General features: G+C 59.2%; 18 protein-coding genes across 18 annotated transcripts; 7 read left to right on the top strand and 11 right to left on the bottom strand.

Annotated features, from left to right (window-relative positions):
- Positions 1 to 6,030: 6,030 nt before the first annotated feature.
- On the bottom strand, positions 6,031 to 8,728 carry BXZ73DRAFT_83044 (uncharacterized protein; the record flags this gene model as incomplete). The annotated part of the gene is made up of 12 exons (XM_048023848.1): positions 6,031 to 6,356; positions 6,403 to 6,576; positions 6,635 to 6,673; positions 6,727 to 6,807; positions 6,856 to 6,866; positions 7,204 to 7,271; positions 7,332 to 7,381; positions 7,769 to 7,804; positions 7,857 to 7,970; positions 8,023 to 8,175; positions 8,224 to 8,247; positions 8,299 to 8,728. The coding sequence occupies 12 exons, from the start codon at positions 8,726 to 8,728 to the stop codon at positions 6,031 to 6,033; spliced, it is 1,506 nt and encodes a 501-aa protein (XP_047871213.1).
- A 513-nt stretch (positions 8,729 to 9,241) lies between these two features.
- Positions 9,242 to 10,556, top strand: BXZ73DRAFT_83043 (uncharacterized protein; the record flags this gene model as incomplete). Its single annotated transcript, XM_048023847.1, has 3 exons — positions 9,242 to 10,174; positions 10,229 to 10,318; positions 10,374 to 10,556. The coding sequence occupies 3 exons, from the start codon at positions 9,242 to 9,244 to the stop codon at positions 10,554 to 10,556; spliced, it is 1,206 nt and encodes a 401-aa protein (XP_047871212.1).
- Positions 10,557 to 11,732: 1,176 nt separating this feature from the next.
- On the bottom strand, positions 11,733 to 14,901 carry BXZ73DRAFT_83042 (uncharacterized protein; the record flags this gene model as incomplete). Its single annotated transcript, XM_048023846.1, has 5 exons — positions 11,733 to 11,797; positions 11,999 to 13,153; positions 13,208 to 13,269; positions 13,668 to 13,725; positions 14,397 to 14,901. The coding sequence occupies 5 exons, from the start codon at positions 14,899 to 14,901 to the stop codon at positions 11,733 to 11,735; spliced, it is 1,845 nt and encodes a 614-aa protein (XP_047871211.1).
- A 913-nt stretch (positions 14,902 to 15,814) lies between these two features.
- Positions 15,815 to 16,642, top strand: BXZ73DRAFT_83041 (uncharacterized protein; the record flags this gene model as incomplete). The annotated part of the gene is made up of 4 exons (XM_048023845.1): positions 15,815 to 16,265; positions 16,308 to 16,373; positions 16,433 to 16,503; positions 16,553 to 16,642. 4 exons carry the CDS (start codon positions 15,815 to 15,817, stop codon positions 16,640 to 16,642), a joined length of 678 nt encoding a protein of 225 aa, XP_047871210.1.
- Positions 16,643 to 17,369: 727 nt separating this feature from the next.
- BXZ73DRAFT_21665 (uncharacterized protein) lies at positions 17,370 to 17,762 on the bottom strand (the record flags this gene model as incomplete). The annotated part of the gene is made up of 1 exon (XM_048017629.1): positions 17,370 to 17,762. A coding segment is annotated over one exon (393 nt), but the record flags the coding sequence as incomplete, so codon positions are not given.
- Positions 17,763 to 18,515: 753 nt separating this feature from the next.
- BXZ73DRAFT_108321 (uncharacterized protein) lies at positions 18,516 to 19,595 on the bottom strand (the record flags this gene model as incomplete). Its single annotated transcript, XM_048017133.1, has 1 exon — positions 18,516 to 19,595. The coding sequence occupies one exon, from the start codon at positions 19,593 to 19,595 to the stop codon at positions 18,516 to 18,518; it is 1,080 nt and encodes a 359-aa protein (XP_047871208.1).
- Positions 19,596 to 19,727: 132 nt separating this feature from the next.
- BXZ73DRAFT_108320 (uncharacterized protein) lies at positions 19,728 to 21,771 on the top strand (the record flags this gene model as incomplete). The annotated part of the gene is made up of 5 exons (XM_048017132.1): positions 19,728 to 19,839; positions 19,910 to 20,198; positions 20,252 to 20,309; positions 20,384 to 20,893; positions 20,917 to 21,771. The coding sequence occupies 5 exons, from the start codon at positions 19,728 to 19,730 to the stop codon at positions 21,769 to 21,771; spliced, it is 1,824 nt and encodes a 607-aa protein (XP_047871207.1).
- Positions 21,772 to 21,839: 68 nt separating this feature from the next.
- Positions 21,840 to 23,648, bottom strand: BXZ73DRAFT_108319 (uncharacterized protein; the record flags this gene model as incomplete). Its single annotated transcript, XM_048017131.1, has 7 exons — positions 21,840 to 21,848; positions 21,902 to 21,914; positions 22,387 to 22,849; positions 22,903 to 23,134; positions 23,200 to 23,271; positions 23,323 to 23,585; positions 23,642 to 23,648. 7 exons carry the CDS (start codon positions 23,646 to 23,648, stop codon positions 21,840 to 21,842), a joined length of 1,059 nt encoding a protein of 352 aa, XP_047871206.1.
- An 823-nt stretch (positions 23,649 to 24,471) lies between these two features.
- On the bottom strand, positions 24,472 to 26,362 carry BXZ73DRAFT_93503 (peptidase S8/S53 domain-containing protein; the record flags this gene model as incomplete). Its single annotated transcript, XM_048026676.1, has 3 exons — positions 24,472 to 24,625; positions 24,658 to 25,556; positions 25,916 to 26,362. 3 exons carry the CDS (start codon positions 26,360 to 26,362, stop codon positions 24,472 to 24,474), a joined length of 1,500 nt encoding a protein of 499 aa, XP_047871205.1.
- Positions 26,363 to 26,896: 534 nt separating this feature from the next.
- Positions 26,897 to 28,898, bottom strand: BXZ73DRAFT_108317 (uncharacterized protein; the record flags this gene model as incomplete). Its single annotated transcript, XM_048017130.1, has 4 exons — positions 26,897 to 27,988; positions 28,043 to 28,329; positions 28,378 to 28,399; positions 28,827 to 28,898. The coding sequence occupies 4 exons, from the start codon at positions 28,896 to 28,898 to the stop codon at positions 26,897 to 26,899; spliced, it is 1,473 nt and encodes a 490-aa protein (XP_047871204.1).
- Positions 28,899 to 29,806: 908 nt separating this feature from the next.
- BXZ73DRAFT_83035 (uncharacterized protein) lies at positions 29,807 to 30,964 on the top strand (the record flags this gene model as incomplete). The annotated part of the gene is made up of 1 exon (XM_048023844.1): positions 29,807 to 30,964. The coding sequence occupies one exon, from the start codon at positions 29,807 to 29,809 to the stop codon at positions 30,962 to 30,964; it is 1,158 nt and encodes a 385-aa protein (XP_047871203.1).
- Positions 30,965 to 31,933: 969 nt separating this feature from the next.
- On the bottom strand, positions 31,934 to 33,975 carry BXZ73DRAFT_83034 (uncharacterized protein; the record flags this gene model as incomplete). Its single annotated transcript, XM_048023843.1, has 4 exons — positions 31,934 to 32,035; positions 32,216 to 33,049; positions 33,103 to 33,325; positions 33,371 to 33,975. 4 exons carry the CDS (start codon positions 33,973 to 33,975, stop codon positions 31,934 to 31,936), a joined length of 1,764 nt encoding a protein of 587 aa, XP_047871202.1.
- A 1,646-nt stretch (positions 33,976 to 35,621) lies between these two features.
- BXZ73DRAFT_108314 (cytochrome P450) lies at positions 35,622 to 40,842 on the top strand (the record flags this gene model as incomplete). Its single annotated transcript, XM_048017129.1, has 13 exons — positions 35,622 to 36,416; positions 36,476 to 36,977; positions 38,302 to 38,399; positions 38,452 to 38,543; positions 38,599 to 38,743; positions 38,808 to 38,986; positions 39,043 to 39,268; positions 39,386 to 39,648; positions 39,709 to 39,975; positions 40,038 to 40,066; positions 40,127 to 40,254; positions 40,621 to 40,630; positions 40,691 to 40,842. The coding sequence occupies 13 exons, from the start codon at positions 35,622 to 35,624 to the stop codon at positions 40,840 to 40,842; spliced, it is 2,886 nt and encodes a 961-aa protein (XP_047871201.1).
- A 493-nt stretch (positions 40,843 to 41,335) lies between these two features.
- BXZ73DRAFT_57410 (sulfate anion transporter) lies at positions 41,336 to 45,039 on the top strand (the record flags this gene model as incomplete). Its single annotated transcript, XM_048021578.1, has 16 exons — positions 41,336 to 41,576; positions 42,009 to 42,111; positions 42,165 to 42,270; positions 42,320 to 42,511; positions 42,562 to 42,674; positions 42,728 to 42,972; positions 43,033 to 43,174; positions 43,230 to 43,397; positions 43,457 to 43,588; positions 43,648 to 43,710; positions 43,798 to 43,945; positions 44,018 to 44,126; positions 44,211 to 44,231; positions 44,290 to 44,410; positions 44,625 to 44,664; positions 44,884 to 45,039. The coding sequence occupies 16 exons, from the start codon at positions 41,336 to 41,338 to the stop codon at positions 45,037 to 45,039; spliced, it is 2,100 nt and encodes a 699-aa protein (XP_047871200.1).
- A 2,446-nt stretch (positions 45,040 to 47,485) lies between these two features.
- On the bottom strand, positions 47,486 to 49,073 carry BXZ73DRAFT_108312 (uncharacterized protein; the record flags this gene model as incomplete). Its single annotated transcript, XM_048017128.1, has 4 exons — positions 47,486 to 48,062; positions 48,118 to 48,276; positions 48,330 to 48,781; positions 48,912 to 49,073. 4 exons carry the CDS (start codon positions 49,071 to 49,073, stop codon positions 47,486 to 47,488), a joined length of 1,350 nt encoding a protein of 449 aa, XP_047871199.1.
- A 1,586-nt stretch (positions 49,074 to 50,659) lies between these two features.
- On the bottom strand, positions 50,660 to 52,208 carry BXZ73DRAFT_108311 (uncharacterized protein; the record flags this gene model as incomplete). Its single annotated transcript, XM_048017127.1, has 2 exons — positions 50,660 to 51,015; positions 51,824 to 52,208. 2 exons carry the CDS (start codon positions 52,206 to 52,208, stop codon positions 50,660 to 50,662), a joined length of 741 nt encoding a protein of 246 aa, XP_047871198.1.
- A 1,288-nt stretch (positions 52,209 to 53,496) lies between these two features.
- On the top strand, positions 53,497 to 54,691 carry BXZ73DRAFT_108310 (uncharacterized protein; the record flags this gene model as incomplete). The annotated part of the gene is made up of 3 exons (XM_048017126.1): positions 53,497 to 53,532; positions 53,593 to 53,751; positions 53,828 to 54,691. The coding sequence occupies 3 exons, from the start codon at positions 53,497 to 53,499 to the stop codon at positions 54,689 to 54,691; spliced, it is 1,059 nt and encodes a 352-aa protein (XP_047871197.1).
- A 3,149-nt stretch (positions 54,692 to 57,840) lies between these two features.
- On the bottom strand, positions 57,841 to 59,017 carry BXZ73DRAFT_108309 (uncharacterized protein; the record flags this gene model as incomplete). Its single annotated transcript, XM_048017125.1, has 4 exons — positions 57,841 to 57,915; positions 57,972 to 58,036; positions 58,099 to 58,336; positions 58,394 to 59,017. Coding segments are annotated over 4 exons (1,002 nt in total), but the record flags the coding sequence as incomplete, so codon positions are not given.
- Between the last annotated feature and the right edge of the window lie 32 nt (positions 59,018 to 59,049).

Raw genomic sequence — 59,049 nt, 5'->3', positions numbered from 1 at the left:
GGCAGGTCTGCCACAGGAACAGTTGCTGGTGGGTCCAGCATAGGCATTAAACAGAATACCCATGTATTTCGCTTTTCGAAGTTTGAAATCTTCATAGAATTCTCGTTGCGTCTGAGTGCATTGGTGAGCATTGATTGCCCTCCTCGATGAAATTGCCCACCTTGTACTTCTTCTTAGGCTTTGTGGGAATGTCCTGAACTGGCCCGAGAAAGAATTCCCCACCCAATCCATCTAGCTCGGAGGAAGTTCCTTCGTGCGCAATTTTTTGACGCTTTCCAACACTGGGTGCCAATCGGGTGAGTTCTGGCGGCGCTGGTTGAGGAAATCTCCCTGTCCGTTGGCGATGGCCACGACGCCCATTTGTGGTTGTTTCGAGTTTTGGGGCAGGACGGAACCGCCTGTTGTAATCTACTCGGTCGATGGTCATTGCTGTTGGTGTTGACTGAAAGAGGTGAGCACTATGAAGACGACGTAGTGTAGTTGGCAGAGAAAGGCCACGCCAAGAGCTCAAGCACATTCTTCTGCTAAGGCGCTATCTTGGTTGCCAGCCGCTGAAATGGGCGTCATTGAAGCAATTTTATGATGGCTGGGCACTGTGAGGATCCAGCACATCACACCTTTCAGAGACACCCTTGCTTACCTCAAACTTCACATCATCCTTCGAATCGTCTTCCATCATTCTGATGGCTCTTCCTGCGACTGAGGACAACTTCTGTCCATGGATATGGACTAAAAGCGAGAAAATTATCCTCACATCAAAATGTGCAGAATGGGTGGCAGGAAACGCAACCATTCGACGACACATCGAACAAGAAGTTGCAGCGGCGCTCATTGAGGGTCGTGGGCAAAGCTCTAACATTAAAGTTCTTGGAGCATTTGTTGTGCAGGTGGGATGAATTCCGAGGCTCGCATGTTTACATTCGCTCATGTGGTCTTGTCAGAGGGTACAGACTTGGTTCGGCAACAACAACACCATTCGCACTCAAACCCAAAACCCAAAGTTCACCAAAGGCCGGAAGAAGACTGCATACTGGCTGTGGAGGGAGGATCCAGATACCAAGGAGGCCATTGGGTCCATGGGAAGGGACCAGAACGACACCTCTGTTGGTGCCGCATCTGCTATAGCCAGCAGGATGTGGGAAGAGTTGTCTGAGGAAGAGAAGCAGCCTTGGAAGGAGCTTGAGCACAGGCTTAGGAATGATGGTGGGACTGATGAGGAGAAACGCCTGTGAGTAACGAAATCATATTTGAGAATTTGGGCCCACAATAGGCATTTTAGATGGGCAGAGAAGAATGCTGCTCGCACGATGGAGGACGTCGTTGAATACCTCATGGCAAATGGCAACATGCCTTGCTTTGTGTATGGCCTTAGACGGGACAGCAATGGACAGATCAGACATTTGGTGTATGTAGTCCGCCCCATTTAAGTTCCAACGATGGCAGTTGACATGCATACCAGGTCCTCTGTGACAACATACTTGAACAAAGCCTCTGTGAGAGGGGAGAATGGACCTCGTTGGCCAGAACCTGACAAACATCCCAAATGGGACGATGGACCTTTTGAGGTTCTCTCCTCTCTATTTCATACCATTCTGGAGGGAGGGACACCAGATTCATACAGAAAGACTTCTGGGGTGAGTGCAGCAGCATTCTGTAGGACACTTCAACTAATACTGTGTATGGGATCAGATCAAAGTGAAGGCGTCAAAGCCTTCTCAACCAAGAGATGTTCCGTTTGAGTGGCGTGACAATTTGCCGGTATTGTTCATGCCAACTGCTGAACAGTGGCGAGGGGGTCTGAACATCAAGACTGTTATGACAGCCTGGTTCAACATCCATATCGGTGAGCCACAACTTTGTCACAATAGGTCATATAGCCTGATTTAAAATAGACCTGGCCATGGGCCATGGGACACGGTCCGTCCACCACCCACCTTGGCGAATTCTCGCTGCGGAGTTGCAAAACGTCTTTGGCCTGGGCTGGTACACCCCAAAGCTCAGCCTTATCCTGAAAACGTTACAGCAAATCAGTGATGCAGACCTGATCGAGTGGGCGGAGCTCATCATTCAAAGAGAGAACATAGCTTTGGCATCTTTGAACTCCATTGATGAGGCTTCCACTGGTTTGGATCCAGGAAGCCGTTTCTTCCCACCAGAAGGCCGCTTTCACCTACGACTTGTGTGGGCTGGGTCACGGGGCTCAGAAACACTGAAGGAGTCTACATATAGAACATTGAAACAGCCAACACAGCCCGAGACCAACCTCCGACAAGTCACTGAGAATGCATCACTCAAAAGGGCCAAGGCAAAGGGGAAACGCCGGCAAAAACAGCAGACAAGACAGCAGGAACACTCGACCACGCTCCAAGATGGTCCGTCCGACGACGATGGAGAACATATTCACATTCCCCACATGTCTTCGAGCGATGAGGAAGTGGATCTCCCCGAAGGCTCCCAACTAGGAGGGGAACAGCAGCATCCACATCCCCACAGCGATGGTGTTGTTGACGACAACGACGACGACGACACAAATGCAGTGGAAGCTGCTGTGGCAAACATCAGCAATGTCTCTTTCAGTGATGCCCAACCCCATGACCTTCCAGCGTCCCCTTCAGCTCTCAGTGATGGCAACATTGACGAACGTCGACTGCCTCCATCTCACGCTCTGAAAATGGCCTTTCCAAATGCAAGGTCCAACTTCCTCAAGTCTTTACAGAGCGGGTATGCACAACCCTACCAAGACATGCTAACCAGGGTCCACAGTGGTGTAGGCCAATTATTGTAAATGATGGCTATAAACTGATAAAGACACCCACACAGCTGGATGTGCAGGTCGATGTGCCACCAAACGAGTCTGCACCTTGGGCGACATGGAACAACTCGAACGGATATGTTGGAGGGCTGCTATATCGCGACGAAAGTGCATATGGTCTTCTCTTGGACTGGCTTCGCAAGGAATCTGTGCAGACAACAAGAACACCTATACAGGTTCAGCAGTTCTGCCTCGCCATCGGACTGCTAATGCGGGACCTACAGTTTCTAAACGAATTCATCCCAGACGAAGAGGAAACCCTCATCCCCAGCTTCACGCTCGACCACTTCCAGTTTTGCACTCTGGGCCAGACCACTCTTCTGCCAGACGACAATTCCTTTGTTACAAGGATGTCTGCTCTGGAAACATTCGCAAATGCATACCACCCAGCTGTTACCAGTCACCCCCCAAAGCCTCGGCCTGTTCCTAGGAGGCGGGCTGAAGTGGAGAATAATGGGAACTCAGTTGCTTCTGGATCTGCACAACCTCCCCCCATACCATCGTCTGTGCAATCTATATTGCATGTGGCAGCCCCTACCCGACGAAGCAACAGGCTCCCAGTCCCTGCAGCAAAGATGAAGGCAGCTAGAGATGGTGGCGAGAATGGTTTTGATGAAGTCTCAACAACACCTATGTCAAAGCCAGTCAGTCATTCAAAGGTGCCACAACACAAGAAGAAACGACGTGCAAATATGGATGAAGATGCCGCATCAAAGAGGCCTCGTGGGGCGCCAACACTTAGTAGCAACAATTCATGGACAGCAAAAGTTTGTAGCTATTTCTCTACATCGCTAGAATATCCAACACATCATCTAACCTGGGTATCATAGTCACATCAAATGCTGGAAGTCCACCTTCTGACCAGACCTTTATCATCTCCCTCCTATTGTACCAGGACATAACTGTACGGCAACCATTCACCTGGGGAACTCCATGTTCTATGAGGTTCGCCAGTAATAGGACAACAGTACCAGGGGAATAGCAGAAGGAACAGCCCAGACCACGGAGGCCAAGGTATCCATCAGTTCCATATGTACCCAGAGTTACAAGTAGATCGAACATGGAGGTGAAGCTGTTGATATCAACATGGTATGGGGTTATACGGTCATGGATGATTTGCAGTGCGATCCCTGTGACTGGCCAGGAAGTTTGACATCCAAGGTGGGAATGGAAGTGAGCTTGTAGAACACTCCACTGTGCAGGATGGAGCAGTTTCAGAAGTGCGTCCAAAAGTGCCCCAGGCCGTTGAATATCTTGCACCCATTGAGTAATTTCTGGGCGTTTCCAGTTCGCACTAGCCTGGACATTTGAGATCTACAAGCACTGTTAAAATAATATGAAGGTTCCAAAAGCAATATTGCTTACATCGTGCTTGGTAAATGGTGATATCTTGAACGGTCCAATATCGCATATACCAGCCCCATTGTTCTTGCACTTCCGGAAATGGGTGGTGTGAAGACGCCAGTTCAACTTATCATCGCTGGGTGGTTGAAAGAGATGTCTTATCCTGTCGTTGGCCGCATTGAGCTCGTTCTGCACACAGTCAGATTGTGTTGTGGTCAATGTTGGAACGACGCACCTGCAGAGCTGTTGTGAGGATAGCTGGGAGTACCCAAGCTAGCACGCGTTCGTCTTCGTCTTCAACTACAGCTGCATTTCTTTGCGCCGCTGGAATTCCAGAGTCTGTTGGCAACGGCACAGGGAAAGCACGGTTCCGGGCTTCAATTTCTTCCCAGCTTGGGCAACCGTGCGCCCTAGGCACTGACTTTGCGAACGCCTCCAATTTGAAGGGCACCTTGACTACCGCAATATGAGGAGGTGACTAATTATATATGAAGTCGCACATACCAGTGTTGCGAATGGCAAGGGCACGACATCAGCAGCTCGAACACAACCTTCATGCAGCACTATATCGTCGCCTTCATGACATATCTCCGGTGGGTACGGTTGACTGGGGAACCGGCTGTGGTGATTCAGACGAGCGCGTACATAAGTTGGGAGGAGGCGGTGAGCTTGGTTAAGAACGCGTCCTCCATGGGTGGGGGGGGGGAGGGGGGGAATGGGAAGCACACGGAGAGGCAATGTGGACACGCCAACCTTTAGCTATGTGTGGGAGCACCGCGCCCCACGATGCGACCACGTTCCTTGAGGGGTCGTGGGTACACTGAGGCTGAGCGCCCGCGTCTGGATGGGCGATAGGGCACTCCGAGCGCCCGTGTTTGGGACGTGGGCACTCCGAGCGCCCATGTTTGATGGGCATGGGCACTCCGAGCGCCGGGTATGGCGGGCGTAGGCACTCGAGCGCCCGTGTCTGACGGGCGTAGGCACTCCGAGCGCCCGGGTATGGTGGACGTGGGCACTCCGAGCGCCGGGGGTATGCTGCGCATAGGCACTCCGAGCGCGCACGTCCAATCATTGTTTGGAGGCTGGGCCCACATATTTTGAACATAGCGCCTCCAACTTTCGATTGCGTGACACATTTCTGAATGCGCGAGTGTAGAATACGATATGCTAATTAAAGTTACGCCGACCTACGCCGTTGTCTCATGGGCATATGGCCTTCCATCGCAATGTCCTTGTCCCTACCGAGAGGCACCTCCGACGTTGCTCGAGTCGCCAATACCGCGGTACTGTCTTCAATTATACGCCATGGAGGGAGGCGTGGCCCGATGAGTCGATCGGAGGGTGATTCGTGCCGTTCGCGCTTTCCCGATGCAGCGCAGTGGATCCTGTAGGATCGGGTAAGTTGCAAACATTTTCAAAGCTCTCCGATGACGAACCTTCATGTGTAGGAACAGGCACCGCCCGCTCCCCAGATCCCGTCGGTGAAGGAGACCGCTGGCTAACTTCCATGGGCATATGCGACGCCCTGTCCGATGTTGCGCCGGCGCAGCTGGAGGCGTGTTCCTCCGCTTTCTCGTCCGACGAAGACGATGCGTATGATGGCAGTCGAGGAACCACCATCAACAACCTCGGAATCAGCGGCGATGGTGAGGGAGAAGTTGGTCGTGCCCGATCTTCGCTACCATGTGCGGGTATAATTGGGCCTGCCGATGCACTGGGCAGAGCGAAAAGAGGTGCGGGGATCGTAGTGTGAGGGGGCACGGGTGGCGAGGCGGCAGACAATGATACAGGAGGCGTCGTGGCCGCGGATTTCGGAGGTGGGGGCGGACTATGAAAAGACGGGGTGGGAGCGGGCAGAGTCGCGTCGAAATTTGTCATAAAATGGGGGTGGAGGGGGGCGGTTCGTTGAAGTCCGCCGTCGCATCGAACACGAAAGGCGAGAGAAGCGTCGGCGCCGTCATCAGTGTATGGTTGACTTGCTCTAGCTCTAGGACTCTGGCAGTCAACGCGGCAACGTCCTCTTGAAGCCCCTGGTTCTGTGCAAGTGTGCGTCGCACCAGCTCGCTGTTGTTGGCAATCTCAGTGCGAATCGCCTCCAAGTCGGCCATGGTCGCTGGCCGCGATGCTGCTCTGCCTTCCCAACGCTTGTGCCCGTCGACAGAGGGCAGGGTGGACTCTGGAATCGCGAAGAAATCGCGTCCTGCGTTTAGTTAACACACCTTCAATATCGAAACGTTGTCGCATACCTGGGACTCGAGATGGAATGTTGTACCTTGCTACGGAGGGTCCTGGCAGCGCGCTCTCCGCCTCCATATCTTCTTCGCTCTCCACATCCGGGCTGCGGATTCGCGCCCGTTTGCGAGGGCGCGGCGGCTGCGCAATGTCTTCCATACCAGCATTTTCGCCCTGCGGTTCGTTCGCTGTGAATGAATAACATCAGTCGCTCGTGGCCGTGTGTTCGGTGCGCCTGTGTCCCACCTTTACGCAGCTGCTCCAGCCATTCTTCTTCGGTTTCAACTAAAATACATAGCATGAGTTTGTTAACGACCGATTCGATTATCGTGACTTACAAAAGCCCTCCTCGTCATCGCTGTCGTTGTAGAGCCGCCCCTTCGGCTTGTTCCTGTCGTTGGGGTTCCATTCCGGATCCCCTGAGATATAATCAGCACCAACCGGGTATAGCATGATCCCATACTCACTGGCGCAACATCTGTGTCATCGAGCGTAACCGCGCCACAGGGTACGGAATGAAGCCGTTGTCCCGGAATTCCAATGTGTCGGGTCGAGTGCGATTCTGTGCCGCCTCGTGCTCTTCTTTGCCTGCAACCCTCCAAATCTCAGAGAGATATCTGATCCAGGTTGGGGTATCGTCTTTCCGTGCATTGCGCCACTTCCTCGAATACAACGTCACATCGCGGAAGACGTTCGGATTGGCCGTCATAATCCCACGCGAAGCATGCGGGTGCGGACGAGGACAGATGTTGGATACCCGCCTGCGATGGCCGGGACGACGTCACATGCAACGCGTCGGTCCCGGCAGCACACACATGCCGTGCCCCCAGAGGCCAAAACTGACATGTGTTCCATGCCGCTTGCAGGGGCCGCATTTCATATCCTGCAAGTTGCACGGGGATTAGGTGAATATAGGAAGGCATTTATCACAAAACCGACTTACCTGCGGCAGCGTCGCCAGCGGGTAGTATGTCTTGAATTGGCTGATAGGAACTGGCGGGGGAAAGTACCTCTCGTGATGCACAAAAGGACTTGCCTTCTGCTTTCTGGTACTGCGGCGTTTCTTTTGTCGAGCCTGACCCCAGACGTCCCACGCGATGCGGCACGAGACGTAGCACGAGACGTGCCGCGAGATGTCATCCGAGAGGATGCGCGAGAGGACGCGCGAGAGGACGCGCGAGAGGACGGCCGAGATGTCGCCGGAGATGTTGCACGAGATTTAGAATGGGATGTCGCTCGAGAGGCCATGCTCGGGTCCTCGACGGCTTCCGCACAAGCCGCTTGTTAGGCCCGCGAGGATTCACCGGTGGGCTGGGGGACACTGAACCATCTAAGAAACGAGCGTTAGTTGCAGCTCCGATCTGAACACTGCGTACGAACCGTCGCTCTCTGCACCACGCCGTTTGCGCTTCTTGTCTGTTGAGGACGAAGAGTCAGATGATATGGTGACGGTTCATGGAAGACTTACTGGTGTCGGGGGGAGACACGTAGTCCAACTGCTGGGCACGCGCAGGCCTTTTCGCCTGGCCATCACGCCCAGGGGTGCGTCCCCGCTTGACGACATCCTGGACGTGGCTACCGTCTGCAAAGGAGGTATAAGACAAGGCGGGAACGCGGGCCGTCTATGAACCCACCGTCTCCACCTGAGCCACTGGGTTGTGGGGACCGTGCCACGGATTTCCCCTTCGCCCGTCGACGCTTCTCCAGCTGCTCCGCAGCAGATGGCGGCGGCGCATCCTTGATATCGTCCCCACTGCAACCCAATTGTGAGTCGAGGACGGCAGCATCTGAACAAATACATTAAAAAACGGCATAACGATAGGTCTAGGACTTACCTCGCGTCTCCTTTCCGCTTTTCCCTAACATTACCGTTAGCTCAAAAGATTGCTGCAGGTTCGGAAGCGACTTACATTCGAAAACCCAACCATCTTGTAGGTCCTTCAGGGGCACGAAGCCGATCTTCCAGTCGTCATCGCCGGAAATGGGGTAGCTGAAGGGAAAGCCTTCCTCCCGGGGATCCTCCTTCCCGAACGCCCGGACGTTCCAAGGATTGGGAACGTATGGCACACCTTGTTCGGCCACGAAGCCGGCGTAGTCGTACTCGTATAGCGCGCCGAGTACAAGCTTCGGCAGAATGGTGATATTCGCGTGATGGTCGGGATATATCTCACTGATTGCCTGCACCGCACTCTTCAAGCCGTCTTCCCACCGCTGCAAAACATCCCGTGGAGTGGTGGCCTTCGGGGGGAGGTGGCGGAGGGCATAGTGGATTGCGCTCGCGTGGCGGCGAAGCGTCTGTTGTACCGGTTCAGGCAAGGATGTCGATGTGTCGCCAGACATATTCGTAGACAGACTGGATGTGGAAGCTAGTCGAAGTGTGGATGCAAGCAGCAGGGGATGGGCAAAGACTTGGCGGTTGGACAGAGTGCAGTTGAGCGGTTCAAGTTCGCCTACGCGTCTCGTCACATGCCCGCGTTTAGCGCCCAAACGACCGGCGCGACCATGTGACGCAAGTCTTTCTGCCACGCTTCCACAAGCCCCGGATTGCAACACTGCCAGCTCCCAACGTGTAGTTCATTGCTCCATAAACAAAATGTCACACGGTTTCACAGGTGTGTTGGTAATGTTGATGCGTTCTCACTCCACTGACACATCCATAGAACCTACGCCTTGTGTCCATCTGGAGCCGTTTCGTTGGGTTCCAGAAGACCTCCAAATAGCGACGTGGCCGACATTGAATACGGTCGACATACCATCCAACCTGAAGACACTCTTGTTTCCCCCCGAGGATATTCGGATCGCGGAGCTACTTGACTACGTTCCTACCCACCCCCTCCGCCTTCTCTTCGCGGCATGACCGGCTCCGTGCGAACCTCACATCTTCCCCCCACCGATCCGAGCACCTACCCGTCGTTCATATGGGAGCTCGACCATCGCAACTTCACCATACCTGCGGATTCCAAAATCGCGCTTCAGGACGGACGCCCCGCCTCGCTCATCCACCCTGCTGCCCCAGAAGTCCTTTTTCCCGCCTGGGCGGCCACCACTTGGCGGGCGATGTCTGAAATCTGGAATGCTCGTGATGTCTGGGTCAAAGGCTTCAACTATTGTCGGAAAAACTCGCCTTCGTCGTACCAACGCGATCTTCAGCACTTCGTCCGAGTGCACTGGTACGAGGCCGCCGCTCTGAATTCGGACCTGTTGGCACGGTGTCAACGAATACTCGGCGACAATATGGTCAACGACGAATCGTTGAATGACTGTGTCGACGTACTAAATGCCACTCTTGACCCGGAGAGCCGTCCAATAGTCGTAACCCAGACTGGCTTCTGTCCCTTTGTGCTCCAGGAGAAGACATCGGAACGCGTGCTGCGAAAAGCTTTGCGCAAGCTCGGTAACAAGGCGCATGGTCAAATAATCATCCCATGGCATCTTCCACAATCACGGCATTGGGTCACTGTCCGGCTCGACCTCGACACGCGCATGTTCGTGATCGTCGATTCCCTCCGCGGCGCCAAGTCCCCAGATAAGACCGTCTGGCAAGGTGTACAACTCCTTGGGACAGCAATTGACAAGTTTCTCGGCCTACCGGACGGCTCAGACCCCTGGATACACGACGCTACATCGATAGCTTCACCAAGGCAACGTGACGGTATTTCGTGCGGTCCGATCACCTTGAACACAATGCAACGAATGTTGTATGACGATCGGGATATTTGGACGCCGGAGCGGGCAGTAGCAAGTCGCATGGAGGTAATGGATGGCTGCGTGAAATGTTGGGAACTGGTGAGTCTTGTGCGCGATCCTCCTTCAGGTCTATTCACACATCTCCCTTCTCAGAGAGGCAGTCTGGCAAGGACAAAGACACAACATGTATTCGGCAAACTTGGTTTCTTTAACCCCGCCGGTGGCCCCGCCGTGTATGCACCTGTAAGTGTGGTTTTCACTGGTACCCAACACATCACATGAATCGTTCTTGATACAGGGTGATTCAAAGTCCACTGACGGGAATGGTGCAAAAACGCCGCTCCTGGACGCTGCGGGCACTCTTCCGAAGGCGCAAGCGAACCAGATTCGGAGAGCAGCGAGAGAAAAGCAGCACCAGGGGTGGTTCAAGACACGGTGGCGATGCGAAGGCTGCCCAACATTTCTTCCCCCATCACGATGACCACGCCTTCAGATTCATCTGTGGACGTCGGCAAGCCTCTGGGAGATGCTGCCACCAAAGAAACGTCTCTACACCCCGATGGAATGGCGGCGTTCCGGCAGATAGCCCCGTCTTCCGATGCCCCTCGCCCTGTGGCTCACGGGATGGCGGCATTCCGTCAGTTTGCCGGTCCCCCAATATTCCTGCCCGCACCAATCCTGACAGCGTAAATGCCCCTGCCGACATCCACAAGTCTCCGCCAGATGGCGCCATCGAAGCAACGCCTCTCCGAACTGATGGCATGGCGGCGTTCCAACCCATGGCACCATCTTCCAATCTACCTCGCCCTGTGGCTCACGGGATGGCGGCATTCCGTCAGTTTGCTAGTAATCCTTCTTCCTCAGGTGTTCCATTTGACCACACTGCAATAACCGCCATGCAACGTACCCCGCAGACTGCGCCCGGCTCCGGCGATGCTATACCTCTACAGGGTATGGCAGCATTTCGGCAGATGGGAGCGCCCCCAAACAAGCCATCCTCTATTGCAACAGGTATGGCCGCATTTCGCAGCTTTTCCAAACCAAACCGGGCGGAAAGCATCTTGCACAACGAAATCGAACATTCGACGGCGAAGAAGCGCAAGCTCTCTTAGCTACCGTACATATACACAAAGTATCTAGAATGCGATCTGGATTGTATGCTATACACACACCCTACATAAGCTTTTAATCCTTTATGCTTCATTCTTCATGATGACAACGCTCGGGACGCACGGGCGTGTGCAAAATGGCCATTTCATACTGGCCCTCGCATGGTATACAGACGTCAGAGATGTGCGCTCGGAGTGCCCACGCCCATCAGATGCGGGCGCTCGGAGTGCCTACGCCCACCATACCCCGCGCTCGGAGTGCCCACGCCCATCAAAGACGGGCGCTCGGAGTGCCAGCCATCAAACGGGCGCTCGGCTCGGAGTGCCCATGCCCATCAGACGGGCGCTCGGAGTGCCCACGCCCACCAAACACGGGCGCTCGGAGTGCCTACGCCCCTCATACCCCGGCACTCTCAGGGAGCACAGTCATCGGACACGCGCGTTCTGAGTCCTTGCCGCCTTCAAAACATTGGCCTCTGATATGTATTACACACAACGTTCTAGCCTCTGCCACCCCCCGTAGATCATGTGTGCTTTGTATACGAATATTACATTTCCGAGACAGCAACCCAGTCCGTCCATATATTGTATTGGGTCGCCGACATGTGCAATGCTTTGGAAATAAATGAAGCACGGAGGGTGATGATACAACATGAAGAGCATACCTCAGGAAGCCATAGTCCCATGCCATTCATGTCAGGCAGGACAGTCAAATGGGCAGCTTCACTTGAATCGTATCACGTTCCATCGTTGACATGCGTATAACAGTACTTTCCAACAAACTATATGTAATCATATTCAGATGCCAACTGACTTTCGCCTCCTCTCCGCGGTGTTTCTGCTCGCGCCGCAAGGTCCCAGCAATGCCAACCTGCAACCATCATGTCTGTAGCACCCATCCCGTCTCGGAGAAAGTCTACGTTTCGAATGTTCCAACCTGGTGCAGAGTCCGTCAGGTCCAGCAGTCCAAACGGCAGATTAGTGACCAATTCCTCATCCATCGCGGCACTGCCCATCTCGTAAAGCTGCCAACATGGGGTGGGAGATCCCGCCAGTAGTGCGTGTCTTGCACCCAAGTACCTGCTCCGGTGCGCAGAGACTTGGCCGATGTCCACCTGGTTAAGCCGCCGTTCAGCCCCACCGACGTCGATGTATACCAGGCCGCCATCTGCCTCTGAGGGGCCGGCACCTGCCTGGTTGGCTTCTGGGGTATTTTCGTTGTTGGGAGTGATGCTCTGGCTGGGAGGCAAGACGATGCCGTCTGGGATTCGGGGAGGTGATGATACAGGTCGGCGTAGACCAAAATTGCCGTCGAGTTCTATGTCAACTCCTCTGGTGGTGGACGGGATGGGCTGTGGATGAGACGTGCCGCCTTCCAACTCTGGCGTTCCAGCAGCGTGGTCGCGCGTTTCTCCACCGGCTTCGTCGAGGATAGGCTGCAATTGAGGGTACGCGGGCGGTGGGGTTGCAGGACGAGACAACGGATGCCACCCAGGCGATCCAGACTGCTGAAAGCCAGTAATTTCAGGCTGGAGCCATGAAATGCGTACAGGCCCTTCGTGCTGCCAGAGAGGGCTGACCCGTGGGCGTAGGTAATCGAGATGCCGGAAAGGCGCAATGGGAAGGCACATGCCTGTGCCACAGGCTTCCACAACCCAGGGCATCACTGGTGGTCGGCACCGATGTTGGAGAGTATAGCCGAGCATTTCTATGGACAAAGCCCTCATAGCGGACTTTTCGGGAAAGTTGTAGTGTTCGAGTATGGGCCACGCTTCATCATCCCCGAAGATCGGCCTGAAAACATCACAGGGCCACGCCAACACGGAGTAGCTCTGTGGAGAGCTTTTTGCCAGGAAGTATCGAATGGCGCCTTCTGCCAAGACCAGATCACGGCCTTGCAGGCGTGGATTGATACGGAAGCCGTCGCGGTCCATATATGCCAGCGCGGATAGGGGCATGTCGTCCTCAACTGTCGATCCCAAGTCAGTATGAAAGACGGAGCTTATTTAACGTGTGCACATACTGGTCAAGCCGCCGTAGGCGCTGAGAAGATTATACGTGCACGTCCGTCCATTGATCCAGCAGCTGTCGCAACGGGTGGGCGGCATGGTGCTTTCGACCGAGCGGGAATATTTGCAGTCTACGTTCCGAGAGAGGCAGTGGTCGCACTGTGGTTTCGATGCAGGAATAAAGTAAGCAGCTGCTTGCTTACGGTTGCGTAGGCGACGGACCTGCTTTCCGAAGAGAATATTGACTCCGAGAGGAACGTCGTTTGGGACGGTTACAGGGAGCATGTGAATGTATGGGACATGGTCGGAAGTGTCGGACATGTTTGTGGGGGGTGGCAAGGGGGATGGAACAGGTTTGGGATATGCGATATGGAGATGAGCAGAGGGGCGATAGATGGGCAGAGGGGGGAAACAAGGGCCTGTATACATATCAGCCGCGCCCATCACACGTGCTTTCTAAAGAAGCGTGCCTACGTGTACACCGGAGTCTTTATGCCATCGCCCCAGTTACGCATGGCCTCAGTATTGTGGCCTGTATGGATGGTCATGCAACACCCAGATAGAAAATCAAACGAGCAAGAAGCCTCTGTAGTCCTTGAATGTTTGAACACCCATGCACGCCATGTTAAACCCTATGGCAAACAGTACGTGCTAATATGGGTGGCATCGCAGGCGACGTGCACATATCAGCTGCAACACAGGCAACAGGCCGATATGAGTGGCAACACCGGGTACATGCTTTTAAATAGACGTAGTAGCCATCTAGATATTACACAACATGAGCGCTGTGCCCGTATGAGTTAGGACGCAGGCGACGGGCTCATATGAGAGGCAACATAGACGACGGGCTCATATGAGAGGCAACATAGACGACGGGCTCATATGAGAGGCAACATAGGCGACGGGCTCATATGAGAGGCAACATAGACGACGGGCTCATATGAGAGGCAACACAGGGTACATCCTTTTATATAGATGTAGTAGCTACAAAGCAGCAGCAGTAGTAAGAGCATCATACAAAGGTGGCATAGGGCTTGCTTATACATGTGGCTGTGCCCTCATATGAGCGGGAATATGGGCTACAGAGCGCCCGCTCATATGAGCCCACCCGAGCGGTATCCCCAGGCTACAGTGTCAAAAATATGAGTGGCATCCCTGGCTACAATAGTGGCATGCACTCCAGAATGAACAAGGCCTGGGCACTGCAGGCGACATTGGTGATGGTGCGCGATGTGGTGGTGGAGATCAATTTGAAGAGGAGTGCGGCGAGGTGTACAGAGAATATAATTGCATGGTGGACGTTGGTACCCCAGGAGATGCCGGTGCAGAGGATCCGCTTGACGTCGGAGAGGAAGGGGAGGAGGACTCGGCAACCAGTGGGGTTCAGTTTGGCGACATCGATGAACCGTTGGAGTAGTTCCAGGACGCTGAGGGATGTGTGGTGGATGGCAGAGACGAGGGTGAGGTACGCCAGGGCGACGGCCTCCAGGATCCGGCCGGCGATGAGGAGCGAGTGTTGGAGGAAGACGGTGACGTCATCGATGTTGACGCGGCCGACGACGACGCCGGCGACGAGGAAGACGGCGGCAGCCAAGACGTGGGCGAGGAGGACTGTCGATGAGGTGAGGATTCCGAGGAGGTGAGAAGCCGCGAGGACGAGGGAGAGGTGGAGGGCGACGAGGAAGGTGACGACTGAGGAGGGGGCCATGGTGAGGCTGAGGTGGGAGGCTTGGAGAGGCTGAGTGGGCGCTGGTGGGCACCAAGTAAGAGGGCTGAGGATGGAGAGTTGAGTGGAGGATGCGCCTGGCCGGGCGGGGGCTTTATATGTTACACCTGGCCGGGCTTTCATATGTTCTGCGCGGCGTAGGCGTTCAACAAATTAGAGTTCACGAGGTCGATCGCGTTTAGGCGCACGTGAAGAGACGCGTGCCGCTCTTCGGGAGCGGGATCCTCACTGGCCCCATCGCGGGGGGTTCGCTCTCTGTGATACAGCTACGGTCACTACACCGTAGCTGTACGCTCCAGTTCCGTGCATGTCCCCCGCTACATTATATGCAACAACGCCAGTTTCCCCAGTGAGCCCAGTCACACTACTTTCCGAATCTTGCCCAGCCAACTGACAACACTGTCCCTCAGGCTCCCCGTTGCATCACAGTGCGACTGCTCAGCGCTCAGCATCGGCTACACGAGAGCTCACTCTCCCAAAAACGTCCCTGGTTTCACGTCTGGGATGCTGAAGAACAGACGTTACAGGACCCCCGGAACACGCGCGGTGCCGATTCGACAGCTAGCCTGCGCGACCTCCTCGGCCCAAAAGACGAGCAGTGCGGAGCTCTCGGAAACCATACCCTCCATATTACGCTGGTATGCCCTCTCCCTGGTTTGTTTTGCGTTCTTTGGTGGTGCCTCCGGTCACTGCGTCATCCATGAGCCCGACTCGCTCCTCAGGAGATGTCGATGGTTCGAAGTGACGCGGACGGACGCTGTAGGAGCTTTTGGCTCCGCGTCTCGTCTAATTCATCACCACCAACTGAGGGACGAAGGCCAATGATGCAAAGCTGATGGAGGAGACCTTTCTGTGTTTGATTTGCTAGAAGTACAAGACGACTCCGTGCGTTTGTATGACCGCATCGCTCGGTGACTCCCTCATCGACCTCAAACTGACCGGGCCCGTTCTCTCCTCGTTCAGCGCCCTCATATTCCCTTTGCTTTCGCTCCCGCGCGTCGCCGCCTTCCGGTGCTTGCTGGTGGGACTCCGTGTCACGTTCGGCGATGTCGACCTCGAAGCGATCGCGCGCGCGTGGCCTGGACTCACCCAACTGGACGTGCGAGACTGCCTCGCGGGAATGGCGCCGATCCCTGCGGAACCGGCACCGACCTGGGCGGCGGTGACGCACTTGCTAGAAACGTGCGTGAAGCTGCAGACGCTGCGCGTCCCCCACCTCGACGTCTCTCACGCTGACGAGCCGTCCAAGGCGTTCCCGCTGGTCCGGACCTTTGAGGCGTCGGATCTGGTCACAAATCGGAACGTTGGCTCGCAAGGTGGAGGCATTGTTTCTGGAGCTGGAAGTGGTACGGGTCGGGCGATCTGAGTACATGACGGAACACCGGTAGGCGGACGTGGTGGGCGCCATGCTGGCGACGCGGAACGTGTCATGAGCGATTCACCGTTTCGTGATGGTGAGTTCTGCGTTGGACTTCCAGAATCCCTCGCACTACTGCTGACTTTCAAAATACAGCGGCTGGTCTCTTCCACCCGCCCGGCGCACCCACTAACACCCCTGAAGTCGAGGACTCCGCGCCGTCGTGGGTGTGCTGTCTCAATTCCGTGTCCTGCTTCTCCCGTCGCTCTCCCCCAGCGCGGCACGTTTCATGCGACCACGGGCGTCCATCGCGGGCTCCTCCGCGAGATCGAGAGGCTACTACTTACTAAGCAACGACATGCTTGAAGTTCCCTGTCGTACGGCATATTTGGATAAAACCTGCACTACACTACACGTGTACGAGCTATGTAAATGCCTCACCGCCGAACTTGTGATCCCTACTCTGATCCGGAATTCAGATGCACGGTTCTAAGGCCTTTTTTTCCCAGTCGCCACCACTGCTCCGTCGTCGGCTATGTAGCTACGCCTGCTCGTCCTCCTTCCCCACACTAAGGACGGTTTTTTGGTCTGGACAGATGCTATCGCGAATGGGTGCGCACCCCTGCGGGTCGCTGTTGGATGGATTCGATATCAGCCTCAAGGCAGGTGATAGCCGGTCCGTCGTGGTCGTCCTTTATTATTATTATTATTATTATTATGATCTGCTTATCCCAGTACCACACATTGACGTACGTAAGTACCGTATCGGAAGTGCGACACTGCTAAAGCTCTATCCCGCGTTCGTGTGACACCGAGCGGCACGGGACCCCTGCCGTAGCAAGTTGGGGAGAGTGAGGGGCCGCGGGCGCCCGGGGAGTGTCCGAAGCGAATCGTGATGCGAGTGCGGATGATACAAGTCAAATGCGTCACACTTCTTACCCAGTACCGTCTTGGCCTATGACCGACCTGCCGCCGGCCTTCCTTTGCGTGGGCTGCGCGGTTGCGCGCCCTGCGGGTGGTGTGCGTCGTTCGCGCCCTGCGCGGCCGGGAGGCGGCGGGGGCACGATGAGTCGAAGGCCGCGTGACTGCCGGAGCAGTTCGCGCACTTCAACTCGCGTTGCAAAGGGCCAGGCACGCGGAGCGCGTGGAGGCGGGTGTCGTGGGAGCCCGCACACATGCCGCACGTCGGTGGTGCGCGGCAGCGGGGCGCCACATGCCCGAACCGTTGGCAGTTCGAGCATTGGGTGCGAAGGGGGGCGAGGCGGGTGGGGGTGCACTCACGCGGCCCGTTGTTGAAAAGAAGGCGCGTCCCGTGGACGGCCCGGAGCGTCTTGAAGTGCGCGTCGTCGTCGAAGTCGACGAAGAGCGCGGCGGTGGTGGAGCGGTCGGGGTGGGGGCCCCAACGGATAGCGTTAGGGGCCTGGGAAACGCGCGCGAGGGCGTCTTCCCAGACCCGGGACTGCGAGCGGGTGACAGCGGCGCGGAGAGCCTCGGGGGCTGCGATCCGGCCGGCGTCGCCGTGAGGGGTGATGTCCTCGCACTCGACGTGGGGGAAGACCACGGAAACGCGGTGGACGAAACGGGAGAGTCGGAGAGGCGTGCCGAGCACGGCCTCGAGGCGGGAGTGGATGACGCGCGCTTGGGCGTCGGCGTCAATGGTGTGGCCCGGCGGCGGGGCGGTCGGGAGCACCGTCCAGCGCGTGCGCGCCGGGTTGGTGGAGATGCGGGTGATGGGAGCGCCGCACTCCTTCCGGAAGATGTCCAGGAGGGACGCGTCCGACAGGCTGCGTCGTTGCGCCGTGCCGGGGTCGACCTCGTGGAAGTAGAGGATTCGGGCGGAGCCCGCTGGACGCCGCTGGCGGAGAGCCTGCAGCGTGGTCTGGAGGAGGGAGGGCTTGGGCGTGGGGCCCGCAGCCTGCGTGGGGGTTTGGGGCGCAGCGGCCAGCTGGGCGCCCGCGGGGGGCGGTGCAGCAGCAGCCTGGCCCGATCCCCGACCTCGTCGGCGTGCAACCTTCACCCAGGGCGTGGGATCGGGGACGGCAGCAACGGGGTCGGGGCGTGGTGGCAGAGCCGCCAAGCCAGAGGGCTCGACGGTCATGGGGAGGTGGGCCGTGTGGGCGTGTGGGGCGGGGCGGGAACGGGGGAGGCAGGCCGGGTGGGCGCAGGGGTGAGGCAGCGGGAGGGGGCGCCGGCGTGTGAGCAGCCGTTGCGTCGGGCTCCGGCGTGTTGGCACGGGGGTTCACCGCCATATCGACCTCGGGGCAGAGGGGGCCGGGAGGGGAGGCGGACGTGTGGGATGGGGGAGGCGGGTGGTGTGACCGCCATCCGGTCTGGAGGAGGGGGGAGGCAGGGAGCGTGGGCGCGGGCGTGGGGGCCGCAGGCGCGTGGGGGGTTGGTGCCGAGTGGGCGTGGGAGGGCGTGGGGGTCGTGGGGGCTGGAACGCCGGCGCAGCGGGGTCCAGGGGACGAGCGGCCGGGGCGTGGTGTTGGATGGCGGCAGCGGCGTGTTCGCGCGTCAGCCGGATGAGGAGGGGGAGGGCGACGATCAGGAGCGGGTGGTCGCTGATCAGCTTCTGCGCCTCGAATGCGGAGTGTCCGTGGGCCAGGAAGGTCTGGACGATGCGGGTGGAGGCGAGGTTAGTGGTGACCTCGAGCCGGTCGCGGAGGAGGAGTCCGAGGACCTCGGTGAGGATCGGCTCCAGGCGGATTTGTTTCACGCCCGAGGCAGGGGGAGGGGGAGGGGTGGCCGGGCCTGGGGGAGGGACGGCGACGCTGGGTAGGGGTGTGGAGGCAGCGGAGGGGGCCACCAGAGGGGGGTCGGAGGCGACGGCCATTTGCCCCCGTTCGGGGAGACGGGCGTGGTCGCCGATGGAGGCTTGGAGGGCGTTGCGGATGCGCAGCCACTCCGCGTCCCAGACGAGCCATCGGGGGTCCCCGTTGGGCGGCATCTGGAATGGATTATTGTATGGGTGGAGCCCGTCGGGTTGGACCGCGTCGGGTGGGAAGGGAGGGGGGGTCGCGGGGGCTTGGGGGCGGGAGGAGGGACCAGCGCGGGAGCAGGAGGGCTGCGTGCGGTGGCCGGGGCGAGCGAAGAGGGACTCGGCCTCGCGGGCTTCGTCCTCGTAGTAGTCGAGCCATTCGGCTTCGACTTCCGGGTCTTCCAGGTCGTCCAGGAAGTCCTCGGGGTTGCGGAAAACGGGCTCACCGTTGACGAAGCCGAGGGTGTCAGGCGGTAGCTGTGGGTATGCAGGCGTGGGGCTCGTCATCGCGGGGATGGGGGCCTTGGCTTTCTTCTTGCCCTTCTTGTTGGAGGGCGACATCGTACCAGGGGGTGAGGGCGTCGGCAGGGAGGGGGTAGACGCTGGAGGAGATGGTGGTGGTACGAGGTCAAGGAGCGATGCCGTCGTGGTCGTCCGCCAGTGGATGGGGATAGTGTCCGCTTGACGCTTCCCATGCCCGTGCACGTGATCATCGATACCGCAGACTTTTCGGTTTTATTCGACAACTTCTGCCTCGTGGAGGCCAACACCTCCTTGGGTATCGACCACGACCTCCCTCGTCCTCGTCCACAGCCTCGTCGACCCTCGGCCATCGCTCCTTCTCATGGATCCGGTCCCAACCACGCTCGAACCAGCGCTAGCGATTCCTGATCCACCTTGTGCCGCTCACCGCGCGCTCTTCTGCGTGGAGATCGCGTGCGAAATCCTCCACAACCTGTCGCCACCCCCTCTCCCTCTCTACGACTCCTCAGTGCGCGACCTTCCGGAGTCAACCCTCTGCGAGCGGCGACTTGGCCAGTCCACCCTCGCCTCGATCGCCCGCGTTTGCCATACTCTTTCCGACATCGCTTTGGACGCCTTGTGGAAGCGGGTAGACCACGTAGAAGATCTGCTCGATCTCCTACCCAACCTCCATATCAGTAAGTACCTAGATGGTAGTTATGAGGTAGTGAGTGGCATCCAATACGTGCATACAGTGCGCCCAATCTGACAAAGATGGTCATCCAGCGAGAGCAGCCCCCTGGAATCTCCGAGGTACATTGGGAACGGTTCATAAGGTACGCACACAGAGTCAAGGCTCTTCACTGGTGGCTCCCATCTGCCTCAAGTGGCTTTACGACGCCTGGAGAAATCTCTACCGGGACGGGAGGGATGACGACGACGATGGGTATCTGCTTCCACGGCTGCAGGAACTCACCGCGTACGCACCCATGGACCGATATTGCGAGGAGCTTCGTAACCTTAGCCCATGCCTCCGCCGTCTATCCATCGTATTCGACATCAAGCTCTGGCTCGAATCGAATCGGATAATTATCATAAAATTCTACGGACGTCAAGATATCGAAGATCGGAGAAGACGAAGAGATGAAGCACTACGAGACATCTACTGGCGGATGAAAAAGACGCTGTCTGGAATCGAAGATCTCGTTCTAAACCTCGACAACGAAGAAGAGCCTTCGGAGAACGTCCCCGACCGCGAACGCGTGCCATGGTGGACGTTCTCCCAGTTGCGCACCCTCATCGTGAAACACACTGTGAACTTGACCGAGCAGATGACGCTCTCGCTCATGTCTCTCCCTGCTCTCCGCAAGCTATGCCTCACGTTCCAGACGTACAACGTCGACAGCTCCCTCTTCGACAGCTCCTCCCCTCCCCCATGGCCACCCCCCGCTCAGGAGGCTTCCCCTCGCTTCACACTCTCGGGATCACCGCATCTTTCGAAGACATCCTCATATTCTTCGGCACCACCGGAACGATCCAGAGTCTCGCTTATTTTTTCTTCACCGAAATCATGGACACTGCCCGCTCAGGGCCAGAGGATGACCCCACCGCCGCCCTCACGGCCATCGCTTCCGCCCTGGGGCCTGCCCTCGACCAACTCAACTTTTTCCTCGCTCTCGATTCCCGCCCCGTACCTCTTTCCGCCGGCCTCGTCCTCGACGCGCTCCATGCGGTCGTGACCCAATCGCTCCGGGCCGTTACTGGCTTCCAGCTCGCCGGGTGCTCGCTCACCGACGCCGACCTCCACCAGCTCGTCGCACCCGCCCCGCTTTTCCCCGCCCTGGTCGGCGCGACCTTCATGTACACCCACGACGACGCCGTGCGCGACCGCTCCCGCCCCCCGCCCGGCTTTCACCACCCGACCGTGGCGACGGTGCACGCGGTGTCGTGCGCGCTGCCGCGGCTGCGCCACCTCCAGCTCCCCTCGCTCGATCGCGGCCCGGCTTGCGCTTCGCCCACCCCCGTCGGCGACGGCGCAGGGCAAGTTGTCGCCTCCGAGGACGCGGCGCGGTCGCCGTCGAGCATGGTCGCGCTCCGGCTGGCAGCCTTAGAGGCGGCGGCGGACGTTGATGTCGCGCCGCTCGCGGCCGCGCTCGTGGCCGCGTTTCCGCGCTTGAGGGCGCACAAGCTGCCGTTGAGCGACTCCGACTTGGAGCCGAACGACCGGCTTCCGGACCTTGTAGCGTGCGTCACGGCGCTGCAGCAGGGGAAGTAGCTCGGCTGGGAGATAGCTCTGGGGATGTATGCTCGCAGCTCATGTTATACGTACTCGAAACAGAATACTTAGACAAGCTGCGACGAGTCGTCAGTGCTATACCTTACGACGGGCTTTTGAACTTGCGTACTATGTAGATATCTCTGGCATCGAATGTTCAATAACCATTTTTGACCTCTGTCATCCATGACTCCTCACTCAAGGACCGCATGCGTCCCTTCTGGCGGAGGCTCGCCGGCTTGGTTGCAGCTTGTTTTGGTTCGGGGTGCGTACATGCGCCAGATATCGGACGACGGATGGGTGTGGGATGACTGTACTTCTGTCTCGACGCGACTCCAAGAAGCCAAATAATGTAAGGGTACGGAAACCAATCCTGCAGTCTGCGGTCCGCCCTGATTCAATCCATCCATCATCGGTGACGCATCTCCAGCATGGCATCCACCACATACGCCCGGTTGTTCCTCCTCCGAGACCCTCTCTTCATCCGCTCCACCACCAGCCCCGGGAACAGCGCCTCCACCTCCCGCGCCACCGCCCGAGCGTCCCCCCGCTCGAAGTTCACGAGCCTCGAGACGCCGAAGCTCAGGACGTGGGGGAACGCCCCAGCGCGCGCACGCGAGCGCCACGTGCGCGACGCCGGCCCAGGTCGGGCTGTGCGGGCCCAGCGACGACTCGTCGTCCAGGAAGGAGGAGTGCCGGACGAGGAGCCGGGTGAGCGCGGGCCAGGCGCGCGCGAGCGCCTCGAGGTCCGCGTCCCCGAACGCGACCCACCGCCGGGGCACCATGCACTCGAACGCGGCGACGTGCGGGAGCCCGCCCGCGAGCAGCGGCGCGACGAGGGGGGCGAACGCGGGCGCGCCCGTCCGCGGGCCGCCGCCGTCGTTGGTGATGGCGCACCCGGGGAGACGGAGCGCGATGCGGGTGAGCGCCGCGGCGCTGGGGGAGACGGCGGCGCGGGCGGACTGGAGGGCGAGGGCGCAGGGCGAGCGGCCGCCGAGGCGCAGGGCGAGGGAGAGCGCGGACACGGGCGGGAGGTGGCAGCCGGCGAGCATGGCGGAGACGTCCTCGGGCAGGCCCTCTATGGCGAGCTCTTGGAGACGACTGGGCCCGTTTGGCAGGAGGGCCGCCGACTGTCGTCGGTGTCTGCGTCGAGCGCTGTGGCTTGCTGGAGGGTGCTTGCGCAGTTCGTCTTGGTGGTCTGGGAAGGGACCCTGGGGGCGATCGCCCCGCTATAGAGCCGCACAGCGAGCGTGCGCAAGGTCGGCGGAACCATGAACTGAGCGCAGAGGGTCTTTGGAAGGGCTATGATCCAAGTGGCAAGTGAAGTGGCGGAGACGAGGGAAAAGCGGGTTGTGGGGGAGAGCTGGGATCGCAGCGATTCTAGAACATTGAGATATGGAAGGGTTGAAGGTAGACAAAGATGGTGACCACGCGCGAGGAGTACCACCTGAATCGGTGCCAGCGCCAGCGTGGCGATCCCGGTACAATGGTGTTATCGCTCTGGAAAAAAGTCAGTACATCGCAAATGACAACGAGCACGCGCATACCCACCTCCGGTATGGAGTCGTTGGTCCCCAGTGACAAGTGGTCGATCAGGGACAGCACCGTTCCCAGATCGGACACCGTGCTCCAAAGGACATCGAGGGCAGCTTCAGCGAAGGAGCGACAAACGCGGGCAGATAGCGCCAAGGTGGACAGCGCGGATCTGTCAGTCTGCAGAATATGTCGCTCTGGAAGAATGGCGGCGAAGCTCTCGTGCAGGTAGGGGTCAAGATGAGAGAAGACCTCTGAGAGGACCTCTGGGATGGAAAGCACTGGATGAGCGAGACCAGTCGCTTTGGAAACATGCGATGAGCTTAGAGGAGACAACAGAGCATGGATATTTTACCCATCATATGTTGTTCGAGGGAGAGGGAGCAAAGAGAGAGACCCATAAGCTGACATGACCCGTCTCAAGTTTAAGTCACAGCGGGACAGGCGCCTAGTTCATATTTAAGTAACTGAACATTGGGGGTCGTGACCCACCATCAAATCACACAGTGACGGTTCGCGTTTGTGACATCCATATGATTCGGTATCGTCTCCTCAAGAATTGGAGCCTTCCGGCCTCAAATCAGCCGATGACTCAGCTGGGTCCTCACGATAGACCTCTCGCGCGAAAATACATGCACACAGTCGATTTGGGCGGAGTTTAGCCGGACAGAGGACGCGTGTGCAGGAGACGCATCGGAAGACCGAATCCCGCGTGATCAAACTCGCCCAACCGACCGTGTGTTATTTTCGCGCGAGGGTCTATCGTTATGGACCCATCTGTAAGACTTCGAGTGGAAGCCACATTGGTGGAAGGCATCACACTGAGCCAAAAATCACGCACAAGTCCACAGAAGCTGGTAGAACACGCGTACAAGAGCCAGCCAAGAGCCGCCCTTATACCCGCAACCCGCCACGCATACATTTATCGATCGTCTAGCGTACACACAAACATGCCAAGGGGGTGACTATATCCAGGGAACGTCATTACAGGCGCAGAAACGAGAGCAGGGATACCGTGACGGTGCGGCAAAGGAGCGGATCAAGGGGGGACCGGAGGACCACCCCACCATATCTCTTCTCCCCTCAGGCGACGACGACCGACGAACGTATGACAACGAGAGCAGAGTCCATATGGGCACCAAGAGCCCGTCCCAAATGCATCGACCCTCAGGCTGTCGCGTTGTTGAAGATGAGCAAGTTCGGCGTGCCGGCGGGAAGCTCGTCGATGAGCGCGTTCTCGGTCGCGAGAGCGAGCAGCGCGAGCTTGAGCTGCTTCGGCGTGAGCACCGGCACCGGGATCGGCGCGAACGCGTCGTCGTCGCTGGCCCGATGAGCGCGGGCGGCGGGAGGAACGCGGAGGCCCACTCGGGGAGCGACGCGTAGACAAGCGAGTATGAGCGCATGAGCGCCGAGGGCGTCGTCGGCGCGAGGTGGGCAAACAGTGTGGGGACGAGGTCGGGACGGAGCGCCGGGTTGAAATCCTTCGAGGGATAGATCGAGAGGAGGTACGCGAGGAGACCGGCGGTGTGGGGCGAGGCCATCGAGGTGCCAGACATGGTCGTGATCGACGTGTTCGAGCCGATGTAGGTCGAGAGAATGTTCAGACCGGGGGCAAAGACGTCGACGCACGGGCCGTGGTTCGAGAAGTACGCGCGCTCGTCGCCGAGAGTCGACGCGCCGACGGTGATAGCCTCCTCTGCGGCAGCGGGGGAGTTGTTGCACGCATCACGGTTATCGTTGCCAGCGGCGACGGCGAAGTGCATGCCCGAACGGACAGCACGGTTGACAGCGTCATCGAGCGCGCGTGACTTGCCACCTCCAAGCGACATGTTCGCGACCGAACCCTTGTGCGAAGACCGACCAGTCTTCCTGAACTCCTCAGCCGCTGCCTTGGCCTTGGCCTGCGCCTCTCCTGCAGCCCAGTCAACACCGCCCATGACGTCGGACATGGTGCCGCTCCCGTTGCTGCCAAGGACCTTGACAGCGATGACCTTCGCAGCCTTCGCGACACCGTACTTGCGCGAGGCGATGGTACCCGCGCAGTGAGTACCGTGACCGTTGCCGTCCTCGTCAACGTCGTTAGCGGGCATGGTCTTGCCCCAAGATGCGCGACCCTCGAATTCGGCATGCTTCACGTTGATACCAGTGTCAATGACGTAGACGTCCACACCGTCGCCGCCATCAGCGTCGTACACGTACTTCTTGAACGTGCCGAACGAGAGCTTCTTGCGGTGGCTGACACGGGCAAGACCCTAGCAATGGAGATATATGAGCATTGTAACTTCCGTCACGGCGGAGAGCATGGAACGTATTCAGGGCGAAGCGCGCGCTCATCACGCCAATGAGCGTGGGTCACACTTAGGGAGACCGCCCAAACCCACAAGTGTCCTATGCATGCTGTATGCGGACGAAGCGTATCTGCAAGGATCCGAGCGCTACAGCGGAAGGACCAATAGCAGGGGCGCCACCACGACATCATACGAGCCATCCACCGACGTCCCAACACCCAGCGTCGGAAACCCGCACTGCACCGAGGCGAAAAAGGACCACCAGACCGCGCCAGTGGCGAGACAAGGACGAGTCAAAGCAAGCCCGAAATCGTGTGACTTACCCAGGGAGCGTTGCTCTGGGTCGTGTGCTCCGCCTCGAACGCGGCGAGGCGCTCGACCTCGAGCGTGCGGACGATCTGGTCGCGTTCGACGTAGTCGACCTCGGGCATGGAGCGGATGTGGTCGAGGACGAGGTCGGAGAAGTGGCCGGCGTAGCCCTTGAGGTGGGTCTGGTAGACGTGGGTGAGGCCGGCGAACGCGTCGGCAGCGGGGTCGGCGGCGTGCACGTTCTGGACGAAGTTGAGGTGGTTCGCGACGAGCGAGGGCTCGACACCATCCTTGAGGACGATGATGTAGGAGCCGTTGACGGTCCCGTGCGGGTGCTGCTCGTGGACGAGGGGGGCGAGGTTCGTGGCGAAGACGTCGCGGGGCGTGCCATGGGAGGTGGAGAGCGGCGAGGCGGACGCCAGGGAGACGGCGAGGAGGGTGACGAAGAGCAAGCGGGACATGGTCGTCGTCGTCGGGGGGAAGGGGACTCGTACTCGTCACTGGGGTCCGGCTGTGATAACGGGGTGCGGGGGTGTTTGGCCCTGTGTACGGTGTGGCTGACCCCATCGTCGCGCCTTCGTCCCAGTGCCGCAGCTCGTTCCGCACCTGCCTCGATCAGGCAGCTTGCCTCCGCATCGCCCGGAGGACTGTTTCCGGCAAACGCTGCGCTGATGGCCCGGTCCATGACTCGAGAAGAGGGTCGCCGTTTGAGAAATGAACTTCTGTGCTTCCGCCTCGGCCTGCGGGCAAAGTCGGGACTCGGAAGTGCCACTGCCGCAATGTGATGACGTGTGTGGGATTCGAACCGATGCGATACGCGCGGGCAAGTCCATTAACGAAGTTATGCATTCCCATAATCCGAAGCAGGATCCGCTATGTACTTAGTGCTGGCTGGGTATACGTGTGTGGTGCTCGTCGTGATCGTGCGTTCAATAAACGTAGATGGTGTATATAGCATTCAGAAGGCCCACTGACGGGTATATAGAGGATTGTCTTCACACCTTCCTCAGCATCGGAAGGTGCAGCGCCCTCAACGCCGGACACCTGCTCGCAAACTGCACCGCGCCCCCAACCGTCGGACACGCGACGCCCGCGTCCGCCGGCGGCGCCCCCTTCACCGCACTCCTCTTCCCGTCGAGCGTGATCTCGAGCCGGACGAGCGCCGGCCACGCCCCCGCGACCGCGTCCAGGTCCCCGTCCGTGACGGACACCCACTGCCGGCGCGCGAGGTCGAGCGTGAAGCTCGTCAGCGCGACCCGCGCGAGGAGCGGCGCGAGTAGTTCCGCGAGCCGCACCGGCTCCCAGCTGTCGCGCAGCTCCAGCGCGAGCGCCGTCACCGAGCGCGGGACGGCGGCGAGCGCGGTGGGGAGGTGCGCGGAGGGCGAGCGGAGGGCGAGCGCGCGCAGGCGGGGGAAGCGGCACCCGGCGAACAGGTGGGCGATGTCGGCGGGGGTGGCGCTGACGTGGAGGGTCTCGAGCGCGACGAAGCCATCGTGGCAGGCGGGCGGGACGCCGAGCGCAAGCGCGACGAAGAGGGTCTTGAGGCTCGGCATGCGCGAGAGGACTTCGACGGTGGGACGGTCGAGGTCGATGGGACGGCCGTGGACCAGGGTGTCGATCGTGTGGAGGTCGTGGAACGCATCTTGAGCGAGGAGATGCTCCAACGATGGGCCATGGAACTCTCGCGGCCAAGGGATGAGACGCCGCTCGTGTTTGCGATCGTCTGGATAGGTCATGAGACGCAGAAGCGAGTGGATGAGTGTTGTCCGGAGCTGGCTAGCGCCCCATCTCGAGTACTCGAGAGACAGCCTGATGGAACGAAGAGATGGGGAGAGAAGGATGGACAGCAATGGTAGCCAGTCAGGGACCTCAAACCTGGCATCCAGGTGCTCGAGGCGAGGAAGGAGAGGCGCCCCAGACAGGAGTGGGATAAGCAGGTCTGCTGTGTTGTCGGGACGCATTGAGGGCACGAACGGTTCCATCTTGCATCTGAGCTCCCTGACCCGGAAGGCGTAGCGCCTGAACCTGAACCAGTGCCAGCTCGGCGAGCCTGCCTCCGCAGTGGACTCGTCCTCAGGTACCTGGACCTGCGCATCGGAGGTCAGCGAAAGGACAAAAGCGCGTCGGCGACTGGTTCTCACGGTGCTCAAAGCGTCTTCATCCGGCATGATGCACCACAGGGGCCACAGACCGTTCAACGTCCTCCAGAGGGCATCGAGCGCAACGTCGGAGAAGGCGCGAGAGACGCGTGCGCAGGCGGCCAGCGTGCACTTGAGATCCGCCTGCCCCTCGTTATCGCTCGCGTGTCCTTCGGTGAGGATGTTGTCGAGGCCTTCAGGATACGGCGAGAGATGGTGAAAGATCTCGGGGAGAAGGTCTGCGTTGAAAAACACTTGATGGGACAGGCTTGAACCCGAGAGCGGAGACACTGTAGAAGAGGTTAGTTGTGTTCTGGTATGACACTGCGAGTACCCACACATGGCCCCGGGGCGGAAGGTCTGTTACTGAGGTTGATCAATCCGATGGGGACCGGCACCTCAACGTTCAACAGTCGCGCGAAGCCTTATGTACGAGTGAACCTGAAGCTCCGTCGAGGTAGCGGATGTTGCGCACACAAGCACATCTGAGACGGTGAAACAAAAGGACAGGCAGAAAGACGATACCTGCCACGGTGGCTCTGCGGGGCGGGCAGAAGCCCGGAGAGGGCCGGGCCGGGCCGGGCACATAGTACATGATGCTCTGATTCAGTGCTTTGCTGCTCAATTGCTTAGAACTGTCCTAGTAGACTGAGCAAGTAGGGTCCAGGAAAGCCTCGCCTTCGCCTCCTGGTACCCCGATCTCCGTCAACCCACTGCCCTCTCGCCGCCGGCCCTGTGCTCGACGCGCGCGCACGCCCTCCGGTCCTCCTCCTCCTCCGGGACGCACATGATCGAGCTCTAGCACTCTGGGAGCGCGCTCGCCGACGCCAACCTCGCGCAGCTCGTCCCGCGCCTCCATCGACGACGTGAAGCCTGACAGCCCCCGCCCCCCCTTTCGTCTCCTAGCTACGCCAGCTCGCCCGCTTCGTGGGTCCATCCGCAAGCAAAGGCGATATCGCCGACTTCTTGATTTTATCTGGCAACTTGGCCCACCGGGCCCACCGAGGCCAACACCTCCTTGGACATCGCCCACCACCTCCCTCATCCTCGTCCACCCTCAGTAGTCGCTCCCTTTCATGGATCATGTCCCCTCAATCCCACTCGAACCAGCGATTTTCTATCCACCTTCTGTCGCTCACCGCGCTCTCTTCTGCATGGAGATCGCGTGCGAAATCTTCCACAACCTGTCACCATACCGTTTCCCTCTTCACGACCTCGAGTCAGAGTGCGTGACTCCACGCTCGACCCTCTGCGAGCGGTGACTTGGCCAGTCTACCCTCGCCTCCATCGCCCGCGTTTGCCGTACTCTATCTGACATCGCCTTGGACGCCTTGTGGACCAATGTAGACGACGTCGAACACTTGCTCGAGATCCTCCATATCCGTGAACACCCAGGTGGTAATTATGTGATGGTTAGTGGCATTTACCACGTCCCTCCAAGGGCATACCGTGTGCCCAGTCTGATGAGTCCAACGAGAACAGCCCCCTGGCATCTACGAGGTACATTGGGAACGGTTCACAAGGTACGCACACAGAGTCAAGACTCTGCACGTGGAGGCTCCCATCCGCCTCAAGTGTCTTTACTACGCCTGGCAAAACCACGGGAGGGATGACGATAGCGATGGGTATTTGCTTCCACGGTTGGAGGAACTCACCGGGTACGCTCCCACGAACCAACATTGCGAGGAGCTGTGTACCCTTAGCCCATGCCTCCACCGTCTACAAATCACATTCGACATCGAGCTCTGGTACTCATCAAATCCGTTAATGATAAATTCCTACGGAGGCCAAGATATCCCAGCTCAGATAAGACGAAGGGATGAAGCACTGCGAGACATCTACTGGCCGATGAAAAAGACGCTTTCTGGCATCGAAAACCTCTCCCTAACACTCGCTGAATATGAAGATCTCTCGGGGAACGTTCCCAACCGCGAACGCGTGCCATGGTGGACGTTCTCCCAGTTGTACACCCTCGTTGTGACACACACTGTGAACTTGACCGAGCAGATGACACTCTCGCTCATGTCTCTCCCTGCTCTCCGCAAGCTATGCCTCACGATCCAGACGTACAGCGTCGACAGCACCCTCTTCGACAGCTTCCTTCCCTCCCCCATGGCCACCCCACGCTCAGGAGGCTTCCCCTCGCTTCATTCTCTCGAGATATCCGCATCTCTCGAAGACCTCTCCATATTCTTCAGCACCACCGGAACGATCCAGAGCCTCACTCGCCTCGCCTTCTTCGAGACCCCGGACACCCGCCCACCAGAGGATGACCCCGCCGCAGCCCTCACGGCCATCGCTTCCGCCCTGGGGCCTGCCCTCGACCAGCTCGACTTTTTCCTTACTCGCGATTTCCGCTCCCTACCTCTTTCCGCCGGCCTCGTGCTCGACGCGCTCCGCGTGGGCGCGGCCCAATCGCTCCCCGTTTCTGCCTTCCAGCTCGCCGGGTGCGCGCTCGGCGACGCCGACCTCCACCGGCTCGTCGCGCCCGCCCCGCTGTTCCCCGCCCTGGTCACGGCGACCTTCCAGCATTCCCGTGACGACAACTCTCACGACCGCTCGCGCCCCCCGCCCGGCTTCCACCACCCGACCGTCGCGACGGTGCACGCGGTGTCGCGCGCGCTGCCTCAGCTGGACGACCTCCAGCTCCCCTCACTCGACCCGGCCGGTTTGCGCTTCGCCCACCCCGGCGTCGCGTCCTCGGAGGGGGCGAGCCCTGCGCTGGCGCCAACGGGCCTGCACACGCTCCGGCTGGCAGCCCTAGAGGCGGCGGCGGACGTTGATGTCGCGCCGCTCGCGGCTGCGCTCGTGGCCGCGTTTCCGCACTTGATTGCGCAAAAGCTACCGTTGAGCCACAACCGGGGGCCGGGCGACCGGCTTCAGGACCTTGTCGCCTGCGTCACGGCGCTGCAGCAGGGGAAGTAGCTCCGGATATGTACCATGACGACACTTACAAGACTCGCGACCTTCAATTCCCACTGACTGAGGCAAGTGTTGATGCGTGAAATATGTCGCGAACCCGGCCACTGATGAGATGGAATTACAGTGGACCTCCTTCAACATCCCCGGGCCCTTGTTTCGTTCACGTCCGGATCCCCAGCCGTGGCCGGCGCCGCACACCGCCGCGACGTCTGCATAGCTGCGAACAGAGCACCCACCTCCCCCGAATCCCGAATAGTGACAGCCCGCGACATTGCGGCTTCAGATACGGTGTCCATGGAAGCTCGAAGGAACCCAGGACCTTCGCCGTCGTTTACCTCCGCCGTTCATCATCATCCGCCACGCTCGCGCAGTCGCTCCACGCTCGGATCCATTGCCTCATACCCATCCCTGGCCATCGGGGCGTGGCACGTCTGTGCGCCGCGCGTCCGGTGACATGTATCAAGAGCGCGCCGGCGCGGAACGGGCTGCCCCCGCACTCGTCGGGCCACGGCAGCCGTCGTCCTCCAACTCGCCCCGCGACCGCCTGCGTTACATCCCAGGCTCCAGTCGACGCGCGCGCACTCCTCCTTGGGGCCTCTCGACATCGCGCGGCTCCCCCCGACGAAGCGGGCCGCGCCTGCTCTTTCCTCACTCCCAATGCCCCCCATCGCCGCGCCCGTGTGGACGCATCATTCAGCCACAACCTCACCCTGCGCTGCCCCCTCCTCGGACAGACTTCGCGTCGTGCACGCACGACCGGCTCATGCAGGGGACGAGGCCCCCGCACATCTCGCTCGCCTTCGCATCACAACAGGGCTGAGTTCCAGGTGTCTCCGCGACCTCCCCTGCTCTCCATCCCCTTTATACAGCGTTGTTTCTAACTGGAGGCCCCGTCGAACCCCGAATATGCTCCGTCCCTTCGCCCCGCGATCTGTCATGCTCAGGTTCGAGAGATAGAGCTGGGTACGCTCTTTACTTACAGGCGACTCCCCGATCTGAGGGCGGATTGGCGGAGGTACCCACGGTCTCAGGGCTCGGGCTGAATGTAGATGAATTATGAAGATAGGTACCGTACTAAATGATATGCTACTAGGGCTACAGATGTTCGAGATATGCGTAGAGATGCAATAGTGATGAGATCGTATGAAGATGAGAGTACACAGATGCTTGGCGGGGTATATATGCGCAGAAACTGTCCCACAGACGAAGAAAAAGGGAAGACCGAAGTACGTACGGCACCTATGTCCGACGCACCCGCCGTGGTTTCGACCCTCCGGGCCTGCGGCAGAGCCTCCCCTGCGAGACGAGCCGCCGTCTCTCCGACGCCAGCCACTTGACGACGACCGCCTTGTAGGCTGGGGATTCTCGCGCGAGCTCCAGAACGGCCTCCACGGCTTTCCGTCGCGCGTCCTCGTCCGCGCTCTCCACACGCCCCGCGTGGTCGGGGCTTGACGGCTCTTCAACTGGCCCCAGTTCGAGCGGGTCGGCGTCCGAGTCGGACTCGCTGGCGACCAACGTGGTTGAGGTGGAAGAGGGCGGAACTGAGGGACCCGGAGTCGGGTGGGTCCCGAGCAGTGCCCGGCGCGACGCTTGACGGCGACGGCTCGCGGGTTCGTGGGTACCGGTCACCATATGGTGAACTGTGGTAGCATGAACGGACGAAGACGTCGCCTTCTGGGCGTGCTCTTGAACGGGCTGGGTAAGACGGGAGGGTAGTGCCGACGAAGAAGCGTCAACAAGATTCAGAGTTGAGGGTACGACGGCGGCGAGGCGATATTGATGGAGGTTATCCTCGGAGGAGGCGGATGGGAGAATGGACGAGTTGCCAGGAGGGAACATGCAAGGCTTGTGATGAGGCTGACTGGTAGGTTGAATGCGAGTAGAAAGAACTGCGTAGAGGATGATGCATGCGGAGACGTTGGAGTAGACTGTAAGGAAGACAGCGGCAGCGTCCGAAGCACGTCGAGAGGCTACAGTGTCTAGAGTGTCGGTAGTGATGTTGGGCGAAGTAGAGTCTTGTGTGGGGCGCACGGTGGAAGAACACTCCGACGCGGACTCTAGGGATTTCGACGATCCCTCAGGGCGGTCCTGCAATCAAGAACATTGGGATATGCGTATTGAAAACGTAGATACGTGCTTACCTCGCGGATTATGCGTACCATGATGCAGCAGGATAGGTTGACGAGGTGTCTGAACATCACAGTGGAGATACCAGATACAAGAGACATCATGATGCGCATGCAGAAGCTGAGAGGACGGAAGACGGGAACAAGGACAGGTCGAAGAATAGGCTGGAATATGGCGACAAGGATGCTGATGTTGACAGAGATATAGAGGGAGAGGGCGATGATGAACCGAAGGATACTGACGGAGAGGCAGATGAGGGGCGGTGCCGTAGACAAGACGCACGCCATGAAGGGAGCCACGAGGTCGGTGAACAAGGTGCCCACAGAAACCACAAGGAGTCCGGCGACGAGGTGGAAGCATTGGAGCGCAGTGAGGATGGCGTTCACGAACTGGATAGATGCGATCTTGAAACCCTCGTAGAGTCTTGCGGAGATGTGGGGGAGGCATAGAAGGACGAGGACGAGGAGCTCAACGGTGGAGACGATGGTGCGGTGGAAGGCAGTACCGACACTGACGCCTGACCGGACGATGAGCTTGGTGCGGAAGAGGAGGGGGCGAAGGCGTCCTGTGGGGTCCCAGCAGGCAACGTCGATGAAGAACTGCAGGGCGGCGTCCGATCCACGGGAGAGGTGGTATAGCACATGTACGATGAGGAGGTATACCGCCGCGGTTGCCTTGCATAGTGTATGGACAGCAAGCAGTGTCACGTTGAGGAGGATCTTGGCGGGTTCGTCGAAGTGAACAAAGCCGGCGCAGATGCCGAAGGGGAGGAGGAGGAGGAGCCATGCATAACGAAGACCGCAGATCAGGCCGACGTCGCTGATGCTGAGGTAGACGTATGCAGCGAGGAGGATGGTGGAGAGGGAGGAAGGAGTTATGAGCGGCATGATGACGGGCGTGAGACGGCGTGAGGGCGGCGTGGCAGAGAGGAACTGCGACTGGAGAGTCGGCAGAGACGGCCTGATGGAAGTCAAGAGGAGAGAGAGAGGACTGAGTACTGGGGGATGCGTCTGCCATCGCGGGCCTCTTATGTCTTCCGGGCCTCTTGTTGCCTCTTCCGCGGGGTGCGTTAAACAAATTAGAGTTCACTGGCCGATCGCGTTGGGGGACACGTGAGGCGACGCGTGCCGCTCTTCGGTACCCGCGGCGAGGAATCGAGGACGCTTCAAGCCTGGAACGGCGGAAATCCAAGTCGCGATGCTTAACCCGGCATGCACTGGTCGCACTCCTGGGCATCACGGCAAGTTCGAGCTCGGGCGCAGCCGTAAATTGCACATTCAACGGATCATCCGATCGAACGCCGCCTCAGTCGACTACCTTGCACCACCGAGTATCGGGTATACTACGGGAACGTTGAATTTGAAGTTTGTCAATGAGGCGCAAATCGAAGAATAGTAAACTCAGTACGTACACAAACGTTAGGCCTCGAGTTCAAACGTGTCTTCCGCCTCATAAATCTCCAGGTACGGGAACATACGCCGCCCCGCCCGCCCGGCTATCCCCATGGTCTTGGGCCGGCAGACGAGCACAGACACCTTGCACTCGCGCACTTGCGTGAACGCCTCGTTCCTCGCACTGCTGCCGGAGCTGTGATCGAAAGGAAAGGTCTCTGCTTCGAGCGTGGGGACTGAATCGTACGCAGCGCGGGACAAGTGCGCATGAACTCGATGATGCCTGCATGTGGAAGGTGTATGAGGGGTAAGGTGATCATGTGGCCCAAGGCGATGAGTGCACGAAATCGAGGGAGGCGGGGAAAGACATTGGAAGACTCCATGACTCCATCGGAAAGTAAGAAGGGGCCGTCTTCGGGCTCGATGGCGAAATCGACAACGTATAGGCGGAAAGACAGGATGCGTGGCAGACTCAGGCATAGCAAGCTGTAGCGCGTCGCAAGTCTCTTGTATCCGTTTTCAATCCGTCTCCCAGATAGGGGTATGAGAGAATGGTGGGCAGGATGTCACCATTGAGAGATCGAAGCACTTGGGGCCCGGGGGGAAACACGTGTTCCATAATTCTGGTAAATGTGCTAGCATAGTATGAGCGTCACTCATGCATTGAAGAACAACTCCGAGTGCGGTACTTACCCAACGCGGGGTAGAGCAACAATGTCAACAACCTGCGGTGCACGATGATGACGGTCTTGAGCAACTTGGCAACGCCCATCAATTGTTCCCATTTGCGCATGACATTCGCACGCGTGGCGTCTATCGCAGGATCACATATGGTGCCGTACCTCATTTCGTGGTGCTCTATTTACGCTGAACCTCACTCTGTACGACGGGGGACCCGCACCCCGACCCGCAGGGCTCCCGAACAGCGGCACGCGTCTCCTCACGTGCGCCTAAACGCGTTCGACCTGGTGAACTCTAATTTGTTGAACGCCTACGCCGCGCAGAACATATGAAAGCCCCGCCAGGCCAGACATATAAAGCCCCGCCCGGCCAGGCGCATCCTCCAGTGAACTCTCCGTCCTCTTACTTGGTGCCCACCAGCGCCCCCTCAGCCTCTCCAAGCCTCCCAGCTCAGCCTCACTATGGCCTCCTCTTCAGTCGTCACCTTCCTCGTCGCCCTCCACCTCTCCCTCGTCCTCGCGGCTTCTCTCCTCCTCGGACTCCTTTCCTCCTCGGCAGTCTTCCTCGTCCACGTCTTGGCTGCCGCCGTCTTCCTCGTCGCCGGCGTCGTCGTCGGCCGCGTCAACATCGATGACGTCACCGTCTTCCTCCAACACTCGCTCCTCATCGCCGGCCGGATCCTGGAGGCCGTCGCCCTGACGTACCTCACTCTCGTCTCTGCCATCCACCACACATCCCTCAGCGTCCTGGCACTACTCCAACGGCTCATCGACGTCGCCAAACTGAATCCCACTGGTTGCCGAGTCCTCCTCCCCTTCCTCTCCGACGTCAAGCGGATCCTCTACACCGGCATCTCCTGGGGTACCAACGTCCACCATGCAATTATATTCTCTGTACACCTCGCCGCACTCCTCTTCAAATGCATCCACACCACCACATCGCGCACCATCACCAACGTCGCCCGCAGTGCCCAGGCCTTCTTCATTCTGGCGTGCAAGCTCCTCGATACCATCCTCCCTCCCGTCCTCACGTTCACTGCCTGGTCTCTCCCCTATCTCTCATGGATTTTCGGGTTTCTCTGGTATATCTCTCGTCAGATCTCTGCATTCCTATCCTTTGCCTCGCCCTACATCAAGATCGTCGCCAGCCCCGTCTTCCGCGTCCTGTTCACTGTCTCAAGAGCCCTAGCCTTTGTCGTTGTCTTGATCATTATCAATCTGTCCTCTTTTGCCCTCGTTTCATTGCTCCGCTCCGCGGTACGTCCTGCACGCGTTGCCCGTGGCGCATATATTCATCAACTGCTTTCATTCTTCAGTCGAACACAAATAGCCCCGATGACGACGCGCGCAAAACCGCCGCCGAGTCGTCGGAAAGACAGGATCCCATTCAAACTAGTACCCCCTCCACCGACACCCAGCCTACTCCTCGTCACTGGGTCGACAAAGCCTCCGTTCTGCCGTCCGCCCACACGAAGATCTTCGCCGCTGTCTTCCTCTCCTTGGCCATTCTCTCCTCCGTCATCTTCGCCTCCTTCGTTCCTGGCTCGGTCACCACCCTCAGTTTGAATCAGGGGAATATCTCGGAGGCTACTCTCAACCATCAGTCGCACACCCTACCCGTTTTCCATCGCATGCATTTTACCATGCGCCAACTGTTCCAGCACATATCTCAACCAGAGCCCGTGTCGTCTTTCGCTCGTCAAAATTCGCCTGCATCGGCCGCCCATCCAGACGTCTTTGCCATTGCCGACTTTCTCCGCGATTCCTTCCGCCGTCACCACGCCGACCGCTTCCAGTACTCGTGGCAGCCGGCTTCCGGTGCACACCACTTGGTCTCGAGTCATACCGCCGTCGTGGGACGTCCGAACCTACGCATCAAATGCCCCCACCAGTTCTCATCAGGCCACGCTATGCCGTCTCACCATATGGTGAAAGGCTCGTGTGGGTCACAGAAGGGGCAGGTGTTCCGCATCTCCGCTAGGACGGGATTAGCGAGTAGTGGAAGCGCAAGGAAGCGCAGGGAAGAGTCGCGGTGAAGTTCGTCGTCGCATGCACATACTATATGATACCCCCGTCTCTATGATACCTGTCCATGTTCCGTGTAGACCTCCTGTATATCACCCTACTTAAAACCACGCTACTTGTTCCTCGACAATACACACGGTTCTGACATTCGGGGCGCTGAGTGCTAAGTGGAGCATCAAGTTGCAAGGAAACTTGAATTTGAGGCGCGGGACGGGTACCGGGTCACATCGTGGCCACCGCGCGGTCACCTCATGCACCGTTTCAGGATGTTCGAATCCTTGTAAATACTCTCAGTGTCCAGCTGAGCTCGGGCGCCCGCTTTGCCGACTGGAGCGCGGAGCGCAAAAGGTTTGATCGGAGCTCGGAAGAAGACGGCTTGTTCCGAACCAGGTTGGCCAGGGTCTCAAACATCGGCCCTGCTCCAAACACCGGCCTTTGGCTGCACAGTGCCCACTCCTTTAGCACAGTGCCCGTCTTTCGCCGGTGAATTGGATAGTGCTGTCGCTGTATCTATTTGTCCGAGCTGACCCACCTACCTCCGATTTCGATCACGTCCTTTAGCGCTCATCTTCATCCTCCTGCGTCGTCTTCAAGTCGGGTCAATACAATCTCAGAAGAACTTTGAGAGGTTTTCATGGTGCGCACGGCGATTCCTTTCACCACCTGCGAGGCCTTCAAAGTTCCGAGCGACGAGCGCGCTAATCGTAGCGACGAAAGGTATACTGACAGAATACGTGACTTCTACTAATGTCTATTGACTACATCTCGAGCGCGCCACAGGATCGCCAGGATAGGACTTGGATGTGGGGCCAGATGCAGGTATATATACTGGTACGTGTCTTCAGAATGTCTCCCAGATCATCCCCTGCCCCCTCACCTGCCCACCGTCTTCCGCCTTCTGCAACTGCTCAATCTCCCATTCACATGACTGTCGGGCTCCCAGCTATTGCTGCCTTCGTAGGGGTGCCCTACCTACTGTGGAGAATTTTCCACAATTACGTTTCGCGGTCCCCTCTCGACGTCCTACCTGGCCCAGCTTCGAAGTCGTTTATTCTAGGTCAGTGCATGGCTCGGCCGGCTATTTGGACCCGGAACGTCGCTCATTGCCGTCAAACAGGAAACATCCCTCAATTCTTCCAATCCAAAGCGTGGAGAGAGTATGCTCAATGCGCCGATACTTATGGTCCTGCCTTCGTCACCAGGCTGTTGTTAGCCGTGAGGGAATATATCTGTCTGTGTGATCCGTTGCTCATTACTGTCGATCCAGAATCGAGCCGTCGTCGTGCACGACCCGAGAGCGTTGCACGCGATGATGGTCAAAGACACTCATATCTGGCAAAAGAGCGTCTCCCCGTCCACGTACGTCCTTGTCTTGTCTATCATCCCGCTCGGCCGACAGACCAATGTTCGCCAGCCTCCTCACGGTCCTCCTGGGCCCGGGTGTTCTCTCGGTGAGGAATGGAGATGTACACAGGCGACAGCGGAAACTCCTGAACCCGGTGTTTTCTGCTGCTCATCTTCGAGACATGACTCACATTTTCTATGGAGTGTCGCATCGGGTACGCTCCCTTAAACTCATCCTCTAAGCCCGTCTTGATGTCAACCTTCCACGTTGATTTTCAGCTGCATACTGCCCTCATGGAGCGAGTTGCGGCTTCCGCGCCGGCACAAGAGGTCGACATGAACGATTGGATGGGACGCACTACGCTTGAGATGCTCGGTCAAGCCGGGCTCGGGTATTCATTCGATGACTTCACCGACAACGCAATGGACTCGTTCGCGGAGGCCATCAAGTTGTTCTTGTGCGTTTCTATCATCTCTAGATATTTCTTGAAGAATAGCTCATGTGTTTTGGTAGCCCATCTCTCATCCGTGCTCCGCTCATTGGGCTCGGTGCCAGCTCGTTGTCGTGGTATCTCTCCGACCCCATCATTCGTGCCATCTTCCGCCACTTCCCGCTTGGCGTTGTGCGAAAGGTCCTCAGTATCTCGGACATCATGACCGTTCGCTCGGAGGAGATCATCAAAGAGAAGAAGACCGCCCTCGAGAAAGGCGATGTAGCCATGAAGCACAGAATGGTGAAGGTAAAGACATCATGAGCATCTGTCGTACGTCATCCTCCATTCCCGCGTCCTCCGGCGTCATTCTAACCTCCCCTGGTCCCAGTGAAAGCAAACATGGCGGCCGCTCAAAACGAGAAGATGACAGACGAAGAGATCGTCGCCCAAGTGTCCACCTTCATCCTCGCCGGCATGGACACCACCTCGAACGCGCTTTCCCGAATCCTCCATCTACTCGCCATGCACCCCGACGTCCAGGACAAACTGCGCGCGGAGATTGTCGAGGCCCAAGGCGGCGACGGCTCCGACCTCGCGTACGACGACCTCGTCAAGCTACCCTTCCTCGACGCCGTCTGTCGCGAGACGCTCCGCCTCCATGCCCCGGTCGCCGTTCTCGGTCGCTTGTACGTCTACGCGCTCCGAGTATTCTTTGCTTGCTGCCTGACGACGCGCTGTGTTCTCAGCGCCACCGAAGACACCGTTCTCCCGCTGTCCGCACCCGTGCGCACTCGCGACGGGCGCTCGCTCGCCGAGCTCCCGGTCCCGCGCGGCACGCACGTGTTCATGAACTTCCAGGCGTGCAATGTGAACAAGGACCTCTGGGGCCCCGACGCGCGCGAGTGGAAGCCGGAGCGCTGGCTCGCGCCCTTGCCCGCCGCGCTCGAGGACGCGCGCGTCCCGGGGGTGTACGCGCACTTGACGACCTTCGCCGCGGGGCCGCGCTCGTGCATGTACGTGACTCGTGTTGATCTGCATCTCGCCAACTTGCTGACGATCGCGCCGTCCTTCTCAGCGGGTTCAAGTTCTCGCAGCTCGAGATGAGTGAGTCCTTGTTTAGGACGTGATTTTCGCGCCTGTTCGCTGATGGTTTGGACATCGCAGAGATCGTCTTGTGCATGCTTCTGAGCTCGTTCTCGTTTGATATTACAGAACAACCGGTTTCGTGGAACACCTCGGCCGTACTGTATCCTTCGATGGGCGACAGCCTGAAACCGGAGTTGTTGCTTAAGGTGAAGAGGCTTAAATAAATCACCTAGGACCTCATCGTACCCAAGAGCTCTCCCAGAACTTGCGCACGTACTATGAGGTATTCTGCGTTCTTAGTAGCACAAGCACGAAAGGCTTCCAGGATTATGTGTACGTAGCTGACGTATGTATACAATTCCACGCCTGGGATTCGAACTTGGCCACTCCGACAAAAGCCGGAAGAAAACTGTGACGTCATGAAATCGCAACCCCGCTCGAGCTCCTTGCCCGAAAGCACCGGGGTGCGCCAAGAAAAGCCGCCGGGCTGGGCAGGGGGACGGGCCCATCCGCACCTCCCGAGCAGCTCTCGCAACCGATCCGCCGGAGAGTCGACCTTCAAGTTTTCGCAGCTCGAGATGAGTGAGTGATTCTGTGGTCGGCTTCTCGTGCGTCGTTTCTGATGGCACTCGTCGTGTGCAGAGATTGTTCTAACAAAGGTCTTGAGCTCGTCCACGTTCGAGCTCACGGAGAAGCCCATCTCTTGGACGATGTCTGCGGTGGTTTATCCTTCAATGGGTGACAGCCTCAAGCCCGAGATGCTGCTTCAGATAAATTTGGCCCTCAAAGCGTAGATGTCATATCGTAACGTAACGGAGTATTTACGAATCTAATAGCTACGGTTGTGGCAACTGCCCTCTTGATAGCAGAGGCCTGATGGTGTGTCTTACTTATGCATTTCGCCAGCTTCTGTCCCGAGCGAGGACTATGTACATGGTACGGCCCGGTTTCGGCTTATCCGGCCCGGCTACACCCGGACCGGCGCCTGGAAGGAAAGAGGGACCGACTCCGCAGACCTATTTCTGCCTCATGACCTGATAGCATAATTCCCTCCCCCGACGCGCCGACCGTGGATAACTGTGAAGCACTCGTGAACGAAACCAAAGTCGACCAAAGGCAACCCACGGACGTCTGAGACACGTTCGAGCTGCGCCCGCACCTTGTCTTCCCGCCTACGAGCATCTGCACCCAAGCGAGACACCCTGCGCTCTCTACGCACACCTCAAGCAAGACCATTGCTTAAGACCGACTACCGGGTCACCGACACTAGAGGAGCTCTTCTGGACCATGGACTCCAGCGGCCACAGCAAGGACGACAGCGACAAGACGCTGCGTCCCCCGCAGCTCCCGTACAACGTTGCCACACTCTCTGGGTACGCCTCCGTGTCCTCAAGCCTTCCCGGGAGCGGAGCGGTCACTCCACGGACGCCGGGAATGTACGTAGGGCCTGAGGCGGGTGAGACAACGGCGCTGCTGGGAGCGCGGACCATCGGAGACGCGGAGGCAGCAGGTCAGGCGAGACGCGAAGGTGGGTTCTCCTTTTCTTTCTTTTCCTTCGAGCGCGTCTTCTTCTCCTTCGAGATTCCCTGGCTGGGCTGGTTCTGGAAATGTTCGAGAGTCTTAGAGCGCAGGATCTGAGCGGCGGAAGTGTTGGGGTGCCGGATGTCGGCCCTGGACGCTGTATGTAGGTGGAGACGAGGGCCAGGGCAATGCGAGCTTCTTCCTACCCTGTCTATCTTCTCTGTTCCTGCTTTTTTAAGGCTTGTGTATGTCGAGGCCTTTTGCGCTTGGGAAGTCGGGGTACCTGCATTGAACAAGAACGCAGAGAGGACGATCCGCTTGGCGCGCGATCTGAGGGGCTCTCATTCCCCGACGTTGTGCTCAAGTTGTGGTCACCGCAGAAGCCCAGGGCCTCTTCGAGAGTCTTGGAGCGCATATACTCACCCTTTTTCCGCAACAGGATCCGATGTTCACCCCCCGCTTTGGCGCAGACAGTCCAAGTGGGCGAAGGTTCGGTATTACATACCATCCACCGCATGGATTCCTCAGTATTCGTTCTCGCTGTACGCAACTTCTACGCATTGTTGTCACCAAACGACTCACCTTCCTACTGTAGATTTGCTGGGGATTTCCTCGCAGGCCTTACCGTTGCAAGCATGCTCATCCCACAATCTATCTCGTATGCATCGTCATTGGCGAAGCTGAATCCAATAACGGGTCTAGTACGTGTGTATTCTCTCGGGAATCTATCATACATTGACCTTTCTTCAGTTCTCTGCTGCGATCCCTGGAATTGTATATGCCCTTCTCGGGACCTCTAGACAGCTCAACGTTGCTCCTGAAGCCGCATTGTCTCTTCTTGTCGGTCAAGCCATCGATGAAATACTGCACGCCGACCCACACACACATCCCATAGACCCTAATGCTCTATCTATCACCATCTCCACCATAATAACGTTCCAAGTGAGTATTTCCCAACATGACTGTTTCTATGTCTCATCGAGCCCCCACAGGTTGGTCTAATCAGTTTTTTGCTCGGCCTCTTCCGTCTCGGGTTCTTGGATGTCGTTCTTAGCCGTGCTCTGCTACGTGGCTTCGTCACGGCCGTTGCCGTCGTCATCATGATGTAAGTTCACATATGCACTACTCGTTCCTGCCACAACCTGACCTCGAAGATAGTGAACAGCTCATTCCCATGTTCGGCCTCACGCAACTCGAGCATGTTCTACAGCCCAAGTCGACACTCGAGAAGCTATTGTTTTTGATCGAAAATGCGTTCACGCACGCCCACCGCCTTACTACAATCATCAGTTTTGGAGCCCTTGCTGTGCTAGTGCTCGTTCGCACCTTCAAACAGGCGTTCAAGAAGTATTGGTTCATCTATCGCATTCCGGAGGTGTTCATTGTGGTCGTCGTCTCGACACGTATGTATCTCTTCTATTGGTTGAAACGACCAAATGCTCAACGCTGATCCTGTCTTCCAGTTCTATGCAGCGAACTCGACTGGGACGATGACGGGGTGGAGATCTTGGGTGCGGTGCCGATCAGCTCCGGCAGTTCGTTTGTGTCGTTCCCATTGACCAAGGCCACCCTCAAGTATCTCCGACGCACTACTTCAACTGCAGTGTAAGGCGCTGTGATATCTGTCATGGGAAGCGTCCACTGATATATCGAGGGGCAGGCTCATCTCCGTGGTCGGTTTTCTGGACAGCATCGTCGCCGCTAAGCAGAATGCGGGCAGGTTCGGATACAGTATCAGCCCTAACCGCGAGCTTGTTGCGCTCGGAGCCGGAAACATCGTAGGCTCCTTCGTCCCGGGCACATTGCCCGCGTACGGATCCATCACGAGGTGAGCGTCAGCCTTTGAACATATTCTGCGAAGCGGGTGCTGACACCAACGCCGTCTAGGTCCAAACTGAACGGAGACCTCGGCGGGCGCACGCAAATGGCGTCGCTCGTCACCTCGACACTTGTGCTACTCGCTACCTTCTTCTTGCTCCCGTATCTGTACTACCTACCGAAATGTGTGCTAGCTTCAATGTACGTGCGGCGCCTCCTGTCAGGGTCACGCGCGGCAAACAAACTGACTGGCCACACAGCATCTGCCTCATCGTGTTCTCCCTGCTCGGCGAGCTCCCTCACGATGCGAAGTTCTACCTGAAGTGCGTACACTCAATCATCGGCTATATCTTCCGACATCTACCCCTGGTCGTGAGGGCGCAAACACTAACCACATTCCTGATGCACAGGATGCGGGCATGGATCGATCTCCTCCTCATGTCCCTCACGTTCTTCCTCACCATCATCTGGAATGTCGAGATCGGCATCGCGGTCAGCGTCGTTATCTCCCTCCTCTTAGTCGTGCACCGGTCCTCGCGGCCTCGCATGACGATTCTCGTGAGTTCCCTACCAGCCAACGGGGCGGCTTCCATGGTATCGCTCACCCACATTCGCCGCTTCACTACGCAGGGTCGGATCCCGGGAACAGACAGGTGGAAGCCCATCGACGAGAACCCGGACGCCGAGGAAGATGCTTCTGGTGTGCTCATCGTTCGCATCCGCGAGAACCTGGACTTTGGTACATCTTATTATTTGGCACCAATGCCTTATTTTGATGGTGGCTGACACGCTGACGTCGTTCTCCCGATCCACTTCTCCACAGCCAACACTGCACAATTGAAAGGTGCGCGCCTGTCATCGGTGCTACATCACGAGAACAGCGCTGATACATCTGTATGCAGAACGGCTGCGCAGACTCGAGCTCTATGGGCATGACAAGCATCACCCCGCGGACGAGCCGCATCGACACGCGGCGAACGTCCTCGTCTTCCATCTCGCAGACGTGGAGACCATCGACGCATCGTGAGTTCCATTTGCTTCTTTGCGATATATCGTGCAGACGCCTTCGCGTCACGTTTGCTGCGGTCGCCGGTCCCCGTCTTGTCTCTGTCGGCCGCGTATCTTCTCCATCTCTGGAGATTGTAGACGGGCGGCAAAGGCTGCGTGCCCGTCCGTGTAGGGCTCTAAGCGATGTGGATGTGCAACACTTTGCTCACGTGCAATCTTTGATCTACAGGGCGGTGCAGATCTTCTACGAGCTCGTGGAAACTTACAAGGTACGCCGGTTCGCGATCATACCTCTTTCCCGCTTCATCGGCTTCCACCTGCCCCGATCTTTTCCCGCGGGACCGTGTTCGTGCCAGCTCCCTCGCGGAACTCACAAGGCGCCGCGCTCCCCCATCATCGCGCCCGTCCATCTCTATCTCCCTCGCCCGCTCCCTCTCTATCTCAGTTAGGCGTGCGGAATTGAACGTCACTCACCTTCACCCTCTCAGAACCGCGGCGTCGGGCTGTACATCACCCACCTCAGGCCCGCGCCGCGCGCGCAGTTCGCCGCCGCGGGCGTCGTGCGCCTCCTCGGCGACGAGGCGTTTTGCAGGGACGTCGCGAGCGCGATGGCCGAGGTGGAGCACGCCGGGCGCGAACAATGAGGCGCAACAGCGGCGGGGTGTCGGTGGACATACGACGGGAGGAGGATATGGAAAACGGGAGGCGGATGGACAGGCGACGGTGACACGAGTCCGTAGACGAGCACGCGGACTGAATGCAGCTCGACCGATCGGTCTTGGTCCTGACTGGTGGCTCCGCAGGGACGTCGGCCTGCTCAGCTCTGGAGAGGGTGGTGGGAGGCGGAAGCGCAGGCATCAGATGCACGACGTCCGTCGGCGCTGGGCGAACCACAAGGCTGTCCTGGCGGGACGGCCGTGGGCACCCGAAGCTCCCTCGCCGCCGTTCTCGAGTGCTCACCGAGCATATCCCGCCACTGACTTGCAAGGAGCAGCGAGGGGCACGACGGCTGACCGGCATGGGTGCAATGTCCGCCCGGACGAGCATTCTCCGCCGCCGGAATCGGCGATGTGGTGTTGTGTACGCGTGTGGGCGGCGCCGACAGTGTGACTGGACCGACGTGCGCGGGAGCCCGTGCGCGCGCACCTGGTCCTTCGATGTTCCCCGCCTGCCCGCCGCCTCCACGGTGGATGGGATCTGCGCAGTATCACCCACCGGCCTCGTTCGACGTTCCGCGGGCAGGCTTCCATGGATGTGTTCTTACGAAACGGGACTCCGGTGGACGCGCGGGACAGAAGAGCCCCTTTCGCGCGTTGGGTGTGCGAGGTGCAGCGCGACGTCCGCCGCCGTCTGCGGCGCTGCTCGTGACCGTGTGGTGCGGCTCGGCTCAAGTGCTTGAGCTCGAGCGTGCGGCTGACGGCGCCACCACGCTCGCGGGACCCCGCTCCCAGGCGGTCGCCTCCGAAGTTCAGATATAGTATGGGGGTCTCGGGCTCTGCGCGTTCTCGGGAGGGCAAGTGCGTGAAGAAGCTGCTCTTCCGCGGGTGTCGCTGCCGTACTTGCCACAATAATGTCGAGGTGTCTTGACAAGGTCTGACAGCTGCGCCGACATGGATCCGTTCTCACTCGGACCAAGCGCGCGCATCCGTCTCAGGCTTCCCGGTCCGATGCTGGCAGGCAATGTGGGCCTGGCCTCCGACAGCACACCTGTCTCCGTGAGCGTGCGCGACCCACGCCCATTGGCTACCTAGACACCGGCGGAGTCGCACGCTCGCATCCCCCGCCGCGGAGGACGCATCACGCGCGCCGCGCACTCCTCACGCGGCACTGGCAATCCGACGGAGGGGTGCGCTCCTCGCGAGCGGCGCTCGCGTTCGACCGTCTGTCTGTCCAACAGTCCAGTGTCTAGGAGCGGCGGGCTCGGGGCAGGGAAGCCGTTCCGCCAGGGCGCGCTGCCGCACGCTGCCGTCCGCCGTCCGCAGTGCCAACGCTAACTGGGTCTCATCAGAACGCGCTCGATGGGAGTCGCCGGTCGGGGCGCACCCGGCGCGCGACGCGGTGGCGTGGAAGGATAGCGCAGATCTGTGCCTCGCCGGGAGGCTCTGGTCTCCACGAGCTTGCTCTGCAGTATGTACATATGCAAGCGCAGTAGCCACAGCACCCCGGCAGTCCATGCCGCTACCTCCTCGGTTGTGAGCATCCACGCCCGCACGTCGAAACGCGATGTTTGCTGACGGCGCGAGTCGCGCCTCCAGTGCATTGCGCGGGCGTGCGGCGCCGTGGGGCGTGGCGCTCGTGCGGCGCGCCGCGCAGTGCATCGCCTGTGGGCGCGCCCCGATGCTCGAGTTGTGGATGCTCAGTGTCGGGATGCCTGATGCGTGATGGGGCGATTGGGCCGCCGTGCTCCCGGCACGAGCTCGCGTGCGCGTCGGGGAGGCCCCGATCATGCACAAAGAACGCGCGGAGAACATGTGCGTCCGATTCGCGAGCCAGCCATGCTCACGCTGGAGCGTTTCAGGCCCACGGTGCACGCGTGGGCTGCCGCGGTGTCGGGGGAGTTCGCAGGGTGGGCACTAGGCGAGGACGCTGAATGCCGATTGCCGGCGGTCGAGAGGCGGGGGAGCGGAGCTGGATGTCGGGCGTGCGCGGGAGGGTGCGATGCTGCAGGCTGTTTGTACAATTATGGGGGCTGCGTGCTTAGGACTACATAGAATAGCTTGACTTTGCTGCGTAGAACATGCAGTCCTGGAACTTTTATGCAACGGCGTTGTGTGGCAGGGAGGGGGTGATGGTGGGCGGGCGAAGGAGGGTATGGGTGGGTGCGGACGGCAGACATGATGGAGGGTGATGGATGGATGGGAGGGTGCGTGGAGGGAGTTTATGACGCGAACTGTGATGTACACAGGGCCAGTGCGGATAAAGAAAGGGTATGTAGACGAACGATGCTGTGACCAGCAGTGAATAAGGTTAAAATGAATAATCGAACATAATATGAAGAAACTAATGGACTTGATTCGTCTTAGGTAGAAGGAGAAAACGAAGAGTGAAAGTAAAACGAAGAGACGAATCTAAACTGCGCCGGCACACCGCTCACAGCACCGTTGGCGGCGGCGGAGGACGCGTGCGGGGCGCGGGGCCGGGCGAAGCAGGAAAGAAGCGGCGCGAGCCACCCGAGCTCGACCCGAGGGCACTGACCGAACGAGCGTGTCGGACGCGCTGCGTCGGGGCCATCCTCTGCGCCCACGCCGATGGCGGCGCGATCGCAGTGGCGGACTGGGTCGATGACGAGAACAGAGACGAAGACCGCGTCGGGGCCAAGGCGGGAAGGGTGGTCATGTCGAGGAAGGACGGCGATCGTAGCGCGGGGTCGCTCGTCCCCCGTGCGTGCGACCATCCCCGAGGGGACGGCGGGAGCGGGCGCGGCACGGAGCGAACTCGGCGCTGTGTGGCAAGCGGCAGCCCGTCAGCGTCACCCTTCAGCACAGACACGACGGCGCCAAGGGGCGCGGGCAGCGACTCAGTGACGTACGACGTCTGCACCGCTCGACGACCCGGAGCGGGCGGGCACCGGCGGAAGTGGCCGCGGGAGGGGCCGAGGGCGACGCGGTTCGCTCGCGCTGGCGGAAACACCTCCAGCGGAGAGGGGTGCTCGCGCAAAGACGCGGGTCTTCTCAGGCAGAGTGTGAGAAAACTCAACCGCCGAAGCAGGGCCGAGCGCGTACGCCACCGAGGGTGCCGTGTTCTCCTGCTCGAAGAAAGTGACGGAGATAACCGGGGGGTCGAAGTGGGCGTCCTTGTAGGAAGGCGGTGAGAGGGACATGTCCGAAGGGGTGCCAATGGAAGACGACGAGGTGTCGGAATCGGCGTAGTCGGAATCGTCGCTCGATGGCCCGCCGGCGCGGAGAATGAAGCCTTGTTGGGTGTCGACGTGTACAGGTCAAAAATGTCGGAGATAGCGGGGGAAAGAGGCGAGCGCGAAAGCGGGGACAAGGTAGAAGATGTTGAAGGATTTGAAATCGAATGAGCCATGGCGAGCTTGAGGGAGAGCGAGCGCGCGATGGACGTCGCGCACGCGCGGGGCGAGAGCAGCAGCTCCATCTCGTCCTCGCTCACGTCGAACGGGAACGGACCCGCAAAGGTGCGCGTGCTGCGCACCCCCGTCGTGAACGACGTCGACGAAGAGGACGGTGTGTTCGTGCTTGGCCCTGCGCCTTCGATGTCCGAGAACACGAACTCGTCTTGCGTCGAGTCCCACTCCGCAGTGAAGGTATACTCAGTCTCACGCGAGCTGCCCGGGGGGGAGGGGCCAACCACTGGGGAGCTCGGGAGGTTGAGATGCACACCGCTAAGCAGCGCGACTCGCCTGCGCATCTTCTTCACGCTAGGCTGTGGAACAGATGAGCCCTGTGTGGGCTGTGTGAGTGACTGTCGTGCGGATGGAGACGCAGCAACCCATAAGAGCGACGTAGGGGATGTGGGGGAATGAGGACAGAAGGGGACGGACAAAGTGACATACCTTGCCCTTAGCAGCAGATGCGCGTGCCGGTTCGACCGACGGGCTTGTGGGGCAGGACCGGGTGAGGTCGAGGAAGTCGGTGGCCGGCGAATCGGACATGCTCCGGGCATACTGCGCCGCACTCGCGGGGGACACGGTGAGCTTTGGACGCACAGCGGCCATGGTTCGGGAAGTCTTGAAAGCACCTCTGCGCCCTAAGCCCGTACGCGCGTTGGGCGTACGGAGGGGGGAGAAGGCGGGACGGGGGAAAGGAAAGGTGGGGCGGACAAAGGAAGGTGGGTGGGCTGGGACGTCAATCTGGAGGGATATGTATGTCACCGGACCCGAGCTTGATGAGGAAGGCGAAGAGGGCGCCACACGGGGAGAAGCAGAAGAAATGACGTTGGCGATGGGCGAGGGAAGGCCGTCATGAGGCCGCCATGAGCTGCCTGCCACCGGCTGATGGCTGTGGAGACCGCTTGCCATGATTGACGTGGTAGCGAGGGAAGAACGGCTCGAGCAGGTGCGGACGTGACGGGGTGCGATCAGCTTCCCGCACCTGGCGATGGGTATATGTATCGCTGTCTGTTTGACGCAGCGCCGCCGAGCGCTTGGGAGAGTGGACAGCCCGACCGAGGGTGATCTGCAGAGGAGGGAGGGATCAATCAGCGCCCGGCGCTCCCTGGCGCGACAAAAGCTCACTTGGGCACTCCAGGTGGAAGCACGCGGCATTTGGCGCGGATCTGCAGGCCCAGGGGCACAACCGTTCCGAAGGAAAAAGGGAATCTTCGGCGTGCATGCCCGCCCACAATCCGTCCTTGTGGCACGGCTGACCAGTGGCCACACATGTCCGAGGTGCACAATCAGCGGACTATGGCGCGGCGAATGCATCGTGGACGGCCGCGTGCTCTTGGTAGTGCTCGGTGTTGCAATTCATGAGGATATCTGCGATGTTGGCCGTGCGCATGAGTGTACATAAAGGATTTTCGCAGTTTGAAGCAAAGTCTGACCGTCACGGGCCGCCAGCGCACAGGCGCTTGCACTGAGATCTGAGACCTCGATCACTGGTTGTTTTCGGCTGTGGCCTAGACCATCAACATCCTACTAATGGATGCAGGTGCATCGAAACACTCACAGTTCTTTGCAGGACGTCTCGCGCAGGCCGACCTTCTCAGCTGAAGTACAGTCCCATATGATGCGCCCTAGTTTGCAAAGGTCTCCGCCCGCGAACGTCCGCAACTACGTATCCTATCTGCACGTCTCGTCAGTCTGATGACGCCAATAACCGCAATGTGGCGCAAGACGCGGCCTGTGCGCCCACCGTAGCAACGCCGAGTCCCGACGGAACGTTACCAGAGCTTTCCCCCCTGGGGCAAGTGCCGCCCTCATGGTAACGGAGCACGCACCGGTATGCGCGCCGAGTGTTGGAAAGGTGATGTGCTCGCACCAGCGCGAGGCTGTAACGATGTTCGCCAGCGCCCGCCCGCCGCATACAATACGCCCCCTGCCCCATCCCGCTCAGCCTCCGGTCCTTGTCCAATCCGTCGTCTTACAAGTATCGTTCTTCGTCCCACGGCTCGTATCCTGGCTGCACAGACTGTCCACCGGTGTCGTCTTGAGGCCGTCCGCCACTGCTACACTGGTACCAACCGGTCGGTGCCGCCACCAGTGCCGAAACCGTACGCGCCTGTTCTGTCCTCTCGCCCTCGCGATGGCGCGGATCTGGGCCAACGGAGTCTACGCTACGGTTTCCTACGACGAAACTATGATCAAGCTTTCGCGGAGTCGCTAAGCACCCGGTGCTGCGACCATTTGAGCTTCCCAACCCGGCCGAGGGTGAGCCGCCCTTGAGCTTCCGCCATGCCGATCGTGTCTGCGAGCATGTGCATCCCGCGAGTGGCCAGTGCGTCCTGGGATGTCGGCTTGAACGGCGGGAACTTCGGCGATCGGTATCGTAGATGGTCAAGCGGGAACTGGCCCGACCACACCGGCCCTTGCGGAAGCCTCGCTCGGTTGACGAAGACGTGCGAGTTCAAGAGTTGCATCGCGCGAAAGTTTCGGAGCGTGCGATGGGGTACGCCGCGTGCGACGGCGGAGGTGTGGAGGAATGAGAGCGTGTTGTCCACTGGTCCGCCGAAGGTTCGACGTTGACAGGTCCATTTGACGGCGGCGAAGTTGTGCCAATTGTGTGGTAGATAGTGCGCGTTTGTGGTGGAAAGGTGGTCGGTGATATCACGTTGACGGGTGCCGACAACATCGTCGAATGAATATGTCAAAGATGGGAGAGTCAGCGTGAAGAATCATCATCATTAAGTGGTAGCCCGAACTCTGGCCGAGCCGCTCGACCTGCAATTTGCTTTATAGACCCCGCTAGAAGGACGCTTTGCGCGGCATAGCAGTCCTACAGTTTGCAACGGCCCCCGGCGCCGTGATATACCGGGCGGATAAAAATATCCCTCTGCGCCCACGAAACGCGCATATATTCCGTAGTTAGCTCCGTTCAAGAGTCACGGAACTACGGAGAGCTGTGGGAAGCAGATGCGGATCCACTGATGCCATTCAATAGACTGTCATGCGTGCCCCAGCGAGCGCGGAACATGGATATGCTCAGCTATGCTTGGTGATATCGTTCTGTCGCCCTCCGACCGTTCCGACACCAGCCGGAAGCGAAGTGCAAGGCGGAACCGAGGCTGCCACGAACTGAAACTCATGCGCAGAGACAAGTGAATATTTGTCCGGCACTGGTCCCGTCTGCGCCGGGGATAGGAGGCGCAAAACCATTCGAGGCCCGGTCTAGTGGAGTGCCACCATCCGTCTAAGATTCGGAGGACTATGAGATCTGCTCCCGGGCCATAACGAGGGCGCATATATGCAGCGAGGCGAAATCAAGAACGCAGGGACTGAGTGCGCACAGCGGAAGCGAGGCCACTCACCTCGCTCCTCCCACTCGGCAAGCCACGCGACGCGGGCTGCACGCTCGCCTGGGCCGAGTTCCCGGCCCAGCCGCTCGTCTTGCAGCTCGTGCATCCGGCGCCCCGCTTCGGTGAACATCGGTCGGTATATCCTCCGCAACTGTTTCTTCGTCTTGCGGTCATGCAGCACCGACGCGGCTGCCGTGCGCAGAAACAGCCTGTAGAGGCAGAAGAATGTCGCGGGCAACCTCCACGAGGCCTCGGACGGGGACGCGTGGTGATTGGCGGATGGGGCGTGAACATTGATCGCCCGCACGGCGGACAGCCTCAGCCTCGTCCCCAGGCCTGGCAGGGACACCGGGAGGGGAGCTGCGCCGAGCGCGACGACACGCGCGGGCGGGAACATCTGTTGGCCAATGATGGTGCGGCAGGTGCATCAGCAACATGCCGGAGGGTCAGAGGGACTTCTGTGGCTTACCGGCGAGGTGAGCGCGAGGCAACTTCTAACGACAGTCGAGGTCGAGGTCGAGGTCGAGGTCGGGGTCGGTGGGTGTATGCGTCGAGGGAGAGATGGTGGAAGATGTCAAGAACGGTCACGCTCGCGGTCCAAGTCGCGGACGCGTGCCTCGTCAGACTTCGGGCTTAACGGAATTTCCCGGCGGAACAGGCGCCCATTGAGCGGGCTGCGGTTGCGCCTCTTCCTTTTTGTGGCAACAACATTCGTTCGGAGAGGACATTGCTGTCAGATATTGTCAACTCTTGAAAAGGACTGCACCATGCCGCCATGTTGCAAGTCCACTAACATCTTTGGCAACGCAGGTTCGGCTTTGTCACTAACGGTGGTGCTCTGATGATGGATTTATTGTCCATTTTACTGAAGACAGCAGAACATACAGGTAATGGGAACATTCGCAGGACCTGTTATGACGAACTCTCTAGCGTATAGTTTCCCTGATGGCTCTTGCGACGCAATGCTCTTCTGCCTTACGTCAGTCGTGATTGTTCGCATATCATGAAGACAAGACTCACGGGCGGTGAATCCTCTTGCACGACCTCATCATCTCGTGACTGATGTTTCTTCTGTGCAGGATCGCCGATTGACGTGGCTGTGGCCATCGTTATCCGTACTCGACGCGCCCGCAGAATAATCGCTTCATCGCAACTATTCTCTCGGGAAAGCGGCTTATGTGTGCTGGCTTGCATCGCGATGAGCGTTCTTGTGTTCTTTTCCTCTCTGAGGATGCGAAACCTGGCTTTATATCTTCCGCCAGCCACTCGGGCCACTGCTTCAGCGGCAGCTCGCTACTGTTCAAGCAAAGACCAAGCGAAACCCTGTGCCATGAACGTGCAGAGTGGTAGTGGTTCTGGACTTGTCACTTGCGCCGCCTCTTTGACCAAACCCCCATACTCCGTGTACGTATTAAAAGCAGATAGTTTTCCTCCATGGCGTTTCTCATTCCCGTACTTTCGCAGGCGCTTCTACCACGCGAGCCGCACGCTACTGACACCTTGGCCCTTGCCACTCGGCCTTTGTACCCTTGGCAGCTTTGTACTTGCACCAACCCGCACATCGAGGCACATATAAAGCCACTCCTGTTCTTCACCCGCCCTCCGACGCACCCTCACCCTCACAGCCAAGGTCCGCTCCATCCTCGTCCCGCATCGCCACTTCGATCCCTAGCTCTTCATCCGCGATGGACTCTAAAACATTCGGCCGCGCGATGAAGCAGGTGCGTATCTGTCATTTCATCCCTCAAGTAATCTCGCTCATCATGATCTGCGGTCCCCAGTCCAAGGCGTTGTGGGTGTTCGTCCCACCTTCTCTGGCTCAGGACAAGGATGATGCGTGGCAGGCCCCGCTCCCGTCCCCTCCACCTCCGACTCCGTGCAGCAGGAACTCTTTGGAGGGCCCTTTGAATGCCAACTTGATGGATCCTTTCTTCGCTATGGTATGTACAGCCCTTAAATCCTTCTCTGTTCCATCTAACATTTCGGTTCGCCCCTCTCGTCCGCGCAACGTTGAAGATGCCCAAGGCAGGCGTGCCGCACTTCATGACTCCCACCGCTCCCGAATTCGCGGTGGCCCACCCCACGCTCCCAATGTCCCCCACGTTCCAGTTCCCCTCCATTCCTGAGGTCGAACTAGAAGATGAATGTAAAAGCCCCACCACGCCGACGCACGACCATTTCTTCTCGAATTCCGAGTACTACGCCCACGAAGAGGCCACCCGGTGCCACGCTCCATTCTCCCCCGGTTCCTCCGAGTTCTCCCCCGGGGCCGACTCCGGCGTCTCGTTCAGCCCGCTTTTCAGCCTCAGCCCGAACCCGAGCCCGTTCTCCAAGCGCAAGCAGTATGAGCTCGAGCTCGACGAGCCCGAACGCGGGCGTTCACCCTCACGCCCTTCGACCCCGCTCTCGTTCTCCCGCCGGCGCTCGCGCTCGCGCCCCCTCCCGGACCGCCGCGTGCCGAGCTTCGCGTCCGTGGCATCCTCGGTCGACATGGACATGGACGACAGCTTCGACTCGACCTGGGAGTTCGACGACCCCGCGGAGCTCGGCCTCAACCTCGACCGCAGCGGCGTCGACCCCGCGCTCGCGCTCGCACCCTCGTCCTCGCCCGCCGTGGAGTGGTTCTTCGGCGCGCCGCCGTGCACGCGTCGCCCGTCGCTCGCCGTCGGTGGGCTCTCGTCCCCCGTCGCGGAGGACAAGGTGACGGAGCGCCTGCAGCAGCTCGCGCGCGCGATGCAAGGCCGCGCGGGCGACAGCGTCGGCTACTTCGACGATGTCGACATGGGTCTCGACCTCGACCTCGACGCGTTCCGCTTCGGGGCGCTGCCCAGCAAGGGCGCGGCGTACGCCGCGGAGCGCGCGGACGAGAACCTGGCCTGAGAGCAGGGACCAGGAGATGTCGAGGTGTCGAGGAGCCTCGGGGTCTCCGACGCTGGAAGTTGTGTCGCCAAGCGTGCGCGGGCGCGAAACTGGGGAGTGCAATCGGAGCAGTCGCTCCCCGCCAGTGTGAGTTTAGATGTTTATCGTATCCACGGTCGGTCGCCGGCCCGTGTGTCCTCTCCGTTATCGTCCCCGTGCTACTCCACCCTCCCTTTGGCCTCTGCCTTCTCCCAACTGTACCACTGGACAATGTATCAGTAGTGATGTCTCTGACGCCCATACAACGTGCAAATGAAATGTTCATGTTCAACGTCCGAGGACAGTATGCGCGCGCGTTTTGGTTTAATCTTAGCGTTTCCGACTCTATCGGCATCAATCTCTAGCCCGAATGTGAACGTTTGTTCGTCATAACGCCGAGTACATTATCTGCAGCATCGAGATTGCGCAACACCTGTGCTCCTGCGGACCACTGCGGGTTCTGGTCACAGTTCCTCCCTCGACTCCGTTTTTCACTGATCTCTGGATTTCATATCCATGTACTGTAATTCAGATCTCTGAAGAGCTCTGCACGCTGAGATGCGCTCGGCGATTTCGGGCAACCTAGACTCGTCCTTCGGCATCAGTCACTAGTGCTGCTAAAGCCGGATGCAGTTTCGTCACAATCGCAATTTTTCTCAAGTCATCACAGTGCAGGTAAATGCAGGGTAGCCGACCCCTGGTAGTAGGGCTCAGCCTCCCGCGGCGTTCCGCCTCCGTGCGATGCATGCAGCAACGATATTATTACGGCCCTCCGAAACATGCCCGAGGCGCATCGATATCATCTCCGTGGTAGCTGCGATCGCGTGCGCCCGAGGTGTCTCAGCTCGCAAACCGGTGAAACGCGCAAAATTCACCAACCCACTGCGGTCCCCTGAAAACCTGCATCAGCGAGGGAACACGACTTTGAAACATCTTACTCGTACGCTTCAGACCTGAGTCCTTTGCCTCCGGAAGTGGACTTTTAATTAACCGCGTGAAAAGGGGATCTGGCTAAGCAGTGAGATAGTACTGCCGTTTGGTAGGCCCGGACTACCGCCATCGAGATTCGAGGTGGTGGGAGCTCAAGTGATGACCTCCGTTTTAACTTCGGTCGTTTCGAAATGTGGAATGTGCGGACTGCATGAATCTCCCTCGAGCGTTGATGTAGGTCCGAATGAAGTTTTGGGCTGGCGCAAGGCGGTGCACCAATTTGACGGGGTCAACGGCCCGGGCCCCGGGGACCAGACGGTTTGATTTTGGAGCCACGCTGGCCTTTCGCTCTTACTTACTCCCACTTGAACGAACAAAAACAGCGTTTACTACGACCGCATCTTGATTTCGTCGTCTCTATCAACGCCGAGCTTCCGATGGCCACCTCGCCATAACGGACGCGCGTCTGCATACATGGAACGCGTCAGTTTCTCCCTCATGAAATGGAGTGCCGAGACCCTCAGCCTGGCTGGTAGTCTCGTATTGGCGGCGGTACGCGTTTTCGACTCGAGGCAAATAAATCAGCACACTTGCACTACTCAAGGACTCTTTGCTAGCCATTCGGCTTCTTCGAGCGAGACACTATCATCGCAGACCCCATACACCACGCGGAAGAAAATCAGCCTTCAAGCCTCAGGCTCCTTGCTCTACCCGCTACATCGGCGCTCTCCGCCGTTATCACCGTCGTTTTGTCTGACGCCATGCAGTATGAACTTTTTTTCTGTACCCGCTGCATTACAGAAGTTGATGCACCTTTCGAACGAACGATCATCTTTCTCAGTCTTCACACAACGTAGCTGCCTGGCTGCTCGCTCCCGCGCTGACGAGGGTGCGCCCGCTACCTCATGCCGGCGTTGAGTCTCTCATGCGACGCGAGATCGCCTCCCAACGGCACATCCGCGCGCGAGTGCGATGCGGTCTAAGACGTCGCGCCGGCCGCGTGCTATTTTCGTCAAGGTCTGCCTCACGCAGGACGAGCATCCTCCGCGCGCGAGATCCTCACCCCCCCCCCCCCACAACTGGCCCGGGCACGCCGAGAACCGCACGAGTTATGCTATCCTGCACGTTCCTCCAGCATCCGCTCCAGTGTCGTCCTCAGCCATAATCGAGCCTTTCTTTTCGCAGGCCAGGCCACCTCGTCCTCGTCCCGACCGCCGCGCTGGCGTGCACCTACCAGCACACCACAGCGAGCGCGTCTCCTCTCGCTCCGTAGCCCCCATTTCCTCAAGGCCTCACTCCAGCACCAGCTGCCCCTCCAGAAGAAACCGAAAAGACCTTCGGGACCCCACCCTCGCGCGCGGCGTCCCTCCTCCTGTACGTTCGCCCCCTGCATCCGTCACCAGCCACTAGCCCCGCGGTCGCTTCTGCCACCCACTCGGCCGGTCTCCGACTCACCCAACGCCCCCTCCGCCGTGTATCCCAGCGGCGGCGGGCACAGACAGCGGCGCGCCGCCTGGGATGCACGAGCACACGCATGCGGTCGTCGCCGGTCGGCGCTCTCGCGCCCCTCGCACTCGCGGCGCAGAAGCCTCCCAGCATCTTCGTGCATGCTACTGCTTTCTGATGTGTGCTCTTGGCGGCAACACGTTACCCACCACGCGGACGCCACGTCGAAAGAGAGGAGAAGAGTACAGATATATATTGGCAGAACGAAGGGCGCACGGGGGCGCGGCCGAGAGAAGCTCGGGAGGGGGGAGGTCGAGATGAGGGCTCCCAATAATACCAGACGCCGGACGTAGACGGGCGGGATGGGTAAGAAACGGACGAGGGCGACAGTGAGCGGTGTACGGGTGCAAGCGGGGGGCGAGCGTGTCCAACGCGGTCGCGGGCCGGATAAAAGGGAAAAGAGGAAGGAGTGGGTCGTAAACGCGGAGCGTGAGGGGGTGTGCATATGTACAAGACGATGGAGATGGGAGTGCTGGGGAGTGCGTATGTATGTGTGTGTATCAACAGACGGGAACAGGTACACGGTACGACGAACATGGAATCGGGATACAAGGAACAACTACCTACTTGGAATCCGTGAAACGTAAGAAACGCCCGAGGGAGGAGGAGGACGACCTCTGTGGATGAAGGAGGGGAAGGGGACGGAAGGGGTGCGGGGGGAGCGGAAAGACGGAGACCCGGAGGTCAGAACGCCACTAGTGCTTATTGCGCAGCGACTGGACGTACCACTGTACGGGCTTGACCTTGCCGTCATAGAAGACTGGCGTGGGCTGCAGCGCGTGGGGTGCGGCTGGTGCACGGTGGGCGCGACGGCCGCAACCCCTACCATGCCGTACGGAGCAACGGGCGGAAGGACTCCGAATGGCTGGTAGCCCATGTACATGCCGGGGCCTGGTACCCATTGGCCACGCGCCGCGCGCGGTGTACTGCATGGGTATCGGAGCGCCATACACAGTAGGGTACACGGGTGCGGTGGGGTAGGGACGGGTCCAACGCCAAGCGGGGGGATGTGCGGGGCGGGGAGAGCGAGGCCGTCGTTGTGGAGGGGGAGAAGGACGGCGCGGTTGACACCGACGCGTGCGATTGTGACGAGCCTGAGGAACGCTTGTACCCATGGCCGCGCTTGTGTCCATTCCCGTGCGCGTTGGCGTGCGAGATCTGCGACGGGGGCGGGGCGACGGTAGAGGTACTCTGGAGGATCCAGCCGTCGTCAGTGACGAGCGAACATGAGGACCTATCCTCGCTCACAACGGCCGAGATCCAGCCTTCGCCTTCCGGTTTGCTGTGGGAAGCCGGTTCGGTTGTGTGCTCTGTGTCCTTCGACCCAGAGGCTTTACGGCTCCGGTCCGACTTCTTTGCCTTGCGGCCCGAGGAGGAGCTGGTGGAAGACCGGAGCCGGTCGACCATCTCGCGCGTCTTGGAGTTGCGTGAGCGCGATGACGGAGGCGAGCCGTCGGTGAGGAAGGATGGCAGGAAGGCCGCCGACGGGCGGCGAGGCGTCCCGCTCCGAGTGCCATTTAGGCTCTGGGTGACGCCCGGACCGGCGTCTGCGTCTGCGTCAGCTTCAGCCTCATCCGGGTCGGGGACCTCGACGTAGAACCCGCTCTCGTCCTTCTGGAGCAGGGGCGGCAGTGAGCGCGACTCCTTGCGGTCCGCAGGGGAAACGGAGTTGAGGGAGGGGAAGTGGAAGTTGTAGGTGGGCGATGAGAAGGGAGAATCGGAAGAGTTTGACGAGGACGTAAGTGGGGGCGTAGTTGGCTCCCGTGAGGAGGCGCGTTGGGGGGTCGAAGGGATGAAGGTTAAAGCCGCCGCGCTGAGGAGCTTGGAAGGGAGGGGTGAAAGGACGGTTGGTGCTGGTGCAGACTCGTTGGAGACTACGCGGGCGTAGGACGTCTTTGTCGGCT

This window comes from Epithele typhae (genome assembly GCF_022376455.1).
Source record: "Epithele typhae strain CBS 203.58 chromosome Unknown BXZ73scaffold_154, whole genome shotgun sequence".
Lineage (NCBI taxonomy): Eukaryota > Fungi > Basidiomycota > Agaricomycetes > Polyporales > Epitheliaceae > Epithele > Epithele typhae.
The sequence above is the reverse complement of the archived record's forward strand: the minus strand, read 5'-3'. Positions and strand labels throughout refer to the sequence as shown.